This window comes from Xenopus laevis, chromosome 1S, assembly GCF_017654675.1.
Source record: "Xenopus laevis strain J_2021 chromosome 1S, Xenopus_laevis_v10.1, whole genome shotgun sequence".
NCBI lineage: Eukaryota > Metazoa > Chordata > Amphibia > Anura > Pipidae > Xenopus > Xenopus laevis.
The window spans coordinates 72,273,669-72,345,757 of record NC_054372.1 but is presented as its reverse complement, the minus strand read 5'-3'; the positions used below and the strand labels follow the sequence as shown (position 1 = coordinate 72,345,757).

The window sequence follows — 72,089 nt, the reverse complement described above, 5'->3', positions numbered from 1 at the left end:
GCGCATGCACAGTAGATCCTTACCGATAAATCCCTCTACTTCACATGCGCCATCAAATGCCGACGAATACAGGAAGAAGAGCGCACGGGCAAACATGGCTGCCATGAACTTAACAGGAGAGGAACTGCACGAAGGGGTCAGTAACAAGTTAGGGGCATTTGCCCTGGGGGGAGGTAGGTCAGGGAGGAGGAGGAGCGGGGGAAACACAGGGGAGGGGGGGAGGGATTTTAGCACCAAAGGGGTTGAATTCTCCTTTAACCTTTCACTCACTTTCCCATCTTTATACAAACAAGCACTAATCACTGTATCCCAGCTCTCCCGCCAACTATCGTCCAGTGTTTTGAAAACGCCTGGTCCAGCATCTCACTTTCAACGCCCTTCTTGACCCCCCTGCAATCTGGCTTCTGCCCCAACACACTCAACTGAAACTGCACTCACCAAGTAAACAATGATCTTCTGGCAAAGTCTAAAGGTCCATACTCATCCTTCTAGATCTCTCTGCAGCCTTTGATACAGTTGATCACCCACTCCTCCTAGACATTCTATACTCAGCTGGCATTCGTGCTCTTTCATGGTTTACATCTTATCTTACTGATCGTTCCTTTAAAGTTGCCTTCTCACTCTGCTTCTACCATGTTCCCTCTCTCTGTTGGAGTTCATTAAGGCTTTGTCTTACGCCCTCTGCTGTTCTCACTCTATACAACTTCGAAAACTATGAAAACGTTTTCAGTCATTTGGACTTCAGTACCACCTTTATGCTGGTGACACCCAACTCTATTTGTCTATTCCTGACCTCTCTCCTTCTGTCCTTTCCCATGTTACAGACTGCCTTTCTGCTGTATTCTCTTAGATGTCTCAGTGCCACCTGAAACTGAATCACCTTTCATTCAACATCACAGGCACACTGCCTAGGAGTTATCGTAGACTTGCATCTGTCTTTTTCACCAAACATACAAACACTTGCAACATCTTGTCGTATTCAAGGCAGCTTAGTGGCAAATGAGATACAATGATAATAAATGTAAAGTCATGCACCTGGGATATAAAAATATCCAAGCCACTTATACCATTAATGGAACTGCACTAGGCAAATCCATTATGGAAAAGGACCTTGGAGTCCTTGTAGATGATAAACTTGGCTGTAGCAAGCAATGCCAGTCAGCAGCATCAAGGGCAAATAAGGTCTTGAGCTGTATTTAAAGGGGCATAGATTCATGGGAGGAGGGGGTCATTCTTCCATTTTATAGAGCACTGGTAAGGCCCCATCTAGAATATGCCGTACAGTTTTGGTCCTCATCACTCAAACAGGACATTATTGTATTAGAGAGGTTGCAGAGAAGGGCAACTAAGCTGGTAAAAGGTATGGAAAATCTTAGTTATGAGGAAAGACTGGCCAGTGGGGATGTTCACGCTGGAGAAAAGGCGCTTAAGGGGTGATATAACTATGTATAAATATATAAGAGGATCATATAATAATCTCTCTATTGCTTTATTTACCAGTAGATCCAGCTGACATGAGGTCACCCATTCCGATTAGAAGATAAGAGGTTCCGCCTAAATATTCGGAAGGGGTTTTTTTACAGTCAGAGCTGTGAAGATGTGGAATTCTCTCCCTGAACTAGTTCTACTGGCTGGTACATTAGATAGCTTTAAGAAGGGGTTGGATGTTTTTTTAGCAAGTGAGGGAATACATGGTTATGGAAGATAGCTCATAGTACAAGTTGCCATTTTGGAGTCAGGAAGGAATTTTTTCCCCCTCTGAAGCAAATTGGAGATGCTTTAGATGGTTTTTTTTGCCTTCCTCTGGATCACCTGGCAGGTTAAAAAAAAAAATAAAAAGGTTGAACTTGATGGACATGTGTCTTTTTTCAACCTAACTTACTATGTGACTACCATATCTCAGTTCAGACACAACCAAAACACTTATCTAGTCTCTTTTTATCTGCTGCCTTCATTACTAAAACTTACTCCTAACAGGTATTCCAACAAATTGCCTTTTGCAACTCCAATCTGTTCTAAATGCTGCAGGTATACTCATTCATCTATCTCACCACTCAACATCAGCTGCTCCCCTATGCATATCCCTACATTGGCTTCCAATCTCCTATAGAATCATATGCAAACTCTGATGTCAAAATACACGCCTTCACACAACATTTTCTCTGTTCTGACCTTCGCCTCTCTTCACTTCTGCCCATTCTCGTCTACAAGACTTCTCTCAGGCTTCTGCATTTCTCTGGAACGCTCTGCCTCGAGCGGTCAGACTGTCTCCTTCTTTCCAAACTTTTAACTTTTAAACTTTTAAAGACCCATTTCTTTAAGGAAACTTATTCAATGTACCTTAATTAATCATTCATTGCTGTACCATTAATCACAAATTTGTTTCTAAAATCCTCATGTCTCATTTGTACCCTAAGCTTTAGTTGTAAACTCTTGCGAGTAGGGCCCTCTACTGCTATTGTACTCTGTAAAACTTTGTTTGTTATTCACCACTTGTTCCGTGGTAAACTAAGGTAAAGCAATGCATAACTTGTCGGCGCTATATAAATAAATGATGATTAAGAATCCCATTGTATGCTACAGAGCTTATCTGCTGTGTATCCTGTGCCTTTTCTCCTTTTCAGCTTTGAATGGCTGCCCCCACAGCTACACAGCAGCATGTTTATATAAACTATGGTAAAGTATCTGAAGCAAATATATCAGTTGTACCAGTGCAGCACAACGGTACATTGTATTCTCATTACCTCAAAACACTTTGGGGTATATTTATCAAAAAGTGAAGTTAGAGATTGCCACAGTCCTGTAGAGTGATCTCTCTCCATTTATTTCTATGAAAGGCATATTTATCAAAAGATGAACTTTCACACATTGATAAATACTCTTTTAAAAATCCCATAAAAATGAATGGAGAGGACTGTGGCGATCTCTAACTTCACTTTTTGATAATATAATAATATACCCCTTAGTGTTACTGTTCCGTTAATTTCCTTCCCCTGCCACTAGGCAGCTCCTCAGCAACTATTCCTCCTTTTCCAGGCACTTTTCCAATCCCTGTACTGGCTTCCACTACCATTCAAAATAAAATTCAAACTAATGACCCTCACATTCAAAGCAGCACATAACTACATCTCTGAACTCATCTCCAGATACTCCGTTACGCCATTCTAATGACCTGCTCAACACCTCTCCTTAAATACTCACATTTAAAGGGGACCCGTCAATGTAGAACAAGGTAATTATTTGCATGTGTTTTGGGAGTGCCCAAAGATACAACATTTATGGACTTCAATACTTACCTTTATGGATTCTTCCTTGGGTTTGCCCAATATCCGGACCCCTGAATTTCGTTAATTGGGACACATTGGAGATCTAAGTCTCCCTTCAGGAGACAGATTATGCCTTCATCAGCTTCTCCACTATGCCAAGAAACCAATACTCCTGACATGGAAAGCCATGAACCACCTACTCTGAGCTACTGGATAAAGCTAATAGACGACGCTCTCCTGAGACAAAAACTAACATACCTAGAAAAATTTGGTAAAGTTTGGGACTGCTGGTTAGACGATGCACGGACTGGTACAATAAACTGAGAATAAGTGCCTCTGTTTTATTGCAAAAGACTTGTGTTATATGAGAATATACAAAAGGAACACCAAACTTTCTATCTAAATTTAAATTGAAAAAAGTTAATAAAGAAAATCTTTAAAAAAAAGGGGGGGGACCAATCACCTGCAAAAATTATTCCAAATCCTATTTTATCAAGTTAGTCAAGCAAAATGAAGTTTAACCACACTATATATTATTTGAATCTTGTTTCCTTTGGTCTGGGAATTCATAATTATAGCAAGGAGGCAGGAGACATTTTATGGACACTTTTATTAAGGCAAGCCTTGCATCATCTCAAAATCTTGTTTTGGCATCAGTATGCGGGACCTGTGTCCATCCCCATGCACTGGTTACACAATTAAATGGTGAAGAGAGAGGGAGAATTTGGGGAGTGTAGTGACATCTAGTATGTGCTGAATGGAAAGTGAATGTAATAGCCTGCCCCGCCTCTATGCCTAAGGCATTGAGGAGGGGCAGGCAATATTTGATTGACAGATGAGATTTTTAAATGAATTTACAGCTATGAATGCTTTAATACAAAAAAGAATTTGGATTACATGTTTAATTTGAAAAGGATTTTTATTATACAGCTTTTTATGTCTGGGTAACAGGTCCCCTTTAACATTTGTCAGGAGCTTTGCCACCTCTCTGAAATTTTCTCCCACATTCTGTCCAATGTTCTCCAAATCTCTCTGCCTTCAAAAGATCCCTTAAAACACATTTCTTTAGAGAAACTTACTGTCACGGTCGGCACCCTAAACCAGAACTAATGCCAAGCTCCCTGGTCTCAGCTCGGCTTCACCAGTAGTGTGACTGCCTTTGGTTTCGGGAGGAGCCCTCAGCGTACTCAGATGCCACCTGGACTTTTCAAGAGGAGCAAGGAGTTCTGGCAAGCAAAGGGGCACGACAGTTAAAAGTCAGTTAGGCCGAAGGTCGCGGTACAACAGGATAAGGCAGAATTGCAGTCAGGCAGGCTGGGTCGAGGCAGGCGGAAAACTAGGATCGTCAGGCAGGCAAAGGGTCAAACTGGGTAATCAATCAGAATAGGATCAGGCAGAAGGAGTATTTAAAATACAGGCTGGGTCGGAGTACGAATATCAGGATGGTCAAAAACAGGCAAGGTCACAACAGGAGATCAATAACAAACAGGAAACAGATGCACAAGGCTCAAAGGCACCAGGAAAACTAGTCCTATCACGGGCAAAGAATCCAATGTAATGGCCCTTGCTTCGCGCCATTGCGCGCTGACGTCATACATCAGCGCGCCTCCACCTTTAAAAATAGCAGAGGCGCGATGTGCGCCTCCTTAGTTCACGGCGCATCAGGGAGAGAAGACCGGCGTGGCGGGCGTCCCCGCCAAGACCGCGGCGGGCATCCCCACCGGCCCGCTAGACCACCAGGGTATGTAGTTTTTATTACACTTACTTATTACTAACTTAGCATACTGTTAAATTGTGCAACAAAATCTACTTGCTTAATTCTGCATCTCTCACCTGAAATTGCAGCTAGTGTGAATAGTGAAGTAATTTCCGTGCTTGTTACATCAATGTGATTGGATTTTATTTTGTCCCTTCCGTAAATATGGGAACACTTTGGGGCACATTTACCTAGGGTCGAATATCGAGGGTTAATTAACCCTCGATATTCGACCGTCTAAGTAAAATCCGAATATCGAAGTCAAAGGATTTTGCACTATTCCTACGATCGAACGATCGAAGGAATAATCGTTCGATTGAACAATTAAATCCTTCGAATCGAACGATTCGAAGGATTTTAATCCATCGATCGAAGAATATTCCTTCGATCAAGAAATTGTTAGGAAGCCTATGGGGACCTTCCCCATAGGCTAACATTGGCCTCGGTAAGTTTTAAGTGGTGAACTAGGGGGTCGAAGACATTTTTAAAGAGACAGTACTTCGACTATCGAATGGTCGAATAGTCGAACGATTTTTAGTTCGAATCGTTCGATTCGAAGTCGAAGGTCGAAGTAGCCCATTCGATGGTCGAAGTTACCATATTCGGCCATTCGAAATTTGAACTATTTTTCCTCTATTCCTTCACTCGAACTAAGTAAATGGACCCCTCTGTCTCGTACTCCTTCTTTGTGCATTGCAAGGCATAAAAGTTTATGGAATTTACATTATTAAAGTAGATTCATGTAAAGTTAGAAAGCAATTGAAACATTTCTGGAAAAGCACAGGATTTTGGTGAGTTGTTTTCACAGTTTAGTAGCAAATGTATACACAAACAGAAACCACTTCTTTTCTTTAGTTTTTAAATAGTCAAGATTGTAATTTAAAACAAAGGAATTAAGGAGTTTTACAATTGCCTTATTTCCCCACTGTTTGCTGGATATTTCTCTGCGTTAATACATAAATGCTAATTTGTAATATAAAAATATATGTTCAGTATTTATAAAATGCTGTTTTTAAATATTGATGCTAGATTCTCTAGTAAATGTATCTTTTATGCATTATCTATTTTGTTTTACTTAATTTACAAATAAATTCAGGAGTGCTAATGGAAAATCATACTTGTATTTAATTCTGTGTTTTAGCAGGACATGGAATTTAATGTGACATATTTTTGCAGTTTAAATACAAGGGATTATTCTGTGTGCAAATGCATTGCTCTGACATAGTGTTGAGGATACATAGGGGGTTATTTACTAAACTCCGAATGCACAAATCACGAAAAATCTGTGTTTTTTTAAATAAAATCTGACTTTTAAAAAAGTCACTAATTTTTCGGAATTTATTAAATCCCGAGGATGGGAAAGTCCGAATCTGAAAATCTCAGACCTGTCGAGGTTGCATATAAGTCAATGGGAGAAGTCCCAATGATTTTTTGATGTGCGCTGGGTTTTTGGCAATAGCCCGAAGTTTTCTTAGTTTTCGGGCGTTTTCCAGATTTTTCGGATTTTTTCCTGCAAACAACATTTTTGGGAAAGTTTATTAATAAATAAGCCCAAAAAACCTGTGCGGATTTGGTCAGAGTTTTTTTCTGAAAATATTGAGATAAATTCGGACTTTGATAAATAACCCCCTTAGTATACTGTTCTAGAATGTCTTCCTGTGGCTCTAGTTTTGGCTGAGCCAGCCAAACAATTGACACACATGAATTGAAAGTGATGGGCTTAGATTTATTATCTTTCCACTCAGAGGCACACACCAGAATTCAGAATCAGAATCCCCTTGACAAAGGCCTTGGTGCCGAAACGTTGGGGCCATTCTCATTTTTCTGGTAGGTGTATCCGCTTCCTTGCTGATTTCTTGCTTGCTACATATAACTAATGGGTGGTTGATATTCTATGTTATTTTTTTAATTGTATAAAATTATGCCATGTGTTGTAAGGCGTTGTCCATGTAAAATGTTTCTGAACAAAAAGTAAAAAATTTTTTCAAACCACCCATACATCAAATTGTTTCTGTTTTGATTTTGAGTGTGCAAACAAGTAGATTAATTATAGATATTGGTTACCTTCAGTAGGGGTAACATTTGTTTCTGCACCTCTCGCTAACCTTTGAAAGTTTTGGTGTGCCCTCCATTCATTATTAATTGTCATGCTCCCTTTATCTCATGAATATGTTTTTTTGTGAGGGGCAGTTGTTTAAAGATGACCTCCATACAATTGGTTCTGGATGCATAGTTGACCACAGGAACATTAAGGAGGCATTACATTCTCCGACCATAGTTCCTTAAAGGAGAACTAAAGCTTAACTAAAGAAGTAGGTTAGAAAGTTCTATTTTGGTCTGTACCAGCCCAAGGCAACCATGGCTCTTTAGAAGTAAAGATCTGTTTCTCCCCAGATGCCCCACTAGTTCCCCATCTTCTTTTCTGCCGATTCACTGCACATGCTCTGTCAGTTAACTGATCTTAGGGACCAACGCACAATATAATAAATATATCATATAAAATGACACAATATAAGGCTGTTGCTAAATAGTACATAATTATTAGTACATGGCAGCTCAGAAACCAGCACAATTACCATCAAAATTTGAAAAACAACATAACAGAACTAAAGTACTCCAAAATGGTGCAAATATTTGTTTGAATGTGACACATCCTCACACGCGGATTGCAGATGTCCTAAGTCCATACTTAGGGCAATTCTGCACTGGGGACTGAACAAGTGTTTAAAAGAACTTTTAAAACCAACCTCCAGAGCAGTAGTGTTTGGGGGTAGGAGTGGAAGGAAATGGAATGGAATGATGAGGTGAGGTGTGTGTGTGTGGGGGGGATTGGTTTGAAGTTTAAACAAAGGGAGCAGGGCTGGCTGTAGTTTACTGATTTACAACGTATACCATGAATATAAAGGTATTGCTTCCATCTTGCTATGCTGTGTTTAGAGAAATAAGGCATGTTTCTATTTTTTTTATGAGTTAATTAAAGCAACACCAAAGAACAACAGCACTATTCTAGTTTTGTTTGCCACTAAATTGGTCCATCCCACCTCTTCCAGTGATTGAATTAGCATCATTCCAATTACAGTTAAGAGAAGTTTGTCTCTCAGAGGGTTCTATCTATCTACATATGTAATGTCACTTTAGCCTAATATGTTGACTCAAAATACTGGCCCTTGTAGCTTTACATAACTTAAATATCTTGTCTTAAAATGTTTACTGCTCCTTACCTCTGACATTCCATCTATGGATACCACTGTAGGAAACATTTTCTCAAAATGAAACTTAGATCCTATTTTCTGGAGCACTACAACATTATCTGGTCAAGTCTGACACTAAAAGGACAATCACCAAACGTTTGTGTATTTTTGCCTTCCCGTTCTTCCTTTATGTTATCCACCACTTAGAATGTAAGCTCTGTGGGGCATGAGCCTCCTTCCTACTTTGCCTTTTAACCACTTGGCACTTCGTATACTTATTTATAGTTATATACTGTATTATAATGCGTGTCCTCCTTGTGTATACTTTTCTACATTGTAAGACTATACAGCACTTTGCATCCATATAGCGCTTATTGAAATATAAAAATAATAGTCATATATACATACATTTCGAGGTAAGGGTAAAAATGCACTACTGCACTGTGACAGTATATTCCCAATTTTTTTTCATGAAAAAAAAACTTGCACACAAGCATTGTCCATTGATTTTTAATGAAGCTTGAATGTTTTAAAGGGAGGCTGTTGGCAAGACATAAAAAGCTATATAATAAAAGTCCTTGTCAAATTAATCATGTACTTGTACATGTAATTACTTGAAAAAACCTATACCAGTTATAAACTTGTTTATTAATCTCAGAAGTCAATCATATTTTGCCATCCCCTTCTCTATGCCTAAAGCATAGAGATGGGGCAGGCAATTACAGTACTTTCACTTTCCATTGTACACTTCCTAGATGCTACTGCACTCCATGCATTCCCCCTCCCTCCTCACCATCCAATTGTATAGTCAGTACAAGGGGATGGGCTTTTGGTGCCCTATTCTGGCAGTTAGTGATGCAAAGCTTGCCTTAATAACAGTATACACAATGGCATCTGCCTGCTTGTTGTGATTATGAATTCCAAGATTTTAAAAAAAAAATTTAAATAATTTTTATAGTGTATGTAAGGTGTATTTTGCTTGACTAACATAATAAAATAGGTTTTGGAATGATTTGTTAAAGGGGACCTGTCATCTGAAAAAATAATTCCAGATCCTTGCTTATCATGTTAGTCAAGCAAAATAAACTTCAATTACACTATGTACATTATTTGAATCTTGTTTTCTTAGGTCTGTGAATTCATAATTATAGTGAGCAGGCAGGTGGCATTTTGTGGACAATGTTATTAGGGCAAGCCTTGCATCATCTCAAAATCTTGTTTGTGCACCAGAATGGGAGACTTGATGCCCATCCCCATGCCCTGGCTACACAATTAAACAGTGAAGAGAATGTGTGGAGAGCAGTGACATCTACTGTAGTAAGTACTGAATGGAAAGTGAAAGTAATTGCCTGGCCTGCCTCTATGCCTAATGCATAGAGAAGGGGCAGGTGATATTTGACTAACAGCTGAAAATTTTAAATGCTTTACGGTTATGAATGCGTTCATAAAAAAAGAATTTTGATTTCATGTTTAATTTGAAAATTCAATCACTTCAGAGATTAAATGTTTTAGTGCAATTATAAACTGAATGTGATCCTTCAATGGATTTTTAGGTAGCTCTAGCTTACAAAGGGTGCCATAGATTTTTTTTGAGTCGTCACATTTTCTAACTTAAGGTTGGAGCAGGAATTCCACATCTGTTTTCATATTTTAAATTATAAAAACATTGACATTCATATGAATGCAGTACTGGTATAAAATCATGGGTTGGCATGTTAGTCTTGCTGACCTGTCAATCATTTTATCTTTGTTTGACACTCTCCAGCTTTCAAATGGGGTCACTGACCCAATCTAAACGTAAAGGCTACACATGTCTTGTTATTGCTAATTTTTATTTCTTATCTTTCTATTCAGACCCTTTCCTATTCATTTTCCAGTCTCTTATTAAAACTATGGTTGCTATGGTAATTTGGACCATAGCATCCAGATTGAGAGCTGCTGATTAAAAATCCATAATAACTCAAAAGCTACAAATAATATCAAATAAAAACCAATAGCACATTTTCTCAGACTATCACTCTTTACATCTTGCTAAAAGTTTTCTCAAAGGTGAACAACCCCTTTAAATATAATACACCCACTGCAAATTGTAATAGATCTTAAAGTCTATTGTGCAGCACCTTTATGGCTGAGAAATGCTTTGAGAGTTTTTAGGGTCTTGTATTCTGGCAGATCTCACTTATGTGTGAATGCAGACACGAGGAATGCTCTGTGTACACAGTACAGGTATGGGGTTCGTATCGAGAAACCTGTTATCTAGAAAGCGCCTAAATATGTAAAGGCATAGACTTAATTTTTTTAAAAAATATTTTTTTTGAGATGTTTTAAACCCCAATGCTGCTAAAAGTCAGAATAAAAAAGTACTTCATCTCAAACCTGCCGAGTTCATGTAGATGTTAATGGCTGATGTCCATTTTACGGTTTTGGAAGATATCATGATCTGCGCTGGGTTTCATACAATAATCCAAAGAATTTGCAGTCTTTGGGTAATAGTCCTAAAAAACCAGGCGTCAAAAATTTGGGGGTTTTTTTTCACAATTTTCTCAATAAATATATCAAAAATGTGCATGGAAGTTTGGTTAAAGTGTTTTTAAGGAAATAGTGAGAAATGTTTGGATATTATAAATGACCCCCTTCGTTTACATCAGTGATTCCCAACCAGTAGCTTGTGAGCAACATGTTGCTCTCCAACCCCTTGGATGTTGCTCCCAGTGGCCTCAGGTGCTTATTTTTGAATTCCTGGCTTGGAGGCAAGTTTTGGTTCTATAAAAACCAGGTGCACTGCGAAACATAGCCTCAATGTAGGTTGACAATCCACATAGGGGCAACCAAATGGCCAATCACAGCACTTATTTATTTGGCAGCCCAAGAACATTTTTCTTGCATGTGTTCCTCCCCAACTCCTTTACTTCTGAATGTTGCTTACGGGTTCAAAAGGTTGGAGATCCCTGGTTTACATGATTTTCTAGTAGTTTTAAGGTATGGAGATCCAAATTACGGAAAGATCCATCATCCAAAAAAGCCCAGGTGCCGAGCATTCTGGATAACAGGTCCCATTCTGTACATATGATGTCTATTTAAGCACAGGTAAAGTCAACAATTCAGCATTTTTTGCCATTTTATATAACTTATGTTCCTGACAGGACCGTTTTAACTCATTTTCATGTTTAGCGAGGATATACACGATTATTTTGCAGATTGGAAAAAATTGTTTCATTGCAGAACATAAATTGTTAATTGTGATGGTCCCATTAAAGTTTTATCATAAAGTAACATTATTGAGCTTTCATAAATTAGGCCCTAAATATATCTAAAAAGGCAACCTGAATTCTCATGTGAAAACTTCTGTCAAAGAATTCCTGTCTGTAAGGAGAACGGAATGAGGGAGTGATACAGAACGGCTTCCCCCAGCGACTTCAAACTTACAGCCAACCATCGATTAAATGAGGGGGAACAAGAAAGCTCAGAAGAAGAGCCAGAAAGCGGTCACTGCTTTCTTTACTTCTGCCTCTCCCAAAGCTGTATGTGAGGACGCGGACTCCAGCGCCATCTTGGATCCGCCACGCACCTCCAAAGTTTCACGAGCAACAAGCATGGCAGACGGCACTGCGGACCATTCTCCAGCTACAGCTGCCCAGATTAAAGATATGCTCCAGGACATGAAGCAAACATTGCGGAGCGATATTAAACTACTTACCGACGATCTCAAGAAAGACATCAGGGATCTTGGTGAGCGTACAGCGCATCTGGAAGACAGGATGGGTGAGTTTGCAGAAGCGCATAAAGAGCTAGCAGACGTGCACACCAAGGCCCAGGCCGAGCTGGAGCCCCTTTCTGATAAAGTAATTGATCTGGAGGACAGGTCCCGCAGGAATAACCTGCGTTTTCGGGGCATACCAGAGTCCGTACTCCCTAGGGACCTAGAGCAACATGTCACTGATTTGCTCAAGCTGACCCTGCCAGACCTGCATACCTTGGAATTGGCAATGGACCGTATACACAGGGTCCCTAAACCTAGGGCAGCACCGGACAATGTACCCCGTGACGTGCTTGCGAAGTTTGTGTTTTATCAAACAAGGGACAAATTGCTATCTCTTGCTCGCAAGAAGGAAAATTGGCCTGCGCAATATAACCAGCTTGAAATTTATATGGATTTGTCCCCTGCAACCCTGGTGAAGCGCAAAGCTTTCACGGAGATTACAAAACTCCTGAGGCAAAATGACATTCCGTATCGCTGGGGATATCCAGTTAAGTTGATCATACAACGGAATGGAACGCCCACCACTCTTTCCACAGTGAGCGACGCTAAAAAAGCTCTTGAGCGGTGGGGTCTTACTTCAGCTACCGACCCAGGGTCTCCTGCATGGAAGCCATCATCTCCACAGCCACCGAGGAAATTGCAGCAGGATTGGCAAAAAGCATCACGCTCTTCTTGAGATTCAGGGCTTTCTCCCATGGCTGCCTAGTTATAACAGAAGTGTTTACTCCTTTGATGACGAGGTCTGATCATCGTTCTCTTACCCCACAGGCTCCGGAACTTTTCCTCAGGAGTCGTTCAGTGGTTACCTGCTGAGAACCACATTTCGTAGGTTTTCTGTACTACTTATGCATTGTGTGCTTATTGCATCTTTAATGTTAGTTAGAGTTGTTTTGAGATTTTTGTCAGCTTACTATACTAGGATGTATTGTTTTCCTCCTGGGTGAGTGTGCATGTCATGAATACAAATGGTACGTTTTTATTCCTTAAACTGTAGGGGGCTGAATTCCCCCAACAAACGTAACCAACTCCTTCACGATGCCTACAAATCAAGGACTGATGTACTGTTCTGCCAGGAGACACATTTCTGTAAGTCTGCCCCTCCCAAATTTCAAAGTAAAAGATTCCCCCATAACTACCATGCTTATGCCAGTAACAAATCTAAAGGGGTTTCAATTCTTATATCATCCAAGACACCATTCACTTTCAAGGGCATGCACGCTGACCCTGCAGGTAGATATTTGATGTTGATTTGTGAACTTGCTGGCACCACATTTTCCCTGATTAACATCTATGCCCCTAATGACAAAATGTTTTTTTGAGTAAGGTCTTGTCCAAGCTCCTTCAGTACAGAATAGGGAAATGCGTTGTAGCTGGAGATTTTAATATGTAAGGGAAGGATGGGTCCCATCCCCCCCAACCCCTCCCTGCCTCCCAGCAGGGAGGGAAAGCCAGGCAAGGTCTGGCCGGAGGATCTGCTTTGATCCTCCTATCACCGGGCAGGCCCACATGTTAGAGTAGTGTGTGTGTGTCGGAGGAGGGGCGTGTGTGCATGCTGCTGGGCAGGACTGAGCAGGGTTTAAAAGGCCCGGCGCAGCTGCACTCGGTCTCTTCTTCTTGTGTGCATCGCCCGGAGAACATCACCCCCCTGGACAACGAGCATTTAAACCTGGCTGAGTATATCAAACCCCTACTCCATTAACCCCTACTGATCAAACCCCTGCTATCCCACCAATGCCCATCAAACCCCTACTCCATTCAAACCCCTATTATCCCACCAACGATCCCGATCTCCTGTACCCCAACTCCCTTTTGTTGGTTCAGGGAAAGTTTAGCACCAGGAAGGGCGGGCAATTATATCGTGTGTGATTGTGTATGTGTAGTTAGATTGTGGGTGAATTTTGGGGATTGTTAGTGTAAATGAGGATTGTTTCATTTAGTTGTTTTATGTTGTGTAATTGGTATATCTGCATTAGAGATAGTTACTGTTTTTATTGTTGAGTGTCGTATTAAATATATTGTGTTATTTGTAACTTCTGTGTTGTGTTTGTTATTATGGTAAGTAAAGTAGTAAGCACACGCAGATAGTAAGTACAGTACAGTATATAGCGTACATAGTGAAAGGCCAATTAAGAGTAGTTCTTTAAGGAATAAATAGGCGGAGTTAAGTATCGAACATCTGCATAAACAGCGATAACGGATACACCCCCTTAACATTGGCGAGCCAGCGGCCCCTGCATATAGCGTTATTTCTGCGTTCGGTTTTGAGGCTAGGGATCGGTTATACTGTGATTATCAGGCGGTAGAGACAAGGTTGAATGTCTGCCCTGATAATTCGGACAGGTAACGCGAGTTATAGTGTAGTACCAAACGTAAATCACGCTTAAGCAGAGAATCTATAATCTATCTGTTACTAAAAATTTTTTATTTATTTTTGATTACCTTTCACGGACGCGTACGCATTGCTGAAAGGAAAAATCACGTCACGAGAAGAGATCCATCGTTATCGGAGCAGGATAAAAGTCTAGTCTGGTAGGGAGAAAGGCGTTCCGGAAGTTAAAGGACCTTCTACAAGCAGCAAGGACAAAGGTTAGCACCGATTGAATGATGACATCTCAACCAAAAGTGAGTATGACTTTTTCCACACTTCAACACTTGAGTAAACACAGCACTTTTAATCCCATAATACCCAACGCATACAAATCTACTGAGCTGCTATGGTCCGCTTTGTTGGACCAGGCATATGCTCATGATAAGAATTGTATCAGTAGGGGTGTCTTTAATAAAACAAACGCCTCCAAATGTTAGCTAAATTGGTTTACACCTTTGAGGATATCATTTGGAAGCCAGAACACATGGAGACACTAGCTAGCACTAGAAAGGCAGGGGAGGTTTCAAATGCACTAAACTTTCATTGCAATTGTTGTGTAGAAAATATAGCAAAAATACATGCGCTAGAGACGCAGGTGCAAGAGAAAATCCAGTGTACAGTGGAGAGGGGCAGGGAAATTTGTGTGTTGGAGTCTAGGCTCTCGGACAAAGAGAGCCTCTACTCTGACATGGACAAAGAATTGCTCGGACTGTACACTGAAATCAATCAGTTGAGGAACAATGCAGTATCTACTGATACTGTGATTGTTCAGTTGCGACAGGATCTGGCTGCAAAAACACAAATCATTGCGGATTTGCAGCAGGTAATTGTCAATCTGTCACGGCCTGGTGCTAATAGCACGGTGCCAACGAAACAGGTTTGTGTTTCGGGAACGGCACAGGGGGAGACAGCGGCGATAGCGCCAAGGTCTCCCAATGATCAAAGATCCGAGGCAAAAGACACTAGGGGACAGGTGGAACGGTCGCTACAGTTCACTCCGACACCCGGGGAGAACAGATGGAACGACCGCTTCCAGGAACAGGACAACAGTTGGGGACAGGAGAGTGGATGGCCATTTTCCACTTCCAATCCGCCAACTCGTCCGGATAGACAGGAAGAGGTATATCCTAACCATTCCAGTATGGAAAGGATAAATTTCCTGTTGCGGATCTGCAAGGAGATCCCAAAATATGATCCTAATGTTGATCCGTTTACTTCATGTGATCTTTTTGAGGGTCATTGTAACAAGTATTCAGTGGCTCCTGCATATCGCATGGAGTTGTTTAAACTTTGGTTACCTACACACTTTAACCAAAGGTATGAGGTAACAGGGAGGACACAACCAATGAATGGACAGTATTATGATAAGGAGGAAAGACTCTCCATTCTCATGAAACTGGCAACAGGGCATTGGGACGTCACTCCAGATATTCTGTCAAAATTCAAGCCCACTATACAGGACGAACCTTTGTCTCTGTGTAGTCGGTTTGAAGCGATGTACAGGAGGGTTACTAAAGATCAGGGTATGGGAATCCCACAAGGCATGGTCCGCATGTTTGTGGAAAAGTTCCCATATCTTGATACTGCAATCAGGTTAAGCGCAGCCAGGGAAACTTCCCTTGCGGATGCGGCCATAATTATTGAGCAGTACAGACAGGATATACTGCACAATAAGAAATTTGTTAAAGTTAGGGAGCATGTGCCAGTACACGTTAAATCGCAAGATGAATGGGTACCGCACAACAAATTCACCTCAAATGCTCGCCCCACGGCCCCGCCATTTCAACGGACAGGGAGCATTCGTTGCTTTTTCTGTCTACAAACCGGACATATGAAAAGGAATTGTCCGCAATGGCTAAGGAGCCGCACTATCCCTGAGAAAACGGGCAATAATAATGGTTTCAAGCTGAAACCTAATTATTACAACTCATTGGAGGAACATGTGGATACAGACCTGGGATATTTACATAGCCAATCACCAAAACGTGTGGCTATTGTGAATACCCCAGAGGTTATGGAATCAAATGAATCCATACCGAAGGATCAGAGCAAGAACTCACAAGTAGCAGTATGTACCTCACAGGTACCTACTGGGAGTCTGGTAGATATCGATTGAAGGTTAGGGCTCCCTAAAGAGCTGGCTCCAGTATGTCCTATTATACTGGATTCTTCAGGGAGACCCCACATTACAGCCACCATAAAAGATCAGGACACAAAAATCATGCTGGACACTGGTGCGGAAATTTCCATTACCAATGTCAAACATGATTTACACCCCAATAGCCCTCAGTGTGTGGTGATCGGATTTCATCACCAACAAGGGGGGGTGAGGGCCCACAGAATTGATGAAGTAACCATTCAGATTGCCAGATACATGACTCTTAAGATCCCAATGTGGTACTACCCCGGCTCTGATAACATCATCGGAACGGACGTGATGACACAGAATGGGTGGATCCTGGATCTGGTAAACTGTATGGTATGGAAGGGCCCCAAACGATCCAAGGTGTTTGTAATACAACACCAGTGTTTGGGACCACCCTTGCCAGCAGTAGATAAGGGAACTGATATACTCGAACACAAATGGCCGGATGTCTCGCATAACACGGACCTGGAGCCTATTGTATACGAGAATCCCAATCTGTGGGCCCAGAGCAAAAATGACTGTGGTAGACTGGTTGGCGTTCAGGTGGACATACAAGGTCCAGACCCGCCACCTCAACGCCAATACAGATTTCCATCAGAAGCCACTCATTCGATCATGGACACAGTTCAGGAACTGAAGATTAGGGGTGTGGTCATTGAAGGAAATTCAAAATGCAATAATCCCCTCTGGCCAGTTAAGAAGAAGGACACAAACACATGGAGGCTTACCATAGACCTCCGGGTCCTTAATAAGTACACCCCTATGTCAGCCCCTGTAGTGGCACAGACTCCCGACATCATGGCCAGAATAAGTGGCAAAAGCCGTGTGTTCTCGACCTTAGATGTTGCCAATGGGTTCTTCTCCATCGAATTAACCGAGAATTGCAGATACAAATTTGCCTTCACGGTGGGAGACAAACAGTACATGTTTGCTCAGGGGTTTCATAGCAGTCCCACATATTTTCACCAGGCATTGGCAGCGGTGCTAAGTGTGTTTTCGCGGCCCAAATGTCTGTTACAATATGTGGACGACTTGCTCCTGCATACGGAAACCATGGAGGAACACTTGGTTCTGCTGAGGGAGCTATTGGGACTTCTGGCCAAGTCAGGACTCAAGTTGAGCCCCCACAAGGCAAATTTGGCTAGAGCAGAGGTGACTTTCTTAGGGGTCCAAATTTCTTTTGGAGCCAAAGGAATCATGGCAGCCTGTGTGGAAGCCATGGTAAAGTTACCTAGGCCAGGCACTCTTCAGGATTTGAGAAAATTTCTGGGGGTAGCCAATTTCATGAGGGAGTTCATAGAGGATTTTGCTGCTAAAGCAAGACATCTCTATGAACTCTTACGAGGAGAAGAACCCTCAATCGAAGGTTGGTCCGATGCGCAGGAAGAGGCTTTTTCTGTTTTGAAAAGAGATCTCTCCTCGGCACCTGTACTGGCTACTCCACATCCCGATGGAGAAATGGCCGTACAGGCGCATGCGGGGACGGAGTCTATCGCAGTGGTCCTTCTACAGAAGGTAGGGTATGAAACCAGACCGCTGGGATACTTCTCCAGGTTGCTTTCGCCTGTCGAACGAGGGTTCGATGAGTGTGCCAAACAACTGGCAGCCATACATTATGCTGTTAAGACCACTGAGCATATTGTAGGTTTCAGGCCACTCACCTTGCAGACTCCACATTCTCCATTGGCCCTTTTGCTCCGTGATACACTACCTGGAGTCTCTCAACAGAGATTCGGTAGGTGGATTATGGTTCTTAGTGGCCGGAATCTGCAGGTGAACCACAAAGCTAAATATGTTCTGTCCCAGTTACTGAACACCACTGGAACCGAACATGACTGTGGCCAATCAATGCAAAACAGTGTACCACAGATGTTCAGGACCAATCGACATCCAGAAGATAGGGTCATCTTTGTTGATGGCTCTCGTTTCTACCTGGAGGGAACCTATGTCACAGGTTTTGCTGTGCTAGATGAGACCACAGGTACTCAGAGTCTTGTCAAGTTACCCGGTCACATGTCAGCACAGAGAGCAGAACTGGAGGCTGTCAAGGAAGCTTTACTTCTTCAGCCCTCTGGGAAGCGAACTATATATAGTGACAGTTCATATGTAGTTAACTCCCTCACCCTGCACCTGGACATATGGAAGAGGCGAGGATTTGTAGACAGTCAAAACAAACCTCTGGCTCATGTATCGGTCCTGAAGGAACTGTGGGATTGGGGTACGACACACACGGCAGAAGCAGCAATCATCAAAATCCCAGCGCATCAAAAAGGGGATGAACCGTTGATAGTGGGGAATAACAAGGTAGATGAGATGGCAAAATTAGCGGCAGTGTCTGGGACCCTTCGGGAACCAGACACTGAACAGTTACCCACACACCGGATTGCAACAAGATCCCATCTGAAGGATGGTCCAGTGTCATTTGAAGAGGAACAAGCCAAAGATCCTCTTCTAATGACACACCTCAAAACACCTCAACATCCTTGGTCATTGCAACAGGGTATTTTGTGTTATGATACCGGTACCCAGCAGCTTCCTCTTCCAGTGGTTCCACAACATCTACAAGCAGAACTGACAAGATTGAACCACCAACTCTTTGGACATCTCGGCTGGAATAAGCTCCTGTCTTTCTTGAAAGATAAATTATACTGGCCGGGGATGTCCAATACGGTAGAGGAAGTTACTCAGCAGTGTCTGGTGTGTGCTCAGGTTAACCCCAGGGCCCCAGCTCTGAAGCCGGTGTTGCAGCGGGTCCCGCCTGCAGATGGTCCATGGTCCGCAATCCAAATCGATTTTATTGGACTTTTACCAGCCGGTAGTCGCAATTGTCGCTACGCACTGGTGGTAGTGGATGTCTTCTCCAAATGGGTAAAAGCCATTCCCACGACCAATGATTCGGCGGCAACCACTGCCCGTGTCCTTTGGGAGCAGGTTCTATCACGATGGGGTATCCCCAGAATGATAGAATCAGACAGAGGAACTCATTTCACGGGTAAGGTCATGAAGGCGCTCTGTGGCTTTTTAGACATAAAACAGAGATTTCATGTGCCTTACCATCCTCAGTCAGCGGGAATTGGGGAACGGATGAATCGGACCATAAAGACACGGCTGGCTAAAGCACTACTGGAGAAAGGTTCCTCTTGGGTAACCTCTCTTCCAGCAGTACTAATGGGTATCCCAGCCACTGAAGCCACCAGTACCGGTATAACCCCGTTTGAAATAATGACCGGATGTAAAATGCCCTTATGCCTACCTAATGAACCCTTGGTTTCTGAACCCATAAAAAATGCCATCGCCAGAGACCTGTTTCTCCAACAGGTTCAGAACCTGAAGGAGTTACTGCCTTACGCAGCAATACGGTTGCACAAACCGTATCTACAGGGGGAGACGCCAATGCCCTCTGTAGGAGAAATGGTGATGGTAAAGGTCTTCCGGCATGTTGGTCCGTGGGACGCAAACTGGGAAGGTCCCTATCGGGTCCTAGAAGTAATGGGCAATAACATGTTAAAGGTACAAAGGCCAATGACTAATAAGAAAAAGTCGCGTAGAAGTCAGGAGGTTTTGTGGGTCCACATCGACCAGGCCAAGGCCACCCGAGCCTCCCCAACTCAATAACATAAAGACACTGAGAGTTGGGTGAAAAAGGGGGAGGGTTGGGGGGGGTCGATGTGGAATCCATAATATTTAATACCTTGTCTCTAATTAAACCGCATTCAGACTCTTGAAACGCCTCTATCCATCAATTGGCCGATCCAGTAGCCCCTCAACTGTCATCTCCATGGAAAATCATCACAGGGGCAAAGTTCATTCTTTTCACCTGGAGGTTTTCAGAGTGGATCATTGGGATCACAGATGTGGGGAGTTTATTCAGAACCAAATTGATATGATGAAAGGATGGATAGAGGCGGGGCAAGAGGTTAGGAAAGACGACCCTCGACGCAGGAAATTCAGGAGGAAGAGAGATTTGGTATCCATGGGTCTTTTGGAGGTACAGGATAGAGTACAGCTGGCTCTGGCATGTACGCAGGTCCAAGGTGAGCTCTCGGATAACCTTAAACATATTGTATCATCTTTGCACGGAGGCCACTTCCCAATCAACCTCCGCCAACGGGTAAGTCCATTTATTTCCCAATTTGCACTCAATCACACGAATTGGTGGGTGGTCCAATGGCACGGGTGTCGGAACCTCACTTGTACCGCCTCGTCATTGGCACCTGTATCTGGTCAGTTATTACAGGGATACAGTGCCGTCAACCTAGGGGTGGTTGTAGGTAATAAAACAGTGTTTCATCCTCAGCTCCCCTCGGAAGTCCTCACTTATGAGAGAGGTCATCCCTATCTAGTTAATGTGCAGGGATGCTGGAGGAAAGAGGATGCGATCCTCTCTCAGGGTAATCAGGATCGGGTGCTTCGACACCAGTGTTGGAACTCCGAGGGGTCCTGTGGGATGAAGACTAACCCAATGCTGTCCTCTCATTTGGTATACTTAGGGCAGGGATATTGGTGTTGGTACCAAGGGAACAATGCAACCTTTATCATTTATGGAACTAACTGTACTGCGAGGGGAGAACTTCCTCCCGCTGTGTATTGTACTCTTAGTCCCGTTTTAGGATTAGATGTCGCAGAGCAACAAGGAAAAAATACTTCAGAAACTGCATGAGTCCGAGAAGCAGGCCACCATCCAACTTGTCCACGACCAGAACAAGATAAAAGCAATTGCCACTTCCTTAGATAAAGACGCCAAGGTTTCCTGGTGGGAAAGTTTGTTTGGTTACAGCCCAAAGGCGACCTCCTTCTTCAATCTATTGATCCATCCTGTGATAATCCTTCTGGTTCTGGTCTTCATTATGTACATGGGATTGTGGCTGATATATCGGAGAGTCAAGAGACTTGCAGAAAAATTAAATCGGACTCAGTACTTAAATTAACAAGTTTATAAAGTTCTTGATTTATCGAGAGACTCCAGGCAAAGCTACCCTAAATTCCCAATTCTTGGAAATGTATATATATTTCTCTATGAGGTTTCTGGATGCAGATCTTTTGTTATCCTGAAGCCCCATGGTATGGTGTTTATATATTATTGTTTTTTTGTTTATTTTTTTTGAGAGGGGTGGGTGTTGGGTGTGTAATTATGGGATTGTGAGTGTGAATGGGGACTAGAACAGGGTTTATTAGGGACAGGTCCCCTCCTAAACCAAGTGTATTTGCCAATCTCCCCCCAGGAGCAGTCAAGTTTGAACTGAATGTCAGATAAGTGCGGTGTTCTTTCCCGCAGTTAGAATTTAGGTACCCTGGTATCACCTCTGACTCCAAGTCTGATCTGCCTTGTAAAGACCTATCTATCCGTCCATGGGAGAACCCCCTCTGCAATCAAGATAAAGAGAAACATGTCTGATGGGAGTCTTGCCTACGAAAGTCCGGTTCTAACAGAGAACAGAAAGGCCAGTGTGCGAGACTACTCCAGGTTCATTGGGGGTGGCCGACTCCTGAAGATTGTAAAAAAAAAAGAAAAAAAAAACCCCAGTCCAAGATTGTAACCTGGATTGGCCTAAAAACTATGAGGGTGAAGCCATTCCAGAAAGTATGGCCCCTAAAAGACGAATGCGTGAGCAGCTGAAACCTCAAAGACCACCATAGACTGCAGCTGGTTACAGAAAGAAAGGCCAGTCTACGGAAATTGACTCAAAGACTGTGAAAGAAAGACCAAGATGCAGAGAGAAGAAGACGGGATACTCTGAGGATGGAGACTAAGGTTACGGTGAACGGCAAGTCAGAGATAGTCGCAGTGGGTGATGTCTAGGTACCTAAGGACCATAGTATACTTCAGTCCTTTCTGAACTGTCACCAAGAGTGGGGTAGAGAGGGGCAAATACATATCCATCCTTCCCGCCAAAGTTAATTGTCGTATTCCCGACAACAGGGGGATTGTAAGGGAAGGATGGGTCCCATCCCCCCCCCAACCCCTCCCTGCCTCCCAGCAGGGAGGGAAAGCCAGGCAAGGTCTGGCCGGAGGATCTGCTTTGATCCTCCTATCAACGTGCAGGCCCACATGTTAGAGTAGTGTGTGTGTCGGAGGAGGGGCGTGTGTGCATGCTGCTGGGCAGGACTGAGCAGGGTTTAAAAGGCCCGGCGCAGCTGCACTCGGTCTCTTCTTCTTGTGTGCATCGCCCGGAGAACATCACCCCCCTGGACAACGAGCATTTAAACCTGGCTGAGTATATCAAACCCCTACTCCATTAACCCCTACTGATCAAACCCCTGCTATCCCACCAATGCCCATCAAACCCCTACTCCATTCAAACCCCTATTATCCCACCAACGATCCCGATCTCCTGTACCCCAACTCCCTTTTGTTGGTTCAGGGAAAGTTTAGCACCAGGAAGGGCGGGCAATTATATTGTGTGTGATTGTGTATGTGTAGTTAGATTGTGGGTGAATTTTGGGGATTGTTAGTGTAAATGAGGATTGTTTCATTTAGTTGTTTTATGTTGTGTAATTGGTATATCTGCATTAGAGATAGTTACTGTTTTTATTGTTGAGTGTCGTATTAAATATATTGTGTTATTTGTAACTTCTGTGTTGTGTTTGTTATTATGGTAAGTAAAGTAGTAAGCACACGTAGATAGTTAGTACAGTACAGTATATAGCGTACATAGTGAAAGGCCAATTAAGAGTAGTTCTTTAAGGAATAAATAGGCGGAGTTAAGTATCGAACATCTGCATAAACAGCGTTAACGGATACACCCCCTTAACATAATATGATTTCTAATCCAACTGTCGATTGTCTTAAGGGTAACAGGGGCCCTATTTCTAGGACACAGAGCAGCCACTCTAAAGCCTTCACTAGTTTATTACTTGCTCAAGGGTTGATTGACGTGTGGAGGGCTAAGCATCCAGACGCCAGAGATTTTACCTATTTTTCTCCCCGTTTCCATACCCACACGAGAATAGATGCGTTTTTGACAGACCCCCAAACCTGCACCCAAACTATTAAGGCCTGGATAGGGCTACGGACATGGTCTGACCACGCCCCCATAGGTCTTGAGATCCCAAATAACACCTCTATTAGGGACAAACTACCGTGGCGTTTGAACGGTGGCTTGTTACATAGAGAAGAGCACAAAAAGCTCATAGAACAGGCTATTACACAATATTTTTTCGAAAATTCCGGAGGTGAAGTCAACCCGCAAACAGTCTGGTTGGCTCATAAAGCAGTCATTCGAGGGGAATTTATCTCTCTTGCGAAGACTCTTAAAAAATCTAGAGAGGAGACTCAATTGCAATTGGAGACGAAACTTAGAGATCTTGAAAAACTAGCATTTCAACAAAAAATCTCCCCGTCTCTGCCGGAGTTGGCTGAAACAAGACAAAAATTAAACGAAATTCTATTTGCCAAAACCTCATATAGGCTGAAATTGCTTAAAAAATTATTCTACACTAAAGGTAACAAAGCGGACAAATTGCTTGGAGCACAACTGAAAAAACAGCAAGCCCAGTCTAGAATAAGCCACTTGGCTTCCACCCAGGGGAACATAACAGACCCCAAGGCAATTGCTGATCAGTTCGCTAAATATTATTTGGGCTTATATAACTTGGGGACAGATGCTGCCATGGTGAAGCCTACCCTTGATGTTATTAAATCATATTTAAAAGATTTGGCACTCCCTCTCCCCTCTCAATCACAAATAGCCATCCTGAACGCACCGATTTCGGGGGAAGAGATTGCCGCGGTGATTAAGAACCTTAAAACAAACAAATCCCCAGGCCCCGATGGGTTTTCTAATGTTTACTATAAACTGTTCTCGAATATACTCAAACCATATTTACTTCAAGTCTATCAGAACATTATGGACACTGGGTCGATTACTCCAGAATACCTACAAGCTCATATAGTAACGATCCCCAAACCCGGGAACCTTAAAACAAACAAATCCCCAGGCCCCGATGGGTTTTCTAATGTTTACTATAAACTGTTCTCGAATATACTCACACCATATTTACTTCAAGTCTATCAGAACATTATGGACACTGGGTCGATTACTCCAGAATACCTACAAGCTCATATAGTAACGATCCCCAAACCCGGGAAACCTCAGGACCAGTGTCAGAGTTATCGCCCAATCGCGCTCCTGAATACGGATCTAAAGATCTATGCCAAACTTTTAGCCCTTCGCCTAAACCAGGTTCTTCCGTCACTAAACCATCCTAACCAAGTTGGCTTTATCTTAAATAGACAGGGCTCTGATAGTACCCGTAGATTTCACAATGTCATACACATACTGAAAACTCAGAAGACCCCAGCTTTGGTTTTATCGCTTGATGCGGAGAAGGCGTTCGATAGGGTCAATTGGGACTATATGGCCGAAACTCTTAGACACTATCAATTAGGCCCAACGTTCTTAAAAGCAGTACACCCTTTGTACACCCTTTGTACACCAACCCCTCTGCTAAAGTATCCACGGCAGGGGCCCTATCGGACGCCTTCCAGATATCGAATGGTACGAGGCAGGGCTGTCCCTTGTCCCCCCTCATATTTGCATTGATGGTCGAACCATTGTCTTCTAAAATTAGAGATAATCCAGATATTATGGGAATATCCACCCCTGCCGAACAACACAAAATAGGGCTGTTCGCGGATGATATTTTACTTACTCTTGGGAATGTCCCGATTTCACTTCCTAATGTCTTCAAGGAAATCCTGGAGTTCCAATCAGTTTCCTGGTTTAAAATTAATCAATCTAAATCCCAGGCGCTTCCATTTAACATCCCACATCTTTCCCTACAAGGGTATAAACAAGTGTATGATTTCGAATGGAGAGACTCCTAATTGCATTACCTAGGCTTGAAACTACCCAGGGACCCTGTCAACATTTACAAATTGAATAATCAGCCACTTCTTAGATTGGTAGAAGCTGAATGTCTTCGGTGGAAGGGGGAATCTGTGTCTTGGCTAGGTAGAATCGTGTCAATCAAAATGAACATCCTGCCCAAAATACTCTATTTGTTTCGGACGCTTCATATAGCACTTCCCCCACATTTAATAAATATATATGGCAAATAAGCCCCCGCGTATAGCTTTTCGCTGCTCCCAGTACGCTAAAAATGTTGGAGGATTGGGAATTCCTAATTCCCAGGTTTGCGGAATTGGGTGGATTTGGAAACCGGCTATGCCACAGACAAAAATTTGGTTCAGTTGTTTTGGCTTCCTAGGCGCAATAGGCCTTCGACTTCGACCCTGCTGCCAACCACTCAGCTCTCCCTGCATGTTTGGGACATTATGGCTACCAAGCTCAAGATTAAAACGTTCCCGTCTTCTTTGACTCCTATTGCAGCATTGAAATATCTGATTCCGAATGTCAATTTTCATTCTTGGGAGCTTCGTGGGATATATAACGTTGGTCAATTGTATTTTGCAAATACTTTGAAAAGGTTTGAAGATTTGGTTACAAGTTTTGGATTGCCACATTCCCAGTATTATGCATACCTGCAAATATCTCATCTGTTGAGATCCTATTCTTCGAAAGCTGCTGACGCAAGTTACAGTACTGGAATGGCACATCTGTGTGGTAAAGCATGGAACGGTAAGGGAATCATCTCGGACTGCTATCGGCAACAACTCCAGCTGCCTGAGGATTTTAAGTTTTCATACATGCTGAAATGGGAGGATGAGCTCCAACTCCAGATCTCTCCGCAACAATGGTGCAAGGTCTTAGCTGCAGCTAAGGGTGCTACCAGTTGCACCAACCATGTGGAAACGCCCTTTTTGGTCTGCAGTTTTTGATCTCCTGAAGACTCGACTGGGATACACATTACCTTGTCAGCCTCAATTAGCCCTTCTTCAACTTTACCCTCAACATCTTGCTGGATTAAATCGCAAGCTTTTGTTTCACATATTCAATGCTGCAGCTAACTTGATAGCACAAACTTGGAAGCAATCAGAGACTCCTAACATTCAACATCTGCTCAAACAGCTAGATTCTAGAGAGTCTATGGAAAGGTTGGCAGCAGGGTCACTGGAAGCTAGAACTAAATGTGCGCAGATCTGGGATGATTGGCACTCTGTACAACCCTTTTAGAGCTGTTTGTGCATTGTACGCCTAGTCTATTTGTTATTGAGACTGATTATAGTCCTTATTTTGTTACATGATGCACTGGGAAACTATCCGTATACCATGTACGATCCATTTTATTTTATTTTATGTTATTCTACTATGTTTTTTTATGTTATTTTCTCTTACTCTGCTTGTTCATTGTGTAACTTGCTTACGATGGTATTCGTTGCCTGTGTCATATGCAATGTCAACCTGCTTATACACTCTCAGTCTGTACATTTTGACTCTTGCTGTTTCACAATAAACTTGCAAGTTATAAAAAAAAAAAAAAGAATTCCCCGTTCCAGATCAAGGGATATAGCATACCTCCCAACTACCGATTTTGACAGCTCAGCCCATAGTCCTTGGTTTCTTACTGAAATGCACTGAGTTTATCTATGATCTCCTGCACTGATGCATAAAAGTTTCTGAAACACAGGACACCTGTGCCTAGATATATTTTTAACATTTCCAAATACAAGCAAAGCAAAGATACAAATAAGCAAGTCTCTAGGGGAAACTGAGACTTGCAGCTTAAAGGGTAATTTCAGCTTCATTGGCAGAATTGTTATTACATGTAAAACATGGTCCTAAAACTCCCAGAAATGTGTTCAAACTTTCATACCCTTTTTTTTTTTAAATGTTGGAAGGTATGAGCTACAGTATTTGTACTAATCATGCATTCCATATACCATTTGTGTTTTTGTTGCATAGATTATGTGGGACAAACATCATCTGCAGTAAAGGACTGGACTGAGATTGATAAATTGGTCATTAATTGTAAGAGATTAGATTAGACATTTTTAAAGCATATTGTTAAGAAGGGCCATGGGGTTTACTAGTTCAGGTTCATATGTGTAGATGCTGTCCTGAACAATCACAGATAGAATAAAGAAACTTGTGGAGCATGATCTTAAGCCTATGTGTAGATAAGAACCTACAGTATGCATTGAGTTGGTTTACATGTTAGTAAAATGGCTACCACTAGCAAGACATTGTCTCTTGGGCATGGGTGTTAAAATAAATCCCTGAAATACCATTCCATTCAATTGCAAGATCTGAATTGTTGTATGTCTGTCATCCACAGGCTTTGATGCACGCAATGCAATAGATAGCATTTTAAAAAGATAAAAATTGTGTACCAGTAGGGATTCAGCCATTCTAGTGCTCTCCAATAGAAAGGCTTTTTTTATTGTTTTAGTTGCAGCCCAAAAACCAGTTTGCAGAGGGAACTAAATGCACAGTGTGCCATTACCTTATCTTAATGAAATTGTATTTATTATTTGTGAATGCCTCATGAGAAATTTAATAATTGCCAACTGTTCAAAATTTACTGCTGATGGTAAGGAAAGTGTTGAGATTTTCTGTTTTTTCAAATGTGTCCGTTCATCAGAATTGATTCATCTGCTTTAAGCATTTGAGTCCAATTGTTTCTTGAGTGGTGTTGGTGTTCAGTGGCAGTGCTGAACTGTAACATAATAATGATTTTTTTTAAATCCCTGAAAAATAATGACATTTGAGTTCATTTTTTTTACAATGTAAATCTGTGTGGCCTTGGAACTATTGATACTGTGCTTTTTGGAATTATTTTGAATCCGATATAAAGGCAGCCATACACAACACAACCCTAAGCAATATCCATCTGCCAGTGTGTGGCTTTTACATTTCACTAACTGACCTGTGCCTTTACAGTGCAGGTTGAATAACAAGCTAACTAGTGATCTAAAGAGCTTTGCACCTACCCTGTCTGAGTGGTTGTTTTGCCATGTCTGAATTATTGTGTTTTCGACTGTATCAGGGCTCCAGCGGTGAAGGATTTAATCCTCTAACCACCACCCTCTTGCTTTCACTAGTTACATAAACTGCAGCTTGGCTAGTGAGAAAATCCTGTTATATTGCTGTTAGTTTTATTTATTGTTATTAAAATATGCAGGGAGATCTGGAAAAAATAGAAGTAGGTCAGGGTCTTTTTAATGGAGGCTTGTGGGTTTGATGCAGCCCTGCAAGAGATATTTACTGGCTCCCTTCCCAAAAAATTCAATTTTCAATATTGTGTTTTTACATAATTGTAAACAAATTAAGTTTCCCAAATGGACATTTTTCCTGTAAAAACTTTAAAAAGCACTGCTGTAGGATTTTTTTTAGTTCAGTCAAGCAATCTGGCAGTTCCCATTTATATGTGTCAATGTAAGCATGTAGAAAAGGGTTAAGCTGGAACTTCATAAATTGATGTCAGTTTAGAATTGTTTATGTATTTATTTATTTGCCATTCCGTTGCAAGGACTCTCTGCGTATATTTATATCAGTAATGTTCTGTAGCATTTAAATAATTCAATACACCAATAATGAATAATTCTTTTTTATTATATTACAACAATAAAATACCATATTAAAGATTCATTATCACTAACAGCTTTGTAACATGTAACATCAAAATGTTGTGTTTCTCCCAAGGTCTCTTTAAAAATGTTACATTTCAGTATTCCAAGTTACAGAGCTATTGTTTTGTAAGGCATAGAGTAACAACAAACAATATGATTTTTAACAAACAGGGCATTTTAATTATGTGTATTTCCTAGAAAAAAAAAACAATATTCCAAAATGCCAGGAATTTCCATGGATCAATTTGTGCAGTGTTACATACAATACAATGGGTAAGGCTCATTGAATATATTGAGAATACATCAAGAATGGTAGGTTAGGCTTGGTGTCGGGTGAGTGTTTTTTTGCTAGAAACATTGTGCCAATAAAACACATACAATACAATGGGTAAGGCCCATTGAATATTTTGAGAATACATCAAGAATGGTAGGTTAGGCTTGGTGTCGGGTGAGTTTTGTTTTGCTAGAAACATTGTGCCAATAAAACACCTTCAAGGGCATATATCACATTAAGTGCATTTCCACTGAAATAAATATCAGTTTAAAGCTTTATTCTTAATTTGCACATTTCACCACTTGATAAATAATTCTTCATGCACACTGAATACCATTACAGTAAGCTGCTTTGCCTCACACAGCACAGTATTCTCTCTAGAAATTTCTAGGGATGGGTGGGATGAAAAAGTTGTTGGGTGGGTGAAAAAATATTGGTACAAGACCTCCTGAATCTCTTGTAAGCCAAAATTTCACAATAGCAGCTCTAGTCAGCTATTGAACATGTTGGCACTTTACATCTTATTAATAATAATAATAACATGGTTGATTTCGTAGAAGAAACAAGCAGAATATCAAGGGGGAACTGGTAAACCATGCAAGCACTTGGGTGGTCAAGTGACACGCCAAAGAAGTGGAAGCAGAAGTGGGCAAAGCGCCCATCTTAAAGGAGATGGAAACCCTTTCGGTGCAAAACCCCTCCTCCCGTAGGCCCCTCCTCCCCCCGGCCTACTTCCCCCCCAGGCAAATGCCCCTAACTTGTTAGTCACCCCTCCGTGCAGGTCCTCTCTTGCCGAGTTCACAGGCGCCATCTTCGCCCGAGCGCTCTTCTTCCTGTACTGATCGGCATGTGGCGGCGCATGCGCAGTAGGAGGCATTTGCCGGTTGGATCTACTGCACATGTGCCTGAATTTCACAAAGTTTTCGATTTCTTTTTTCGGAAACTTCGTGACTTTCGGCGCATGCACAGTAGATCCATCCGGCAAATGCCTCCTACTGCGCATGCACCGCCAAATACAGGAAGAAGAGCGATCGGACGAAGATGTCGCCCATGAACTCGGCAAGAGAGGACCTGCATGGAGGGGTGACTAACAAGTATGGGGCATTTGCCGGGGGGGGGAGGTAGGTCGGGGGAGGAGGGAGGGGTTTTGCACCGAAAAGGGTTTCCTTCTCCTTTGACTGGGGTTAACACTACCGCAGTTTATGCATTTTGTTTTTCTTAAATTGAAGCTGCAACATAAATTGGGGAATGTAATAAAAGTCACAAGAGCAAAACCATTAGCACAAATAAGAAGAAAAAGTCTAATTTTGCAATGTAATATTCTTCCATAAACTGTTATTACATTGTGAATTTTAATTGCGCATTGTGAATTTTAATTGCGCATTGCCCACTTTTAAGAAGTGCTTGAAGGTGTCACAATCTGTTGAAGAAAACATAGAAGTTTTATTACATTCACTGTGCACTGGTGCGAACTATAAAATTCCCAAACATTCTTCCACTGTCGGAAGTGGTCGCAGGTTCACAAAAGCTATATTAAATTCGCACAAAGGCAAATCTGTTTGCACAGAGGCATAACTTTTCACATTGCAAATACTTTTTCCGTTACCGACTTTTATTACATTCCCCCAATAGTCTTCAGCTTTTGTAACTTGCTTACCACCACATTTGACGTGCCATGGAGTGACCTCTGGCATCAGTATTAGCATAGTCTGATTTTCATTAAGGCTTGGGGAGGCTAAGTCTCCCCAAACCTATTTGCCTAAAAAAGTTAAAGAAAAATTAAAAGAAAAAAAATTATAAATCTTCTGTCTTACCAATGTATCTATTGAAGCTTGTCTGGGGAGGGGCAAAGGGTGCTGCTCAAACAGATTTTTGTGGTTTTTATGTGTTATAACACACCAACCTGGTGACTTCAGTGATGTCATCATCAGATTTTGCACTGAGATCTCGAATGGGAATGCTTATGAGCTGATCTGAGTGAAAAGCACAGTTAGGGAGTAGGTGATACTGAGCTTTACCCAGGATGGTGTTTGTGCTGAGGATCAGGGCCAAGAGACAAAGCAACTGCTTATCCTCCACCTGTTTGTCTGGTATGTGGGAATTATTTCATACTTATTGCACAAAAAATAAATTCCATCAATACTCAATGGCAGTTCCATTGAACTATTCAGGTAGGTTTTAGCTGAAACTGTGAAGGTGTGATGCAGTCATTATGGGACCATTGTGACCAGATTGAAACAAGGTGCCCCAGAATATATTGTAAATAGCCCACCAAGTAGTAGACTTTTCTGGTGCTGTGAATCAGTTTGCGTGCTGGACAGCCCTGTTCTTTCTTCGGATTTTCCATTGTGATTGGATATTGGTAACCATCTCCTTAAAGGGGTTGTTCACCTTCCAAACACTTTTTTCAGTTCAGTTATTTTTAGATTGTTTACCATAAACAAAGACTTTTTTCAATTACTTTCCATCTTTTACTTTTTACTGTTTTCCCAAAATTGAAGTTCAAAGTTTAATGTTCGTGTCTCTGGTGTCTCAGTCTGGCAGCTCAGTGATCCAGGAGCATCTGAACTATTACAATTTTATTTTTACAACTATTACATTTTTATACCGTAATCATTTTTACAACGATTACATTTTTATAATCATTTATACAGTGGAATCTGTGGCAGAAATGGATTCTGCTCTTGCAAACTGTACAGCATCATGGACAGTGTAAAAAAGCAGTTTGTGGATGTCTGAATTCTCTTTGCCGAAGTAACCCCCCCTAATAAGAGAGTCAATTACAGATGTGCTGCAGCAAGCCAATAGCACACTGATTTGCACTTCCTTGTAATCTTTTAACAAACCCTTTAATACATTAATGCCAGTTATGTCCAAAAATGCAACGCAAGAGCAATCAAGAATAATGGTTTGTAAATCGTTGCGCTTTTCAACAAGCTCTATTGCAGTTTCACCATAACCGTTGTTTGCACCATCTACTTGTTTTCGTTTTCCCTTATTTTTAGCTTTCTTTTCCATTTTTTTGCGCTGTGCGTTTACTAGGCCTGGATCCATATCAGCCATTTTGTAGAGAGCATTTAAAAAATATCCTTTGTTTGCGTAGTGGAGGGGTGAGTCAAAGCGGAATATCTTTACATTGGGAATGGGAAGGAGGTTGTCATATTTTTGGCCATCTTCATAAAACACAGTGTCTTGAATTTGATTAAGCATGGTGGTGTAAGGTAACTGAGAGCGCAAAATAAGACACAACATTGAAAAAATCACTCCTACCATGAGGCCTACTTCTGTACTGATCAGAGCCGCGGCAGCCACAGTCACACTCCAGACCACTGCATCTACTTTATTTAGGCGCCACAGAGTTGGCAGATCTCGGAATTTCCTTAGAGCACCTCGTAAGCTAACAATTATTATACAGGCTAAGACACATTTCTGCAGTGAATAAAACAGAGGTGCAAAGAAAAGTAAAACTAGCAGTACCACAAATGCACTAATAACACTAGATACTTGTGTCATGCACCCAGTGGAAGTTTTTACTAGTGTTTTTGCTAGAGCAGCACTTGTGGCAAAACAATGAAAAAATGATGGGATTATATTACAGAAGCCAATGGCAAACATCTCCTGATTTGCTTCCACTGTATATGCATATTTTTTTGCAAACATTTCTGACAAAGAGATAGTAAAGGCAAAACTAATAACTGCAAGGGGTATTGCATCCACTGCAATTTTACCAAAAAGGCTAAAATCTGGTATTTGTGGAGGTATAAATCCAGTTGGAATTACACCAGAGACAGCAGATCCATAAACTAACTTCAGATTACAGTAATGTGACACCAGAGTAGCCACTACAATTACCACTAATTCTGTTGGAAGCGGGATTTTGATTTTTTCTTTGTATCGATCTCCAATTTCTTTAGCTGCAACCAGAACAGCAATACAAATGACACTTGTAATAATATCACAATAGTTGCTGTGGTGAATATTTTTAAAAATGTTACACCAGGTTGTGACCAACATGCCAATGCCTGGACTACGTGGAATTTTTAATCCAAGAAGGTATTTCACTTGGGCAGTTAATATTGTCAGGGAAGCTCCTGTTGCAAATCCATCCAACATTGGCTCTGATAGATACATTGAGAGGAAACCCAAGCGAAAAATCCCCATAAGGATCTGTTTAGAAAAAAGGTAAGAAATTATTTCAGTTAAAAAAGATGCAAATGTACTCTAATACTAGTTACATATAAGCAGATATAGCTATTTAACTATTTAGCTATTTAATAGATCTGTTGACAATTTGGCAACACCTGGTGGACCAGTTGAGCACTAAATTTTTCACAGTTGCCTGATTACTGAATCACTTGAAGGCTGCTTGGCTGATGACCACATAAATAGGTAAATTATGAATCTTCTGGACAAATATATATGTTATAAAAATATTTCATACTCAGAATTTAGTCAAAATAGAGCCAATTTGCTCCAAGATGCTCAAATTACATTCATTTTAGTTAGATGGAGAATCGATTGACAAAATTTATAAGAATGGAACACAATGATCAGAACTCAGGCTTTATACATTTAAAGCAAATAGTCAAAGCACAGCAACTTAAAATGGCAATAAAGAGGAAGACATGATCAGCCAAACAGTACTTGGCCTTTGCCAGAGTCATGCAAGTCAAAGGGAAGGCATGCAAGGATCACATTCAATCTCACAACGTCTTGACACCAGTGCATCAACACGCAACACCAGCACGTGATGCATTCCTCATCACGCTCGTTTGGCGAGAAAACCAGCCTATATAAGATGCCAGAACATTACAGACCTTGCCCAATTATAGGTTCAGCTTATTCTGTTCCTGGGTGTGATTATTGATACTGATTCTGATTCCTGTTATTGACCTCGGCCTGTTATATCGACTAGGAACCTTGCTGCCTGTATTGACCTGTTTGCCTGGACTTTAATTACTCTTTTGCTTAACCCTTTGGATACCGTGAAGTGTGTTGGACTAGTTGCTTCCTCCTTGGTCCACAAATCCTAGCGAAGCCTTCAGGCCCTGACAGTATAATTGGGCCATGGAGCCTTCTGAGGAAGCCCAACCCGACTTCGGCAGGGCTTTTCTCGGATTGGCATCTTCGGCACCAGTTCCAGTGGCAGTTCTTCCAGGTTCTCCAGCTCCTGCTTCGGAACCACGTATTCCAGCACCTCCTCCTCACAGTGGAGATCCTCAGGCTTGCAGAGGTTTTGTCAATCAGTGCCTGATCCAATTTGAATAACAACCCACTCAGTATGTGTCAGAGCGAGCCAAGGTGGGGTACATGATTACCCATCTGGAAGGGAAAGCTCTACAGTGGGCATCTCCCCTGTGGGAAAAATAATCTCCCTAAATACAGGATGCCAAGGCCTTCCTCCAGGCTTTTTGGACCATTTTTGATGCACCTGGTTGGGTTGCTTCTGCTTCTTCGTGGCTGTTACAGATGCGTCAAGGGATTCAAAGTGCTAGCGAATACGCGATAGATTTCCGCATGTTAGCTGCTGAGACAGGCTGGAATAATGAAAGAGAGAAATAGAAACCCATGCTAACCCCACGTTTCCAGAAACCCTTACTACCCAGCATGCCTGCTGCTTTGTCTCCAGTTTCTTCTGAAGAACCAATTCAAACTGGGGGAGCCTTGTCTGTACTATTACGAGTCCTGGATATCGATGATAGACTCTTGTCTACGACTCTCATCTCTCAATCTTTATTGAAGCTATCCTTTAAAGTCGTCACTCTTCATACCGAAAATCTGTCTTTCCTCATCATTGACTGCCCTTCTACACTAGTGGTTTTTGGGTTACCTTGGTTGCGCGCCTCCACAATCCAGTTATCGATTGGTCGGAAGCTCAGATATCTCATTGGAGCTCCTTCTGCCAATTGTCTTCCTTTCAACACTCTTCGGAAAGTGACCACTGCCGCTATAGATGTTCACTCCCTCCCTCCTATTTATCACGCCTTTTCAGATGTTTTCAGTAAGAGGTCTGCTGAGACTCTACCTCCCCACCAGTTGTACGACTGCCCCATCGAATTACTTCCTGGCACCATGCCTCCTCGTGGACGCACTTACCCCCTCTCTCCTTCCGAAACCAAAACTATGAAGGAGTACATTCAAGAAAATCTTCAGAGGGGTTTCATTCGTCCTTCATCTTCACCAGCTGGCATAGGATTCTTCTTTGTGGAAAAGAAGGATGGCAGTTTACGACCTTGTCTACTGTGGCCTGAATAAAATCACTTCTAAAAATCGTTATCCCCTTTCACTCATCTCAGAGTTGTTCAACCAACTGAAAGGAGCCGGTCTCTTCACCAAGTTGGATCTACGGGGAGCCTATAACCTGATTCGCATCCGGGTAGGTGACGAGTGGAAGACTGCTTTCAACACTAGACATTCTGCAACGCGCCCGCAGTCTTCCAAGAATTTGTCAATAATATTTTTCAAGACCTGCTAGGCCAAAGTGTTGTCGTATACTAGGATGACATTCTAGTCTCTGGCAGAACATCGTCTTCAAGTCTGTGAAGCCCTCTCTTGTTTAAGAAAGAATGATCTTTATGCCAATTCGGAAAAGTATACTTTTGAAACCACCAAGATCCCTTTTTTGGGGTACATCATTTTCCAGAAGGGATTTGAAATGGATCCTGCCAAAGTCTCTGCGATCCAGGAGTGGCCTTTTCCAACCAGCACAAGAGCCATACAGAGATTTATTGACAGTTTATCAGGGGTTTTTCATCCAAAATTGCTCCCATCTTAACACTTATTCGTAAAGGAGGAAAACCCAACTGCTGGTCTCCACAAGCCTTAGAAGCCTTCAGGACCTTGAAATAAATGGAATCGTTTCCCTCTGCTCCAATCCTCAGACATCCTGACCCCTTGAGGCTGTTATGTGATGGGAAACTACACTACTGTGCCTTCTTTTTGAAGAAGTTCTCTCCTCTTGAACAAAACTATGATGTTGGGAACCATGAACTTTTGGCTGTCAAAATTGCCCTGGAAGAATGGAGACATTTACTAGAGGGTTCTGCTGTTCTGGTGACAATATTCAATGATCACAAGAATTTAGAGTATATTCAGACCTTCAAATTATTAAATCCCAGACAGGCTCGATGGGCACTCTTCTTTTCCCGTTTTAATTTCATTATCACTTTTCGTCCTGGTACCCGAAACAAGAAGGCTGACACACTGTCTAGGAGTTTCATTCCAGAAGATCCCTGTATTAAGGACACTAATTCCATTGTTCCCCAACTAAAATAGTGCCCACTTTGTTTCGCTCCAACGCTTCACAGATCTTGTAAGCCCAGTCTTCAGCACCCTCTACTATTCCTCTGGGAGTGGCCACCAGACCTTTGTCACTCTGTCCTGTCTCATAATTCCGAACAAGTTGGTCATCCTGGAATTAGAAAAACAACGGATCTTCTATCTCGTCTTGTCTGATTGCATACCATTCAAAATGATGTGTCTTCCTGTACAGTGTGTGCTGCATCAAAATCTGGACATTCTCTTCACAAAGGGCTACTCCAGCCATTACCCATACCCTCTTGACCCTGGACCCATCTAGCTATGGACTTTATTGTAGACCTACCTGCTTCCCTGGGTCACACTGCCATCTGGGTGGTGGTGGACAGATTTAGTAAGATGGCACATTTAATACCTCTATGCAAGATACCCTTAGCTGTGGAACATTCAGAAATGGTTAATACAGCATATTTTTCGTTTTTATGGATTTCCTGCTGAAATTGTGTCCGATAGAGGGTCCCACTTTGTTTCTAAGTTTTGGAGATCTTTATGCAAAGCCCTTAACATTTCTCTTCAATTTTCTTCTGCTTACCATCCTCAGTCTAAAGGCACAGCCGAACGAGTTAACCAAGCACAATTTTTGAGATGTCATGTTTATTTATGTCAAGATGATTAGGCAGACCTCCTTCCATGGGCTTCTTTTTATGGTCAACATCCACTGGCTTTTCCTCAAGACCTGCTTCCCACTAATGTACCTGCAGCCTATGACCAAGTTGCTCATATGTTGGCTATCTGGAACGCTACTAAAGCCAACTTAAAAATTTGCTGACAAGAGCCCCTACTCCTCAATATTCTCTTGGAGATAGGGTTTGGCTTTCCACCAGAAATATTCACCTCAAAGTTCCAACTCCTAAGCTGGGTCCCAAATTCATCGGCCCTTATTCCATAATTGAGATCATCAATCCGGTAGCTGTTTGTCTTCAACTACCTCCTGAGATGCAGATCCCAACTGTTTCTCATGTATCCCTCCTCAAACCAGCGATTCCAGAGGCTTCTTCTTCATCTTCTTCTCCTCTGCCTTGTGGATGGTCTTCAGGAGTTTGAAGTAAGAAGGATTTTGGATTCCTGTGTCTCCAGAGGGTCCTTACAGGGTCCTTACAGTATCTGGTCGAATGGAGAGGGTTTGGTCCTGAGGAATGTTCCTGGGTTAAGAAAACTGACATCCATGCTCCTACCCTCATCCGGAAGTTCCAAAATTCCCTTCTAAACCTCATTGTGGTGGTCCTGAGGCCCCCCATAAGGAAGGGGGTACTGTAAGGAATAATTACCTGTCTGCTGATTCTAGCCAACGCCATGGTCAAGATGGCAGTGCCCAGTCCTCCCTCGTGGCTGGTTCTGACGCCAAAACGTGTGCAGCGTCATGACACCACGCAACGTCAGCACTTGATGCATGACGTCATCATGCTCTTTTGGTGCGAAAACCAGCATATATAAGATGCCAGAACATTACAGACCTTGCCCATTTATAGGTTCACCTTATTGTGTTCCTGGGTGTGATTATTGATACTGATTCTGATTCCTGTTATTGAACCTTGCTGCCTATACTGACCCATTTGCCTGGACTTTGATTACTCTTTTGCTTAACCCTTTGAATACTGTGAACTGTGTTGGACTAGTGGTCTGCAAATCCTAGCGGAGCCTTCGGGCCCTGACACACTCAAAGCTAAACATCATGTCTCTGATCAGGAGCAAAGATAAAACTAATAACTGCAAGGGGCGCAAAGAGGCATTCAGATCATTTGGCCTGCAGGTTGAAGGTTCAATACGTGCAAAATTACATCAGGCTTTGCATAATTAATCATAGACATAGACTTAAGACAAATATGTCTGAGCCCTGTGAAAGTCTGTGTTTTCTGCCCAAAATCATTTGATCTATTTTTTAAGAGCCAATAAAGATTATTTTCATTGATTATATACAACATTGATTCCTTTAATAGAATGTATAGTTATTCTGGAATGGGTGGTAGCTATTTTACCACAATCAGATAAACTAAAATGTAAAAATTAACTTATGGAGTAATATCCATTTTCAATTACAGCCTCTGAACAAACATCACTTGCTAGTATTAAATAGTGATGCTGTGCTCTTTTCCTTGGTACAGTATATCGTGTATTTGCAACTTAAAGGAAAACTATACCCCAAAACAACGTAGGTCTCTATAAAAAGATATTGCATAAAACGGCTCATATGTAAAACCCTGCTTCATGTAAATAAACAATTTTCATAATAATATACTTTTACAGTAGTATGTGCCATTGGGTAATCCTAAATAGAAAATTGGCATTTTAAAAGATAAGAGCAGCCCCCTGGGATCGTACAATTCACAGTGCACACAAACAAACCAAAAAAAAACATACATGTTCGGTCAAATGAGCCAATTAACAGACAGAGGGGGTCATTTATAAACATTTATAAGGCAGATTGGTTCGCAAAGTGAATATATTTGCCCTATACATGGTTACATTTATAAAGCTGGATAAGTGTGGTGCAAACAGAATTGCAAAATTATTTTCACAACACGAATGTCTATAAGAGCTTTTTAAATATGTAAAAAATCGCAAATTGCAAATATTTATGCGCACATGGTGGCGGAGAAAATATTCGTAAAACAGCTCTGCAAAGTGCGAATTTTAGTTACTGTCAATGCTATTTTCGCAACAACCTCGCACATTGGGTGCACTTACGCAAATTCCCATCTCATTTGCATAACATTTGCGAAAATTTATGCGAATTCGCAAAAAACTGAAAGACAGGAAGAGCAGTGCAATATATTAGCGTTCAGGAAAAAACATGGGCAATACAACCATTTGTGAAAAATTATGCGCTGCACAAGCTTCATAACTGTCTTTTGCTTCCAGACTTCTTCCTGTTACAGTTAGAACTGTAGTATATCTGGTCAGGTTATCTCTGAGGCAGCGCACAGACCATCACGAAATTGCAAGGCAAGAGATGTAAAAGGGCAATATTTACTTAAATACATATACCAGTTTGATAAGATTCTTTAATATGCCATATGATATGAACTATCAGTTGCTTAGGTATTCATTTTGGGGGTATAGTTTTCCTTTAAGATATGCTTTGCAAAGGAATAATGTTGCATATATTTTTCAATGTCCTGTTCAAAATGTTTACCAGTCTACATGCATATTACTGTGCATATTGTGGTAAAATACTTGTATATGTAAAGGAAAAGAAGGTATCCCCTAATGGGCTCGTTATTTTTATACAAACGATTTATACCATTTTTAGCTAAAACCTTAGGAGGGTTCTTTTTAAATATTTTTCCAGGAAAAGTGACCCTGGCGCTCCTTCTTTCTAGCTCTGACTGAGGAGATCTTAACCCTTATTCTTATCACCTGTTTTCACTATAAGTGCCCCGGGATTTGTGTTCTTTTAGAAAGGTAGTTCTCCACCATAGCCAGATAAGGTTACAATTGAGAACACAGTCCCATAAACACTGACTTCTCCCTCTTTGTGGGGTCCCGCAGTTAGTCAAAAGATCAGCTAGATTACACGGGACTTCTCCACCCATCTGTATTGTCCTTTTCCTACTTTCTCACGAAATCAGAGCTATTAACTCCTTTTTAGTACAATTGGTCAAATCCTTTTTTGGCACTCTAGCACTTTAGTATTGGAATTGTAATTGATCATCCACATTTTAATATTCACAAACATAACATGAACTGGTAATGAATTAGAAATCACAAATGATTTTATAGAGCAATTCATTGAAATTTAATTTGAGTTTTTATCTACACTATTTAAGCACAACATCACTTTACAAATATAAATACATTTTTTTTTTTTAAAAAAAAGCCTCAATAAAGGTTAATTAATTAGTTTATGTAAATTAAGCATTTGCACTCTGTAGGATTTTTGACTGAGTGGGGAAATAAATACAGAAGGAGCTACTGGATTGAAGTGTTAAGTCCAGTGCAGAAAGACATAGGAGACAAGCATTACCCCCTTTTTCTAGTCACCCAAATAGAGACTGGGAGCCGGCAGGAATCTAGGATCTGCCCAGAGTGGTTCTTTTGATTCAAAGGGGATACTTTCCCTCTTTTCCTTTATAAAAACCATTAATACTGACATAAGTCAGATCCCCTTTTTCAATCAATTTCACACATCTGACGATAGATAATTTTTCCTTTTAATTTAAAATACTTGTATATGTAAACTGTTATCTCTTGTACTTTTATCCCCCTACTCTGTAAAGCATTTGGGAAGACAACAGTACAGCTATATAAATAGTTAGTAAACAATTCTGCATGTACAATGAAAGAAGCAAGATATTTAAGTGTTTTATATGTTTGGAATATTCATTTTATTTGTATATATTGCTGTCCATCGCCATTGCAACATATTTTGGTGCATTTTTAACTTGTTGATAAATAGATTCTTACCTGATAAACACCAGCCGTGAATGTCAGTATAGCTGCAACACTGATTGCATAACATTCTTTTCCGCATTCAATGTCCACCAGGCCCAAACTAATGTTTATAGATTTTGTAATGTTCATGTCACTTATGTTGAAGTTATTTATTTGAGGGTCTGCATCGTCATCTAGGTCAAAACCTGCCAGCTGTACTTCTCGATCAACAATCTGGCCGACCATCAAACTTATTAAGCTGAAAATGCCCACGGATACATGTCGAGAGGTCCCCATTAAAAAATAAATTATATTAGCAAAAAAAGAGGTGTACAGGCTGTATATGGGTTTCAGCCCAGCCAGAAGTGAGTATGCTATAGCTTGGGGCACCAATATGATACCAATGATAAGGCCCGACATCACATCACCCCATGTATTTTCTTTGAAGTCATACTTTGGGAGCCAGCGTAACACTGGGAAAAAGCCAATGAATGTATTTTTCAGTTGCTTGCTATTGCAGGTGCATTGCTTTTTAACTTTGTCTTTTACAGTCTTCCACGGGCTTACTCTGTTAGTAGCTTTTCTTTCCAGTTGAATTTGGGCATGCTGTGAATATTCATCCATCTTGCTTTGTTCTCTTTCATATTTCATGTTGACTGAGTTTTTCATTGCAACCAAACTGTAAGCATAATATAAAGGTGAATAAGTTCATGAAAGTAACAGCTATTTACTGTAAGTACTGAATATCATTATATATATTACTAAAGTTCATGCATAGTTTAGGTTATTGAACGCAATTTTATTTATACTCCTGATATCAGTAACTCTGGGCATTTAAGGACTTGTAATGTACAGGTACCTAGGAGACACAGGTAAATATACAGTAGTACAGCTTGCTGAGTCATGTAGATGCATAGACTTCTATAAAAATATCCTGCATGCTTTCACTGTGTTTGAAGGCTAGGCTTCAGTATCTGTAAAATTAATTTTTAATGACCTTAAGAACTTTGCAATTAACGTCTTATCACAAACTTTCTACGCAACACAGTATGTGGAAATGTCAGGACACTGATAGGAACATATTTGGGTAATGGTCACATTTTTTGCCACATACTTGTGGACTTTTAGCTGTAATAGCAAACAATCTTCACTGATTCCCTACCTAGCCCACAGGTATGGACAATTGCAACATATTAAGAGGGTATTTACTATCAATACATTTCACCAAATATGTATTTTGTAGTTTATTCGGGATTCAAATTTTTCATGCTCAGGTGTAAACTATAAATCATCCTGCCGTGCAAAGGTAAAAACAAGTGTTCCAGTAGTGCCACAAAAGGTCACATGAAACCTAGTGGTAACTTATTGCCATATTTCTAATTGGAAGGGAAAAATGTATGCCAAATACATGTGCTGTGTATGGGTTTGATCTTCAGCGAGTTGTTCATCTATGCTATAAGTTACTACAGGTATTGGATCAGTTATCCAGAACACCATTATCCGCAAAGTTTTGAATTATGGGAAGGCCATATCCAGTAGATAATTCATGATGAATTATGATTTTAATCATAATTCACATATATTAAAATGATTTCCTTTTCTCTGTAATAATAAAACAGTACCTTGTACTGGATCCCAACTTAGATATTATTAATCTTATTGTAAGCAAAGAAATCCTATTGGGTTTAATTTATAATTAAATGATTTATTAGAAGACTTTAGGTATGGAGATCCAAATTACATGAAGATTCCTTATCCAGAAAACTCCAGGTCCCAATCATTCTGGACAATAGGTGCCATACCTGTACTACTAAAAAATGGAAATTGGGCTATCAAAAGTAAAGAACATAAAAAAGAAATAGGCGATAAATAAAAGGTAAAGTATTTTCAGCTGCAGGCTTGAAAGAACCAGAATAGAAAAGGTAATAATTCAAAAACAGTACAAGATATTTAATAAAGAACAACTAAAAAGTTGCTTACAATGGGTACATAAAAAATATAGAAAAAGTTAATGCAAAGCTCAACTTCCCCCCTTAAAGTTTAACTCTTTAAAACAGGTCTTTTCGGGGGCGTGGCCAATCTGTGTACCCAAATGGCAGCGTGATCCATGAGCTCTGCTCACCCACCCAATAAATACCTAGCAATCAATCATAAAACTTGAATATACAAGCATATTACAAGGTGGAAACGATCTACATCATATGGGTCCCAAACAGAGACCCGGCCACAAAACCGGCGAAAAGATCAGGCAAGATGGCGAAGAGCTATCTCCGTCTGAGCATTTAGTGGCAGACCAGGTTCAGCAAACAGAACCTCAAAGATTTATATGACAGTCTTGCTAAGCTGATTACTGCATCACAACAATGAACAGTAAAAGAAATAACTGCGGAGGTAGCGGTGCTTGGGGAATGTGTAGCAGAGAATGAGGAGGCCATAGAAGGGATTCAAGCATATTGCGCACAAACCGATGCGAAAATCTCCGATGTAAAAAGGAGATCGGAATATGATAGGCCAGATCCACAGAACACTCAGAGGAAGGCCTTGAGAAGGGGAACCTCCAAGAGATGTAGTCCTACAAATGCACCATTACAAAACAAAAGAGTTAATACTGCACAGTATTAACGTAACCAAGATAGAAGATGACACAGAAATTCAACTGTACACACACATATCTCCAACCACTCTCAAACGGAGTAGAGAACTCAAACCCCTGACGGAACTACTTAACTAGCACAAGGTCAGGTACAGATGTGGCTTCCCATTCAAACTGTTGGTAAACCACAACGGGAAAACAGTAGCGGTTGCCAGTCTACAGGAACAGAATAGGCTACTAACAACTTTGGGCATCCCAACTACAGACAAAAGTATACCACCAAGTCCTAAAAGATACCTCCACCGACATCGACATGGTCTACCCCTAAGCTTCACCGCACACCCAGATCAAAGGATTAGACATCCATCTCATCTACTCTATAACCGAAACAACTCAGGAAAGAACCTTTCCAAACCGAGAATTTATGGTAATCCGAGAATGTGACAAATGTGGGAGAATGGACGTGAATAAATGACCCAACATTTACGGCACAAAGCCAGAAGGTGGAAAAGAGCCCACCCCCAAAAGGGTCACAGGTTGCGGTCCCATATTGGTAACACCGTTAAGCTTGCGGTCACAGCCATTCGCAAACCCAAAGTAAATTTTTTATGTTTACGTTTATCTCAAGCTAAAGAGTTTAAGTTGTCACCGTGTCATAAATATTGTGAGGCGTTCCCCGGGCATCCCCTACCACCGCTCACCCACATTATAAGTAACCATGAGCCTAACTCTAATAACACATAATTTTAAAGGTCTCAACAGCCCTGCAAAAGAAGGTTGGCAGCTAAATATTATAAAAAATTGGGGGGGGGGCGATGTGGTGTATATGCAAGAAACACATTTTGTAAAGGGTAAAGAACCAAAACATAGGGCTACTCCAAAAGCTACTATGCCTCAGACCAAGTAAAAAAAAAGAGGGGTAGCAATTCTCATTAAAAAAACCACTTCCTTCACAGAAAAAAGAGTGGTCGGGGACACCAGAGGTCGCTTCTTAATTGTTGAATGCATGTTAAATAACAGGGATGCAGTCCTGGTTGGTAAATTTACATGCATTCAACAAATATATGGTAATATTACCTAAAATACTGTTTTTAAATAGAGCAGACAAAGAAAGAGAAAGACAAAGAAATCTGATCACTCCAATCCCATATAACTGCATTTATTTGGCAAAATAAAAGAGCTAGAATCTCCCCTGCTATATTAGCAAGATCTAAAGGCAAAGGTGGATGGGGGTTACCTGACATCAAAAGCTACTATTTAGCTGCCAGGATAGCACAAATGGTCCAGTGGAACTCAGTTGAGAAGGTGGGTGGAAATTAAACTCTCTCTTACACAACCGATTGGAGTACGTGATTTACTATAGATTGCCAATAAACATAGGCCCACCCAAACTAAGTATTTTTCCCCATACATACACCAAACATTACAAATTTGGGACTTGTGCAAATTAAAATTTAAACTTAGAGCTTCCCCAAGTACGGTGGTCCCTATTCACAATAACCCAGATTTTGCTTCAGGCATGGTGACCCTTGGTTACAAAAGGAGGGCTACTAAAGGTATATGGTCGCTACATCAGTTCATCCAATGGTATAAACAGATATCTTGGGAAACTTTCAAAGACAAATTTGAGACAACTGATCAGGACAAATTTCAATTTATGCAGGTATCTCATTATATCAAACCAGTAATACCTGCAGCTACACTAACACGATTTGAATGGATATACAATAACTTATCCTTCCACAGAGCTCTAATAGCGGAACTATACAGATTGTTATGGCTTGATAGGACTCCTGGAAAAGCAAAGCACCAACAAAATTGGGAGGCGCGTATTGGAGAGAACCTCTCTGAGGAGCAATGGTCAGAGATATTTACAGGTATGGCACGGATATCATTGAACGCCATCATTAAGGAAAAACCTTATACAATTTTGTACAACTGGTATGTGTCACCACACCAACTCCACAAATGGGACTCAAAAAAATTCGGACAAGTGCTTTAGGGGATGCGGTCAGGAGGCAGATAATTGGTGGACATGTTCAATTGTGCAACAAACATGGTCCAATACATACATTTTATTGCCAATATTTCAAACAAACATAGCTCCAGACCCATGGACAGCGTTGTTTGGTAGACGAGCACAGAACATATCCAGGAACTGCAATAAACTAACAACCAAAATTTGCTCAGCCATGACATGTGTCCTGGCCTCAACATGGAAAGGCCCAGGCCCACAGCAATTAGCAGTGGAGAAAAAAATATGGTGGATCGCAGCTAATGAAAAAGTCACTTACATCTTAAAAGACAAATTTGACAAATATGAGATAATCTGGAACCCTTGAACTAACTGGGAAAACCGGACACAGGTTGCCCACGCATTACCTAATACAAAAGACAGATCTTTAAATATAGATGGTAATAATGACAGAATATTATAAAATGTTGTTTTGTTATGGATTTTATTTTATTTTATTGCACATTATTTCATTTCTATTTTGTATAATAACATAAAACTTGAATAACAATATGTAAAAGAAAAAAAACAGGTCTTTTCCAATAGTTAGGGTTTATGGATGGAAACCAGGAGTAAGCTGAAAGAAGTTTCCCAAAAGGGTTTGAGAATAAGAAACAAAAAAGGAGTATGTGTTTTGGATGGTGTGTATTAAAGTGTTCCTGTAGATATCCCAGACATCTACCAAGTGGCACCAAACAGCCACTTATAAATGTGAAGCACTGAGAACTTCAAAATAGCATAATGTTAATAAGTTACAATGTTCTATAGGGAATGTTTTATACAGGTATGGGATCCATTACCCGGAAAGCTCTGAACTACGGAAAGGCTTTCTCCCATAGAGTCCATTTTATCCAAATAATCCAAATGATTAAAAATGATTTTCTTCTTCTCATAATAATAATACAGTACCTAGTACTTCATCCAAACTAAGATATAATTAATCCGTATTGGAAGCAAAACCAGCCTATAGGGCTTATTTTATGTTTAAATTATTTAATAGATTTAAGGTATGAAGATCCAAATTACAGAAAGATCCTTTATCCGGAAAACCCCAGGCCCCGAGCATTTTGAATAATGGGTCCCATACCTGTATTATACACATTTGTAGAAGTAAATACTTTGAAAATAATAGTGGTAAAAAGTCTTGCTTTATCATAGTCTCTCCCATAAGTGTCTGATTCTTATGTCTGCTTCTGATTGTTTGCTGCCCAAATATGGCTTGAGCATAAAACCAATAATGCTTTCCATAAAAAAAATCTCCATCATCTTTTCTTTTTTATCAGTTAGCTGTGGGCTGCGGCACTCACATTACACCCTGTGCCAAACACAGAAGCAGTTTTTATAATTCACACAATATATTCTATAACCTATTGCAACCGTGAAAAGTATTTTTCTTTACTTTGAGCTTTTTGCTTGTTCACTTGTGCACTTTTCACAAATAGTAATATAGGTCTGACATGTAAGCCAGAATGCTCTCAAAACACTTCAGGGACAGCAAAAAATTACTTGGTTTTATAGCAGCTTATTGCATTGTTCAAACAGAAACATAATTTGCTGCAGGAGGAGAAATATTGATTAGAATCATTCTGGTTGATGGAGTATTCTTTTGTTTTTGGGTTAAGGGCATTTAATGTGAAATGAGCTCAATTATACTCTTAATTTCATTTGATAACCTTTGTCTGTTCTCTTTATATATTTTCTTTTTTCCCATCCTCTTCTGAGATTGCTGTGTCTTTAATTAAGTCCTTTACTAATGTAAATTATGGTCAAAAGGGAAGCACAAGAGATTCATTACTGGCTTTTGTTAGCAAATGCAAGGCTTAAAATGTTTCCTACTGAAGTTTATCTGATTACATCCATAGTCTGTTATGTAAGGAACATTTTGCATTTACTGAATTGGAAATTACCATTTTTTATATAAGACAAAAGTTTTTTTTGCAAAGTGATGATCATCCAAATTAGAGTATGAGGCTAGACATCATATTTTTACAGTGTACCAGGAATATAACAATGGCAATATTGAGGAAGAAAATAACAGTAATGACATACTCAGATCTTCTTGCATATTACAATAAACTTACTGGCATCATGATTGGTTGCGTCATCATATATACAGTCATAATCCCCTCTAAACCTGCATAATAATTTACTCCACTTTCAACAAAAAAGATAACAGTGGTATGTCTTTCATTTCCCAGGAACATCTGAGTACTGGGGTGTTTTCTGAACAAATGTTTATTGAAGCAGTATTCAGTTGTATGAAATTTAATCAAATGTGTAATTTTGCTAATATGAATGTATGTAACTGCTCAATACTGATTACTGGCAACAACAAATTGGTTGGATTAGCTCGTTAAGACTTGAACTTCATAGGCAGGTGTGTCCAATCATGAGAAAAGGTATTTAAGGTGGCCAATAGCAAGTTGTGCTTCTGTTTGACTCTCCTCTGAAGCATGGGATCCTCAAAGCTACTCTCAAAGATCTGAAAACAAAGATTGTTCCGTATCATGGTTTAGGGGAAGCTATCTCAGATGTTTAAACTGTCAGTTTCAGCTGTAAGGAATGTAATTGTTCAGTATCATGGTTTAAGGGAAGGCTACACCTGTAAGGAATGTTATCAGGAAATAGAAGGCCACAGGCACAGTTGCTGTAAAACCCAGTTCTGGCAGGCCAAGGAAAATACAGGACCAGCATATGCGGAGGATTGTGAAAATGGTTTCAGATCACCTCCAAAGACCTGCAAGAACATCTTGATGCAGATGGTGTATCTGTACATCATCAGTGCAATTTGCACAAAGAACATCTGTATGGCAGGATGATGAGAAAGAAGCCTTTCTGCACTCACGCCACAAACAGAGTTGTATGCAAAAGCTCATTTAGACAAGCTACAGTCATTTTGGAACAAAGTGCTTTGGACTTTGGTGCTTTGGTCATAACAAAAAGCGCTTTGCATGACGGAAGAAGAACTCTGCATTCCAAGAAAAACATCTGCTACCTGCTCTCAAATTTGGTGGAGGACTTTTTAGAAATCTGTATGCCTGCCACCATAAAGAGTTAAATGTGGGCTATTTTGTAAAGTCCCTTTTTTATGTGTGTATTCTCTTACACAGTGTATAAAACAGCAAGACCATGCTGAATCATACTGACAATAAGATCCAAGTACGTATCTACTAATTTGAATTCCTAATTATGAATATGATTGCATATAAACCACTAAAAGAGAAAACTAACAAGGACTTTGGCTTTAATAAACTGCGTGTTAGAAATACAAATTGCAAGTGGTTACCTCTTGCAAAATCTTCACAATTAATTATAATTTAATTTATAGACATATTATAAATCCACTACATAAATAATGTTTCACAAGAAGACTTTTGTAGATAGTAGGTACAATTGCAAAACGGCATTGATAAAGGCCTTGTTAGACAACCAAATAGACTCTTGATATAGCTGACACTTATTTATGAAAAATCCGAATTTTTCTCATGTTTTAAATAAAAAAAAAGTCTGACCTAACTATTATCCACAATTTACCCTTATTTATCATTAAAAAAACACAAAAAACTCGGGATCGGGAAAAACTGACTTTTTACGGATTGTGGCACGAAAACCGAAACTTTTTTTTAGATTGTCGAGCATAAATTCAGAATATTTCAGATTTCATGCCCAAGCAGTCTGAATTTTTTGTGAAATCGGTGGAAAAACCTGAAATGTTTGGATTGTGGTACGAAACATAGCGCAGACCATAATATCTTCAAATTGCAAATAGAACCTCAGCCATTGACTTCTACAGGAAGTCGACAAGTTTAAGATGGAGTATTTTTTTATTCAGACTTTTTGCATCCTCGGGGTATAATAAATCTCCAAAAATTCAAGTTTTTTTTCCCACTAAAAGTTTGGATTTTATAGTTTGGACTTTAATAAATAACCCCCTTTATGTGTCGTGTCCACATTGGTTAGTTGCTTTTAGAAATTGTTGGGTTATTGACCTTTCATTGAATAAAAATTTTCAACTGAGAACTATGGTAAACACTTCTAAGTTAAATTCAGAAAACCTGGGCGCTGCTAAGCCTGATGCTGATTTAAATATATATTTATATCCAAGGGCCAACCATTATCACTTTATAAACTATGCCCCCATTAATGCTCACAAAATATTATTGATGGTTCAGGTGCCCATGCCCCGAACCCATCGCTTGGGAAAATTAATACAACTTCATATGAGACAGGGTTACTCACTGCTCCTGTTTGGTGGCCCGGGTTCAGCACCCCTAACCCACAGCAAAAGGAGAGTCCAACCGTCAGACACCCATCAAGAGAGTGTGCACACAGACCAAAGATAACGATAAAACAGGTAACTTTTATATCACATATTAAAATCTACTCTTCTAAGTTTATATTTTTACAATACAACATATTGGGTGTTGGCAATTGTAATATAAATTACATTCAATTCAAATATTAAAACCACATACTTAGTCATCTCAAAGTTTGCACATCGTGCATTGATGAGACTGGAACGAAAAATCTACAGCACCACTCTCTCCACAGCACAAGAGCTGTTTATATATTCAAATTCCTAAACAGGTAAGGAGCTCCTGTGCCATTTAGTGCACTTATAAATACATTAAAACATTTGGATCCTTTGAAACTTTAGAGCCCACTGTTATCCTGTGAATAATCAATGGCAATTCTTAAACATTTCAAATGTATAGCCCACTTTCAGCATTACTTAGCCACATGGCCAGATTTACATAGAGGGACCGGTGACGTTCATCGCCCCCCATCCCCTCCCTTTTATTCACACAAATTTTCATCGGGACTGAAGAAATGGGGATTGGCACATGGGAAATTTAAAAAACGATTTAATCTCTTTCACATCCCCAGTGTTTCTGAACCAATGTGGGTGTGGTTGGGAAGCATTCTGCCCCCTAAAATCCTGCCGCCCTAGACCCGGGCCTCGGTTGTCTTTCCACAAATCCGGGCCTGCTTAGCCAGGGATTGGGTATAGGAATTATCTGTCTGGTACACCATTGAATTTAATCAGTGAATGGTCTTTTCCTTCAATTGTGACCAGATTTAATATACAGGACCAAGGTCATAAGTCAAAATAAAGTTCAGAATTCTTAATACCTCTTCCCACTGTACTAGAGAGGAATGGAGGATGGAGCCCTCTACCATCTACCCTGTTATCCTTTGCTGTCAGTTACAATATGAGAGTAATCCTCAAGCTGAAAATGGAGGGGAGGCTTCTGTGTTATTCACGTCATTGTGTTTTCTATTCTAAAACAACAATCTGTCCTCATATTTGCTTGTCATTTTTCAGTCTTCTTGCAGTGTAGGAATGGAATGGATGCCTTTACAACTTCAGGTTTCATTTAAATATAAAAGCATTTTCAAACAATTTTAACCATCAACAATGCTTTCTGAGCTTGTTACAGGGATGGTCGGCACCCACAAACCAAGATTTTATAATATGCTGGCTAAAACGTGTGTGATATAATATACACACTATTATAATCACTTATGTTAACATATAGTATATACTCATTTTTCTTATTAAATTTACTGAAAACCCTAAACATCAGAAACAAATTCCCTTTGATGGTATAGTGAGATATTTTATAAATAGCTAAAATTCAATGAAGGTAGAACTATCTGTTTTTCATGTTATCTCATAAATCATAATACTTAACATTTACTGTATATTTAAAAACAAGTAGAATTAGAACAACCTTTTTTGCCCCAGGGGACTGGTGTAAAGCCCATGGGGCAAATTTACTAAGTGGCGAAAATTCACCAGTGACGGCTTCGCAGGCAGTGCAACACTTCTTCGTTCAAACATTCTAATTCACTAACATGCAAAGTTGCGCCGAATGCTGGTGAATTTGCGCAAGAGTTAATTCGGCAAGCAGAGCGAAGTTGCGCTAGCGTTGGCTAATTTGCATTCAGCGGCAAGTTAAAGTTAAATGGACGTATATGTTGCAGCAAATACATTACATTACACAAGCCCAGGGAAGCTTAATAAAATAAAATAGGGTTGTTATAATGCCCTACACATGAGCACAGTGTATAGTTTATGTGCCATATGTTAGGAAATGTAGGGGGGGAAGCCAGTTACCCCCAAAAAAATTTACACTCTTTTGCAGCTTAGCACCCTGAAAAAAAATTTCAACTAAATTTTTAGGAAGTCCTATCTAATCTATTGCACTTCGCCTGGTCTAAGGTAGAGAAGGCAAGTCTGGCACAAGAGGTAACGTTCAGTAAAATCCGCATCTTAGTGAATTTGCACAGTTACATCCCTTTACCAGAGAGCAACTTCGCCTGTCGATTGAGTGCGAATGAGCGCCAGAGTTAGTCTCTTTCGCTAGTGAAGTTACGCCTGTGCCCATTAGTAAATCAGCGAAGTACCAAAATAACGTCATGCTGGCAAATTTTTGACAGCGTTAGTCACTTCGCCCTTTAGTAAATTTGTCCCAAATGTTTTGCAAGGACCGGGGGGCGGCAACTGTGCGCCACATAAATTTCACGTGCGCCGCGTCAAATTCAGCGTGTCCGAGTCAAAGGTGAAGCGACACTTCAAATGCGGGCTCGGCGGCCCAGTTCAGGTATGTCCACGGCCAGGTACTGGCCCGTGGCTCGGCGGTTGGGGACCTCTGTATTAGAATAATCGAGCTCTGGATTATATTGGTAAAATAAGATTATGGTTTCTTTAAAAAAAATGGGGGAGGTCAATACTTCGAAAAAGATAAGTAAATAATCCTATTTTCATTTTAATCTTCTTTCTGAAAATTGAATATAAGGTATTTAACTTCACATTCTTTCAATGTATAAATTATAGTAAATGGCTATAGTATAATACAATCAATGCTACCTATATATTTCTCTCTCTCTCTCTCTCTCTCTCTCTCTCTCTCTCTCCTTATATATTTATGTATATATATATATATATGTTGGTCCAACCAGATCGCACTCCATATTTAAAACATAGCTTTTATTAGCTTGTTAAAATGTATCACAAAATGGCGTTCTTCACAACATATGTATATATATATATATATATATATGTATATATATGTATATATTTGTAAATACATACAGAACAGCTAGAATGTGAAATGTATTACCTGTGTCAGTTCAGCTGTACAGAATCATGATATCTTCTTACCTTTTCTTTAACAAGCAGTCTATTTTCTTCTGGCAGGTGTTTACTGCAGGCAGGAAATATCTTTACAATGGGAGTAGATTTGCCTTAATATGAAATCTTTGTGGGTTGGTCCTTGCACAGATACCGAAAGTTCTGATAACTTTTACATTATCTGTAACCACTGACATATCGTAACCTTACTACTGCTGTTTTGAAGATTTAATAAGTAATAATAATTATCATTAACATGCATACATAGAGTGCCAAACATGTTGCACAGCACTGACTCTTAAAGTGATACTGACACTAAAAAACTGTTTTTTAAAATATGAATGTATATTAAGGGGCCCATTCACTAAGCTCGAGTGAAGGAATAGAGGAAAATAGAGGAAAAAAAATGTGATTTTCGAATGTTTTTTTTGGCTACTTCGAGCATCGAATTGGCTCCTTCGACTACGACCTTCGACTTCAAATCGAACGATTCAAACTAAAAATTGTTAGAATATTCGACCATTCGATAATCGAAGTACTGTCTCTTTAAAAATTTCTTCGACCCCCTAGTTCGCCACCTAAAACCTACTGAGGCCAATGTTAGCCTATGGGGAAGGTCCCCATAGGCTTTCCAAGGTTTTTCTGATCAAAGGATAATCCTTCGATCGATGGATTAAAATCCTTCGAATCGTTCGTGGATTATTCCATCGATCGACCGATCAAAGGAATCGCGCAAAATCCTTTGACTTCGATATTCGAAGTCGAAGGATTTTAATTCGCCAGTCGAATATCGAGGGTTAATTAACCCTCGATATTCGACCCTCGATACATCTGCACCTAAAAGTTACCTAACCTATAGATCATGTTGATTTATTTTTGCTGAGAGGTTTGTTTTTGTAAGTAATTGTTAGTTGAAGTTTCTAAACCTGCTTTGCTACCCTGACTGTCCCATCTCAGCCTGTCAGTTAAAATTTCTAATGCTAATAATTTGATAGACTCAGGATCTGGGAATTTCTAAGGAATTACACTGTAAACAGTTAGTTCATATTTGTGTGGAAAATGTTTACGCTTATTACATTTATATAGTACACAAAAGCCATGAATATCTTGTAAATTATATCCTTATAAACGGTGAGTACTGATGTCATCAGTTATAAACGGTGAGTAGTGATTCAGTAGTCATTTCTGTCACAAGACTCACTGAAACTTGTGTATTATAATAAATAAAGTACCTCCTGTTGCATAATATGAGGATATTAGAAGTCACCTCGGAGTACTATGTTCCGTGTTTCACCACAACAGTAGCCAAGACAAAATTGTCTCCAAGACAAAAAGTCACCATAAGGAAAAACACCCATTGACTTTAATGTGTTTGGAGTGAGAAAAATGATGTCCTTATAAACATCTCTTAGTGATGTCATCAGTTATAAATGAATCTTAGTGATGTCATTTTTGTCACATGACTCGCTAAACTTGTGTATTATAATAACAAAAGTACCACATGTTGAAAAATATGAGGATATTAGAAGTAACCTTGGAGTTCAATGTTCCGTGTTGAGTGAATTTTTTTGCCAGGCATGGATATGCTGTGAAATTCCTCAATTTGCCATTGTGAATTTTTAAGCTACACTGCACCAAAAATCCACAGTGAAAAATGTAACCACAACCGTAGCCAAGACAAAGTCACCATAAGGAAAAAGCCCATTGACTTTAATGTGTTTGGAGAAAAACTTTGGCATCAGTTGACTTCAATGCTTTTCGCAAACTGTTTGACTTTTCGCAAAATCGGACAGATTCGCTCATCACTATTCATGACCTGTATAAAAACATGAGTTCCGACAAATAGATACGTTTAATAAAAAAACTTTGACAAATATACCATACCAATACTGCCCTACATCTGTTTCCTGACATTCAGGAGGAAAATGTTAATAAATGTAATAAACTTCAGGGATTCCCCAAATTTTACAATATGCTCCCCTCTTAGAATTTTTAAAAAGTACCTTTCTGATCTATTTTGGTAAAGATATAGAATCTAAAATTTTGTTTTAGAGTTAGTGTTTTTTTGAGACTAGATAGTTGAAACCATTGTTATGATAGGGACAGGATTGCTAATAAAAGTATAATGTTTACTTTCCAAAAAATATACTTATATGTATATATGCAAAGTTTAAGAAAAATCAAAACTTGAGCAAATGTCTTTGCAGTTATATAGTCTGGGTATCTAATGGTTAGAAATGTGTTTCTCTCATAGTTAAAGTGCTTCCATTTTGAATGCAGACCTTTACCTGGCATTCAAAAGAAACATTTTTGTTGAACATAATTAATGTTTTCTACTCTTTCTCTGACCTTTATGGTTTACTTTGAAATTTTATGCCAAAAGGAATAAGCGATTCCTAATGAAAAATATGTATATGTGCGTTGTGAGCAAAATTTTCAGAGCAACATTTGAAAGGGATCAGCACTTATCTTCGTATTATTTGTCCATTTACCCTTATTGCTTAATGTGATAATCCCTCTCCCACAGGCCCCCACATTCTGTTCTGTTTTATTGTATATTAATGATTTTTTCTGATATCTATATCATTAGTTTTCAGTGTATCCAGGGCACCTGCCGACAGTACATGGTGTCTGTTTACCCGCACAAGGGAAACCTATAAATAACAGACATTTTCTGTGAGAATTAGCTGTCTTCTTAGTGATACACTTAAGGTGACCATACACTGAGAGATCCGCTCGTTTGGCGATGTTGTCAAACGAGCGGATCTCTCCCCGATATGCCCACCTTGAGGTGGGCAATATCAGGCTGATCCGATAGTGGGCCCTAGGGCCCAACGATCGAATCCTAACGCATGGGAAACGGGCGGTCGAATCGCGGGACCGCATCAACGAATAGATGCGGCCGCGATCCGACGGGATTTTTCGTCCCATCCGATCGAGATCTGCCCGACTTTCGGACAGATCTCGATCGGTGAAGCCCGTCGGGGGGCCCCATACACGGGCCAATAAGCTGCCGACACGTTTAGGGGCACATTTACTAAGGGTCGAATATCGAGGGTTAATAAACCCTCGAATTTGACCCTCGAAGTAAAATCCTACAAATTCGAATATCGAATTTGAAGGATTTACCGTAATTCCTACGATCGAATGATCTAAGGAAAAATCAAAGGATTTTAATCGATCGATCAAAGGATTTTCCTTCGATCAAAAAAACCTTAGAAAACTGATGGGGAAGGTCCCTATAGGCTAACATTGTTGGGTACTTATTCTGACCTTTTTTTTTCTTTATAAGGTAACAAGTTCATATTACTTCAGGTTGTTTATATTTACATTGACTTTTATTTGATAAACAGTATATGTATGTCAAGTAGACATTAATCATGTCTGATTTACAGTCATAGGTGCAAAGTACTAAATTGCACCACTGTAGTTACCCATAGCAACCAAACTGCAAACAAGCAATCTGCTTTCATTTTCTAGCTTCTAGTATTGTTCAAAGATAATTACCAATTGGTTACTATGGCAACTGCACCTGTGTTTGTAAAATATCACTAAGGGGCAGATGTATTAAGGGTCGAATAGCGAGGGTTAATTAACCCTCGATATTCGACTGGGGAATTAAAATCCTTCGACTTTGATATTCGAAGTCGAAGGATTTTGCCCAAATAGTTCGATCGAACAATCGAAGGAATAATCGTTCGATCTCTCCGTGCTGTTTGAGACGCACGTGGAGTATCTGGTCTTTCAGTGACGGGCCTGAACCTCCGTAAACTGTGCAAAACGTATTGATCATTTTGTGTGGGTAGTGCTTGTTGCTTGAAATAAAAAGGGAGCGACTCCTTTCTTTATTAAACTTTTAGTCTTACATTTATTAAAGTTCAAATAAAAGGGCCCAACTCTTTTCATATATTTTATACTTCATCAGGGGCATTGCACATACTACTACTCGGTGCCTTTTAAACCAGTAGTAGACCAATTGAAATAAAATTAGCATACATGTGCTGTCAATTAGTTAGACATATTTGACTAATTATTATATATACATACAGCAGTAACCCCAATAAATCCTACTCCAGAAGTGCCGTCTGCTTGTATTGAGTTCATTAAATAGTTGAATGACTCCTTATTTTAGTATAGATGCACAGTAATGGAGAATATAGAGTAAAGGTAGCCGGAACTTCATTATTATAGTAAAAAGCAGTTGTTTTGGAACCAATTGGGAAAAGGTAAGGCTCAGGATTGTAAAGTCCCATGTGCAATACCCTAAATCCATGTATCAACGAACTGTGGTAACATTTTGACCATTTAGAAGAGTAACCCATTAGTGATGCGGCAGATCATAGCAATATAAACATCTTCTGACCTGTCTTCAGTACCTATTTAAGGAAAATAATTAACGCACCAGTTTAAATGGGTTGTTCACCTTTCAGTTAACTTTTAGTAAGGTGTGTAGAGTGATATTCTGAGACAATTTGCAGTTGGTTTGCAGGAGTTATTTAACAAAGGTCAAAGTTTAGCCTTGCAAAGCATTTTTTTTTAAAACAGGGTTAGTAACCCCCATTTGAAAGCTGTAAAGAGAAGAAAAAGGCAAATAATATAAAAACTATAAATAATGAATACCAATTGTAAAGTTGCTAAGAATTGGCCATTCTATAACATACTAAAAGTTAATTTAAAGGTGAACCACCCCTTTAAAGGGGACCCATCACCCAAAAAAATTATTCAAAATCCTATTTTATTATTATTATTATTATTATTAACATGTATTTATATAGCGCCAACATATTGCGTAGCACTGTAAAGTAAATGTGATTATACAACTACATCACATGAATTACATACATAGAATATATGGAGTAACAAACATCACAATCAATACAGGTACAAAAAGGTGAGGAAGGCCCTATGCATAGGCATACAGTCTAAAGGGAAGGGAGTAATACGCAAGGTGTGGGAGTGGGCAAGATCGAATTGAGTGGGTGAGAAATGTGGTATTGCGTTTGGTAGTTAAGCAGAGTGAGGGTAGGCTTCTCGAAAGAAGTGCGTTTTCAGAGATTTCTTGAAAGTAGAAAGGTTGGGAGAAAGTCGGACAGACCGTGGGAGAGCATTCCAGAGGAGGGGTGCAGCCCTTGCAAAGTCTTGAATGCGAGCATGTGAGGAGGTAATGAGAGAAGAGTTGAGTAGCAGGTCAGTAGAGGAGCGTAGTAAGCGAGTGGGTGAGTATATAGAGATGAGTTCAGAGATGTAGGGTGGGGCAGAGTTATGAAGTGCTTTGAAAGTCAGTGTCATTAATTTGAATTTGATTCTGAAAGGTAACGGAAGCCAGTGCAGGGATTGACAGAATGGCGAGGCAGAGGAGGAGCGGTTGCTGAGGTGTATGAGCCTCGCAGCAGTGTTCATTATGGACTGGAGAGGTGACAGTCTCTGGAGGGGGAGGCCAATTAAAAGAGAGTTACAGTAGTCTAGACGCGATATGATGAGAGAGTGAATAAGAATTTTGGCAGCGTCTTGGGTGATAAATGATCGTATTTTGGATATGTTCTTTAGGTGGAAGTGACAAGATTTAATAAGTGACTGGATATGAGGAGTGAATGACAGGGCAGAATCTAGGATAACCCCAAGGCACCGGGCCTGGGGAGAGGGGGTGATAGTGGAATTGTTAACTATGATGGATACTTCGGGGATGCTACTGGTGTTAGTTGGAGGAAAGAGAACCATTTCAGTTTTAGAGAGGTTTAATTTAAGGTAGCGTTGTGACATCCAGGTAGAGATAGCGGACAGGCAGGAGGAGACGCGAGTTAGGAGTTCTGGGTTGAGGTCAGGAGATGAGAGATAGATCTGAGTATCGTCAGCATAGAGGTGGTAGTGGAAACCATAAGAATTTATTAATTTGCCAAGGGAGGAAGTATAGAGGGAGAATAGTAATGGTCCCAGGACAGAGCCTTGGGGAACTCCAACAGAAAGAGGTAGGGGAGAAGATGCTACTCCATTGTAGGAGACACTGAAGGAACGATTGGTGATGTAAGAAGAGAACCAGGACAGGGCTGTGTCACGAAGGCCAAGTGACTGGAGGGACTGGAGGAGGAGAGGGTGATCTACAGTGTCAAATGCGGCTGAGAGATCAAGCAGTATTAGTAGTGAGAAGTGATTGTTGGCTTTAGCGGTTAAAAGGTCATTAGTCAGTCGAGTCAGGGCAGTTTCCGTGGAGTGTTGTGGCTTAAAACCAGATTGTAGGGGGTCCAGCAGGTTATTGTCAGAGAGGAATGAGGTAAGTCGGTTGTAGACTAGGCGCTCAAGTAGTTTAGAGATGAAAGGTAGCAGAGAGATAGGTCGGAGGTTGTTAAGATTGGAGGGATCAAGAGAGGGTTTTTCAGAATGGGGGTGACAAGAGCATGTTTTAGTTGAGAAGGAAACAGTCCAGTTGAGAGGGAAAGATTAAATAGGTGAGTTAAGGCTTTGATTAGACACGGATTGGTATTGCGGAGAAGTTTTGAGGGAATTGGATCAAGCGGGCAGGTGGTAAGGTGAGAAGAGGCCAGAAGCTTTGAGACTTCCTCATCAGTGACAGGGGTGAAGGAGCACAGGAGGGACTGGGGAGTGTGGAGGGAGGGTGGTGGAAGTCTAGGGGGGTTGAGTAGTGTAATGTCCCTTCTGATAGTGTCAATTTTGTTTTTGAAGTGCTCAGCAATATCTTGAGCAGAGACAGATGTGCATGGAGGGGGTGGAGAAGGGGAAAGGAGAGTGTTAAAGGTGGAGAAAAGTTGTGCTGGTTTTTTAGAAAGGGAGTTAATGAGTGAAGTAAAGTATGTTTGTTTGGCTTGGAAGAGGCTGGTGTTAAAGGAGCGCAGGGCAGATTTGTAGCTCCAAAAGTCTGATTCTGAACGGGATTTGCGCCAGCGACGCTCAAGTGCACGTGAGTGTCTTTGGAGCGCTTTTGTATGAGCAGTATGCCAAGGTTGAAGTGGCTTGGGTCGAGAACGTTTAGTTTTTATAGGAGCAAGCTCATTTAGGGCAGTGGTGAGAGTACTATAGTAGACAGAGGTAGCCACATTAGGACATGAGATGGCTGAGATATTAGAGTGAAGAGAGTCAAAGGAAGAAGAGAGATGTGACACGTCTATAGCTTGCAAGTCACGGTAAGTACGTGTTTGGGGAATAGCAGGGGGTGAGGAGGGAGTTAGTGAGAGTTGAAATGTGAGCATATTGTGATCAGAGAGGGGAAATGGTGAGTTAGTAAAATTGGTGGTTGAACAGAGTCTGGTAAATATGAGATCCAGAGCATTACCATTGGAGTGAGAGGGGGAGTCTGAGCACAAAGATAAGCCTAGGGAGGAGGTTAGTGAAAGAAGTTTAGAGACAGAAGAGTTGTTAATGTTGTTAACGGGTATATTAAAGTCACCTAATATGATGGATGGTATGTTAGATGAAAGAAAGTAAGGAAGCCAGGCAGCAAAGTTGTCCAGAAATTGTGCAGTTGGTCCTGGTGGTCGATATATAACAGCAATGCAGAGTGAAACCGGAGAAAAGAGCCTAATGCAGTGAGCCTCAAATGAGGAGAATGATAAAGAGGGAACAGGTGGAAGAACTTTAAAAGTACAGCGGGGAGAGAGAAGCAAACCCACCCCACCTCCAGGTCTGTTACCAGGTCTGGGAGTATGAGTAAGGTGTAGGCCCCCATAGGACAGGGCAGCAGGTGAGGCGGTGTCAGTAGGAGAAAGCCAGGTTTCAGTAAGTGCGAGTAGGTTAAAGGAATTTGCAATGAAATGGTCGTGTATAGCGGTGAGCTTGTTGCAGACAGATCTGGCGTTCCAGAGAGCACAGGAAAGATTAACTGGGTTTTTGGGTATAGGAGTAAGTGTTCTGTACTGTTGGAATTTGCTCCGGAGAGAAGGAGCTCGTGGTCGTGATATAACTGGGATGGGGTAAGGGCCAGGGTTTGGGGAAATGTCCCCAGCTGCCAGCAATAGAAAGGAAAGAAAGACTAAGTGTGAGTGGGATTTATAAGTCCTTCGTTTGTATGAAAAGGAGGAGTTTTGTGGAATAGCTAAACAGAGTACTTTATAAACTTCATGTGTGGAGAGGGAAGGAGAGGAGAGTACAGAGGCTGAGATTTGTATAGAAGTGGGACTTGCCGGAGGAGGTAGTGAAAAATGTTTTATGAAGCATGAGAGTGAAAGGAGGAGAAATGCAGGATAAAGCATGTTTGGAATAAGAAGTAACAAACTAGCAGGTACAAACAAATCTGTTTTCTTCTTATCCCAGATGGTTCACTGATGATTGCAGGGGAGTCCGGTTCCTTTTGCCTTGTCAATGCCTTGTCCAACTGTCTTGTTTAACTGTCATTTCTAAGCACTTGAGAAATTTTAGCACTTTGGAAAGGTTAGCACTCGTGCCATGCCCCAGACACGAGTGCCATCCCCAATACTGGGTCTGAATTTATATGTAGCTGATTGGGAAAACCAGAGCCTAATTAATCAATTAATCAATTAAATAGCTAGCAAAGGGCAGAGTTTTACAGACACCAGAACCAGGTTTGGGGCTATAAAAATATCTCTTGTTCACTGAGGAGGGGACACAGATGTGTGCTTTAGATATTTATCAAAGAACTAAAGTAGAATAGGCCTGACAGACAAAAGTTATTGGGGTTAACAAATACAAGTAGGGATATAGCAGAATTACCAGAATAAACAGTTGCAGTATATGGATATGGCAGTATGTGGATATAGCAGAATTACCAGAATAAACAGTTGCAGTATATGGATATGGCAGTATGTGGATATAGCAGAATTACCAGAATAAACAGTTGCAGTATATGGATATGGCAGTATGTGGACATTAGTCAAGCAAAATGAACCTTAATTACACTATATAATTTATTTGAATCTTGCTTCCTTCAGTCTGGGAATTCATATTTATAGCAAGCAGGCAGCAGCCATTTTGTGCACACTGTTATTAAGGCAAGCCTTGTATCATCTCAGAATCTTGTTTGTGCAACAGAATGGGGGATCTGATGTCCATCCCCATGCCCTGGCTACACAATTAAATGGTGAAGAGAACAGGGGAATGTGGGGAGAGCAGTGACTTCTAGGAACTGCTGAATGGAAAGTGGAAGTAATTGTCTGCCCCGCCTCTATGCCACGGGCATAGAGGAGTGGCAGAAATTTTTGATTGACAGCTGAGATTTTTAAATGAGCTTACAACAGCTATGAATGCTTTAATAAAAAATAGAAATTGAAAAAGATTTTTATTATACAGATTTTTGTTTCTGGGTGACAGGTCCCCTTTAAGTATAAGGTATATTTTTTCTTTAAAGGGCAACTAAATCTGAACCTTTTATGCACAACATACTAAAATCACATTTTGCTAGCAGTTCAGGGAGATTAGTCTCCCCAAAGAAGAGGCGATTAGTCACCGGGCGACTAAATATCCCGAATCTCCAGGTGTGCCCTTAACCTAAGTGACTGTGGGCAACAAATTTCCTGAAAATGCCTCTCCATTTGAAATAGTTGAAATCGCTGGTGCTATGACCAACATATCGCTAAATCACTTAAAGTTGCCTCCAGAGGCAATTTTAATCATATCTTTTAATCATAGATTAAAAAAAGAAAAGAAAGAAAAAAAAATTACTCATGTAAACACAAATCAATAGTGTAATAATTTACTGTAATCAAACAAAAACAAGATAAAAAGTGAATTAATGATTGCAATAAATCGATTACTAGCTAATTAGCTAAGCCTCTCTTTTATGTACTTCTTGCTGTCTTTCGTGTGAATTGGTATGAATTCTAATCAGTGTCAAGCATTATAGCTCTGTTCTCGTAGGCTAATGCCATACATGGTGTTTTTATGCCGCTACTGTATATAGCAGCATCATTACACCAATAAACAGACACACTGAAGTTAACTGCATCAGCCAAATGGCAAATACATAAAGAATAACTTTCCATGAGTATTGACCACAATGCAAGTTCAATGGTAGCTGTCCCACATGGCTGAAATATGCTGTGTTTCAAGACTGAATTAGCAACCCTCTCATGAATGTGGCACTGTGTCTTTATGTGGATCATGTAACCTCATTAATAGTGGTGCCCTGCATTTACATAATTATGCCAATGGAATTACAGAATTAATTGTGGAGAGCAAGAAGTTACTCATTATCACAATGGGAAAGTTAAAAGAAAATGCCTGGCTGAATTTGATGTAATTACTCTGGTAAGGGGATTTGTAAAAATGCAGTGTAAAAATGCCATGTGTTGCATTAGCCTTAAAGTACATATAAAGCTTACATTTTCCCACCATGTATATAAGTTAGGCACATTTCCCCCACCCTAATGGCATTATTCGTACTGCAAACATTCCCAGTTTGCCAGTGTCATTACATTTACCCTAAAACAAATAGCAGCTTTCAACCGGGGGCCAGGGGAAAAGTGCAAAAAAAAATGGCTAATTGCACCTATTTTTTTTTAACAGTACTTTAAATAATCCTTTAAGACCTCCCTGAATACAATCAGAGATACTTGGAATTAAAATAATGCAGCCATTAGTGGATGCCTATTTTAGCTTAGCATTGAGAGTATGATCACATTTTGGAAACACCTTTATATTTTAAAAAGTCAACGTGTGTGTTTATATACTGAATGACCAGTTTTGATATTCCTCTTATTTTTATCATTTATTAGGCCCTCTACTATTCATTGTCTTTATTGGTGTTGATTAGTGATGAGCGAAAATAGCCATCGACTCTTTTAGGTGAAAAAATTAATTTGTTTGCACTGAAAATAAAAATTATGTTGCCTATAGACTTCAATACAAAATATAAAATAATTGAAAAGCTTCACAAAATTAGCATGATTAATTTAACTTATAGCTCAAACGGTATCACAAAAGAAAGAAACCTGACAATTTAAGAACAATTTTTCATGTCCCAAGTAATAATTGATATTTAACCCAATGTTAATTTTGGAATTGCTTGAGAACAGGGCAGCACTGTTCAATGTGGAAAAACTGATTTTTCAGTGGCAGAGGAAAGTCATATTTTACATAAACTTCACACATCCATTTTAATAGGCTGAAACTTTTTGAGCTGGACAAAATAGGTGAGAAGTATATAAAGCAGCTGTAAACCCCAGCCTACTGTGCAGCTTTACTTTTATTCTTTATACAACCTCCATATTATCATTTGAAATATCCATATAGACATGTTTTCATGTTCTAAAGTCACAGTTTATAAAAACACCAGCCTTCGATTAAACACTTTGCTGTAAACCTGTTCACCATTTTAATACAATTACCCATATAATAGTAAAACCTTACCTTAATGGTCTTCTTAGTAAAAGGCACTCCCAATCTTTCCTAGATGGTATGGAGAATGTACTTGATGAAATTAAAGGAACAGTAACAACAAAAAATGAAAGCATTTTAAAGTAATGAGAATATAATGTAGAGTTGCCTTGCACTGGTAAAACTGGTGTGTTTGCTTCATTAACACAACTTTAGTTGATATAAACAAGCTGCCGTGTAACCATGCTGGCAGACATTCAAGCACATGATAAAGATAAGTTCTGTTGAATTCTATTGTATATAACAGAGCTTATCTGTTATCTGCTGTGTATCCTTTTTCAGCTTTGAATGGCTGCCCCCATGGCTATACAGCAACTTGTTTATTTAAACTATTGTAGAGTTTCTTTATCAAACACACCAGCTGTACCAGTGCAATCTGTACATTATATTCTCATTACTTTAATACACTTCCATTTTTTGGTGGTCCTGTTCTTTTAAAGGAGAAGGAAGCTACAGAGGCATTTTATTGGCAATAGATTAGCTGCAATAGTGCGAGCTAGAATGCTATTTTTACTCTGTAGAATGTTTTACCATACCTGAGTAAAAAGCTCTAGAAGCTCTCTGTTTAGGATAGCAGCTGCAGTATTAGCTTGGTGTGACATCATTCCTGCCTGTCTCTCCCTGCTCACTTATAGCTCTAGGCTCAGATCACAGCAGACAAGTGGGGAGAGGAACAAACTAAGCATGCTCACACCCGGGGGCATGGATATTTAAGCTGAAGGCAGGAAGTCTGATACAGAAGCCCATGTGTACACAATAGAAGGAAAGAAATGCAGTGCTTCATTTGACAGAGGACTCAGAGCAGCACTATTTTGAGGGTTTACTGGTATATTTAGGTGGCCCTTTCTGATATGTCTTCCTTAGTTTTAACCTTTCCTCCACCTTTAAAATTGCATGAATAATATGAAAGTAAACAAGGAACCTTTCTCTGTGTTACCTATCCAATAGATTTTAAAGATTGCGTTCAAAGTTCAGGGATTGATTTACAACACACAATTTTGATTATTCATGTTACAGAAAGAAGTCCAAAGCAGCCTTGTTTAAATACAGCTTGAGATTGCATATTAACTATTCGCAGAAGGCAAATTGTGCTGAGACTAACTCATAATTCCATTGAACTTTGAAGCCTTTTACTATTACTTGGGGTTTTCATGTTTTTTTTTGTCTTGCAGCTTATAAGTCAAACTCTTCTTGCAAGACTAAACATGTGCAGATACTGGAGTTGACCAAATATTTTGTTATTTAAATCAGGGTTGTCCCTTCCATGTTTTCAAGCTAAGAATTGGCAAAAGACTGTCAGGAATTTAGGTAGATTTAATTAAAGAATAGCTAAATGGTAAATGCATGTCCCTATTATAGATCATTAATATGTGCGATGAAATGTAAGCAAAGAGTGTCTTGTAACGAATGGTATCCCACACCCAGAACAAACTCCAAGTTTTCAGTCGCGGATCAGTCTTCCGCTTGTAGCAGCCACCTTTGGCCTCGGGAGGAGCCCTCAGCTACTCACATGTTGCCAGGTCTTAGTGTCAGAGGACCAGGGGGAGAGTTCTGGGCAAGCAAGGGAACTGCACGTGTTAGGAACGGAGGACAAGAAACTTAGACAAGGGACAGGCCAGGTAACAAGGATCAGACAATATGGTACCAAATCAGGAACAGAAGAGTAGTCGAGGTCAGAGGCCAGGCTCAGGACAGGCAGAGGGTGAAACACAGATATCAATAATAGTGATCACACCAGGAACCAGTAAACAGAACCTATTTTGGGCAGATTCAGTGCTGGGCAGGGGTCTTTATAGGCAGCCTAATGGCTTATACTGATCACGTGGAACCAGATGGGCCAGATAGTAAACAGCTGAACAAAGCCCTGCCCTACTTGCAGTTACACATATAGCAATGGGAGAAAACCAGGGCCAGAGCTGTCTGCTCACATAACGCATTGGTAAGTCAGCCCAGATACACCATGTTCCTGGTTCAACTCCAGGCAGGATATTACAATTCTATTTAGTTATTTGTATCTTTGTAATGAAATCCCCTATTGGTTAAGTTAATGTGATGGATCTTACATGTATTCATACTCCTCATGCAGCCATATACCCAGCAATTTCTAAGCCTTCAATGCATTTTTAGTAGTATTGTGCTGTAGTCTTTTATATATACTGGTTTTCTTAGGTTTAGCATTTACATTGGTATCTTATTTCCTGGACTGATTGTTTTGGGGAGGTCCATTTTAATGCTTTCTTAAGCTGGCAATATATGTGGCGGTCTCACCAGGTGTGAATGTCCCGAAACTCCCATAATTTTGGGTTTTCCTTGGCTCCAACTTCATAATCCGACCATTGACTGGTCTTCTGGGGAAGTTATGGCCTGGAGTTCCTTTTGTGTCTAATTGTATTTTTTTCTTCAGTTGTTCCACTGGCTGCTTCGTTCTTGCACCCAGCTTTCAACTCTCCTCTTCCTGATGTCTATAAAGAGTTTTCTAATGAAAAATTCTGAAGTGCTACCTCCTCATCGTCCTTATGATTGTCCTGTTGATTTAGTCCCTGGCTCCATTCCTCCAAGGGGTAGAACAAATCGTTTTTCCATACCTGAAACCCAAGCCATGAAAGAATACATTCAGGAGAATTTGTCAAAAGGTTTCATCAGGAAGTCCACGTCTCCCGCCGGAGCTGGTTTCTTTTTAGTCCAGAAAAAGGACAGCTCTCATAGACCATGCATTGATTATTGAGCCTTGAATAAGATAACGATAAAGAAAAGTCTTTACCAAATTAGACTTGCGTGGTGCGTATAACCTTATTCGCATACGTCAGGGAGATGAGTGGAAAACAGCCATCAACACCCGGGATGGCCATTATGAATATTTGGTCATGCTGTTCATCTTATGGAACGCCCCCGCTGTTTTTCAAGATCTCATTAACGACGTCCTTCGTGACTTTCTACAGACTTGAGTCTATTTGGATATCTTAATTTACTCATCCTCAATGACTGTTCATCTTGGTCAAGTGAAACAATTTCTACTCTCTACCTCTCCAGTCCATAATGAACACTGCTGCAAGGCTCATATACCTCAGCAACCGCTCCTCCTCTGCCACGCCATTCTGTCAATCCCTTCCACTACCTCTCAGAATTAAATTCGAATTAATGACCCTGACATTCAAAGCACTTCATAACTCTGCTCCGCCCTACATCTCTGAACTCACCTCTATATACTCCTCCAACCGCTTACTACGCTCCTCTACTGACCTGCTACTCAAATCTCCTCTCATTACCTCCTCACAGGCTCATATTCAAGACTTTGCAAGGGCTGCACCCCTCCTCTGGAACTCTCTCCCACGGTCTGTCCAACTTTCTCCCAACCATTCTGCTTTCAAGAAATCTCTTAAAACACACTTCTTTCGAGAAGCCTACCCTCTCACTCTGCTTAACTACCAAACACAACACCATATACAGTACCGCATTTCTCACCCATTTAATTTGATCTTGCCTACTCCCAGACCTTGTGTATTACTCCCTTCCATTTAGAGTGTAAGCTCTTTCTGCATAGGGCCTTCCTCACCTTTTGTACCGGTATTGATTGCGATGTATGTAATGCCATATTTTCTATGCATATAACTCATGTGATTTAGTTGTATAATCACATTTACTTTACAGTGCTACGCAATTTGTTGGCGCTATATAAATACATGATGATAATAATAAATACTCAAGTTAAGGGAGAATCACCTCTATGCCAAGCTTGAGAAATGTGAGTTTCACAAGTCCACAATTTATTTTCTGGGATAAATTATTTCTTCCTCTGGATTCGAGATGGATCCTACTAAAGTTTCTGCTGTTCTTGATTGGCCCGTTTCCACGAGTCTGAAAGCCATTCAACGTTTTTTAGGTTTTACCAACTTCAGCCACATGTTCACAGTGGCTCCTATTACGGCTCTCACGAAAAAGCCTTGTAAAGTTTCTTGGACCCCTCAAGCTCAGGAGGCGTTTGTGACTCTAAAGAAACTTTTTAGTTCAGCTCCAATTCTTCTTCATCCTGATCGTAGCCGGCCATTTATTCTGGAGGTCCAAGGGACCCTTCATCCCTGGGCTTATTTTTCTCTCTGCTGAGAGAAATTATGAATCTTGATGTGCATAACCGTGAACTATTAAACTCGCACTGGAGGAGTGGCACCATCTGCTTGAGGGGGCTAGAGAGCCTATTACCATCCTTATGGATCACAAGAACCTTGAATATATTTCCTCGGCTATGAGGCTCAATCCTCATCAGGCCCGCTGGGCTCTGTTCTTTTCACAGTGTCCCTCATTCTATTGTGTCTGATCATGGGGTGCAGTTTGTATCCAGATTCTGGCAGGCTTTTTCAAAATATTTGGGTATTAAATTAAACTTTTCTTCTTATCACCCACAAAGCAATGGTCAGACAGAGAGGACTAATTAGATCCTGAAACAGTTCCTATGTTGTTTTATTTCCCAAAATCAAGACTTCTTCCCTGGGCTGAGTTTGCTCATAATAATCTACAACGTGACTCTCTGGGGTGTTCTTGTTTTCTCCGTATTTGGTTATACTCCATCTGCCCTTCTGCCTGATGTTTTTAAGACAGAGATACCTGCAGCAGATGCCCTTGTTCGTGACTTTAAGACCATCTGGTCCCAAGCCCAGCAATCCCTTCTAAAAGCCTCTTCTTCTCAGAAGGCTGCTGCTGACACCGTCGTTCTATTCCTCCCTATCAAATCAGAGATTTAGTTTGGCTTTCCACGAAACACATCAAACTTTGCTTGCCTTCTCCCAAGTTTGGTCCTCGTTCCCTTCAAGATTAAGGAGGTAATTAACCCTGTGTCTATCCCTGTTTGGATCTGCCTTCTTCCATGAACATCTCAAATTCGTTTCACGTTTCTTTGATCAAACCTTTTGTTAAGAACATTTTTTCTCTTGATCAACTCCCTCCTGCTTCTATTGTTCTCGATGATCAACAAGAGTTCCAGGTTCAAGAGATTTTGGATTCTAGAAAATTCAGAGGCAATATTCAGTATTTGGTCCATTGGAAGGGGTTCGGACCAGAGGAGAGGAATTGGGTGAGAGCTGCAAATACGCATGCTCCTTGACTGATCAAGATCCACAAGAAGTTTCCAGATAAGTTTTGGGAGCCCCCGGAGGTTACTCCTGAAGGGGGGGTACTGTAAGATGTGCCGGGAGATTTTCTTAAGTTCTTACCTCCATGCACGTCTCTTCCCGAAATGAGGGGGCGAATCCGGTGCTGACGTCTAGTCCTTGAAGTGACGCCGGCATCACTTCACCAGCATTGTAACTCTTGCATCATCATTCACCACAAATTAGAATTTTTGGCACCTAAGATTTCCTTTAAAAAGCCAAATCGCCATTTTAACAGTGCCCAAGCTGGCTTCTGTGTACAGATCCTGCCTAAGCGTCATTCTGTGTTTGAATTTCTGGCTTTGACGTGCCTGACTTTTTTACTTTGATTCCTGCCACCTGCCTTGACCCTCTTGCCTTCGATTACGTCTTGCCTAATCCTTGCCGGTACCTCGTTTTTGGACTTGTTACTTTCTACACGCTACTCCTTTTAGATTCTGAAGCAGAAAGCCCGTGGCCCTAAAAGGGCGTCAGTGAACACCGGAGTCCACAGGGGTTCCCTGTGCATCCGAGTGTACCCATGGCAGTTAACCCACTGACTAGTACGTTACACCAGCATCAAAAAGCCCAAAACTATTTAGAATCATGAAGCCACAACATGTTCCATCTGCCAACGGCATACATTATTTCGACAAATTTTAGCTGGAGTATTTTCAGATTTGGATTTTTACAAGCTTCAGAGCATACTAAATCTCTAAAAATTATTTTTTTCCCCTCTAAATATTCAGATTCTTTCCACTTTAAAACTCTTCCAGAAAAATGTGAGGCTTCATACATAGGCCCCTTAGTGCTGATCACTATCAGTCTACAACAGACATATAAATCCCCTGCAAATGCTTGTGATAGTGGAAATACCCATATCCAGACAACTAATATCCAAGTGCAGAAGCAGTTGCAGGAGCTTCAATGCTTTCTTATTATTTCCTCTTTCTATACATACTGTTAAACCTTTGTACTTGAATTCAGTGTATAAGCAATAGGAATGTATTGATTATATAGCTGTTATCCATTCTACTTTGTACTCTTACCTCTGTAATAGTTTGTGTGTCAAGATTCTACATTTAATTGCTAATGCTCATTTATGTTCTTGATAATAATTTGTAGAAGAGTAGACAGCACGGTTATGTTTTTATCCAGCAGTTCAAACTACACTAGTTGTATACAGGGCCGCCATCAAGGGGGGACAAGCGGGACAAGTGTCCCAGGCCGGGCATGAAGGGGGGCCCGGCAGTGCTGCAGTTTTGAAAAGAGTCGGGCCCCCCTTGAGAGCGCCAAAGCCGTACGTGCGGCCATCGCGAACAGCCGAAATGTGGAAGTGCCGAGAATAGCCGAAAGAACCGAAGCCACAAAAACAGCAGAACTCCCGAAGCGGCAAAAAGACCTGAAGTCACAAAAACAGCCGAAATTGAAGTCCTGAAGCTGTGAAAAGACCCAAAGTCACAAAAGGAGGCGAAGTTGAAGTGCTGAAGCTACGAGTTCAGTTCTACTAAACACCAATGTGGGGTTTTTTTTTTTAATCCCCTGGCCACCAATGTTTTATTTTAATATTCTATAGGTCCCTGCCAAAATTTGGGGGCCCCAATTTTTTTTAACTTGTAAGGGAGACCCTGGCACCACAGTTTTTTTTAAATTTTTTTAAATTACTGTATAAGGGGCCCTGATCATCAATAGCTTTTTATAACTTGTCTATGTGTGGGGTTAGCGCTGATGTCTGTGTGGTCTTTGGGGCGGGATGGAGTGGGCGGGATCTGGGGTGGGGCTTGGGCGCTAGTGTGGGCGGTGCCCAGGGGGCCCCAACAATTTTGTTGTAGGGGCCCCGTGATTTCTAATGGTGGTACACATACTGTACATACACACCAATTATGCTCATGTATGCTCAGTAAAGTTATCAAAGAAAAAGGCCCACAACTTAAAAACAGGTATCAAATATATATATATATATATATATATATATATATATATATATATATATATATATATATATAGATAGATAGATATATATATATATATATATATATATAGATATCTATCTATATATATATATATATATATATATATATATATATATATTATTTTTGTAATATATAATATTATGAAGGAAGAGTTCCCAAGTATGTGTGTGCAGCTTTGTGTGCTCCTGTGTTATAAATCTTTTCTAGTATTTTACCACTAGGGTGTTTAACTTAGCTCAGCTTTAGCCAGGCCTCTATTTATGACTTTCTCAGACTGATTATGATTTTCTCAGACTGAGCAGTAATCATCATGTCTTTATGAAAGATAGGTCTTGTCAGACAAAAAAGATTGTTTTTTTATAATAAAGATAATAAAAAGTTAGCCAGTGGGGGTCAGTAGTTGTGATATATTTGGATTTTGCCAAAGTTTTTGATACAGTGGCCAGCAAACAACTGCTTTCTAAACTAAGGTCTGTTGGTCCTAGTAATGTGAACATGGATAAGAAATTGGCTAAAGGATGTACAGAGGGTGGTTGTCAATGGTACATACAGTATCTACCTGGAGTAGAGCTCTTAGGGGGGTCCCACAGAGTTCTGTGTTAGTTCTATTTTTATTTAAATTGTTCATTAATGATGGTGGGTATTATAAGTAATAGTAATATATCAGTATATGCAGATAACTCAAACTATGCAGCCTAATTAACTCCATCCAGGATGTGGCATCCTTGCAACAGGTTCTTAACAAACTGGCAATTTGGGCTGACTAAGTGGCAGATGAGATTCAATGTTTCTATGTAAGGTCATGCAGGCCTGGACTGGCCATTTGTCAGTTCAGGCAAATGTCTGGTGGACTGGTCAATCTATGGTAAGTGGGCTAGGGAAGTAGAGTCACCAAATGGGAGCCAAAGCGGAAAAATGGAATGGGAGCTGAAGCCAAGTAGCCGAATGAGAGCTGAAAGTAGCCATCAATGTTTGTTTTAACTTGGGGGG

General features: G+C 40.4%; 1 protein-coding gene across 2 annotated transcripts; it reads right to left on the bottom strand.

Moving 5' to 3' along the window:
* Positions 1-31,802: 31,802 nt before the first annotated feature.
* On the bottom strand, positions 31,803-52,780 carry slc26a1.S (solute carrier family 26 (anion exchanger), member 1 S homeolog). Of its 2 annotated transcripts, none has more exons than XM_041579723.1 (3): positions 52,697-52,780; positions 40,955-41,600; positions 31,803-33,400 (listed from the first exon to the last, which is right to left on the bottom strand). In XM_041579723.1, the coding sequence occupies exons 2-3, from the start codon at positions 41,588-41,590 to the stop codon at positions 31,880-31,882; spliced, it is 2,157 nt and encodes a 718-aa protein (XP_041435657.1). In that variant the 5' UTR covers positions 41,591-41,600; positions 52,697-52,780; the 3' UTR covers positions 31,803-31,879. The 2 variants fall into 2 exon arrangements, with proteins under 2 accessions (XP_041435657.1, XP_041435656.1); XM_041579722.1 differs by having other exon boundaries at positions 52,656-52,739.
* Positions 52,781-72,089: the final 19,309 nt, after the last annotated feature.

Excerpts from the sequence above, each read along its gene's own strand:
- slc26a1.S (XM_041579723.1), bottom strand. The coding sequence starts at position 41,590 with ATGAAAAACTCAGTCAACATGAAATATGAAAGAGAACAAAGCAAGATG. Across the intron at positions 33,401-40,954 it reads TCACGGCTGGTGTTTATCAG|ATCCTTATGGGGATTTTTCG; the intron begins GTAAGAATCTAT and ends TTTTCTAAACAG.